This window comes from Rana temporaria, chromosome 3, assembly GCF_905171775.1.
Source record: "Rana temporaria chromosome 3, aRanTem1.1, whole genome shotgun sequence".
NCBI classification, from domain to species: Eukaryota; Metazoa; Chordata; class Amphibia; order Anura; family Ranidae; genus Rana; species Rana temporaria.
Window position 1 is genome coordinate 232,680,937 of NC_053491.1, and position 72,089 is coordinate 232,753,025.

At 43.2% G+C, this 72,089-nt stretch overlaps 1 protein-coding gene across 1 annotated transcript; it reads right to left on the reverse strand.

Annotated features, from left to right (window-relative positions):
• Positions 1–10,371: 10,371 nt before the first annotated feature.
• Positions 10,372–55,900, reverse strand: LOC120932216 (amiloride-sensitive sodium channel subunit gamma-like). Its single transcript, XM_040344452.1, has 10 exons — positions 55,167–55,900; positions 50,471–50,595; positions 47,274–47,437; positions 39,299–39,403; positions 29,030–29,150; positions 26,573–26,645; positions 23,126–23,183; positions 20,326–20,384; positions 14,709–14,784; positions 10,372–10,953 (listed from the first exon to the last, which is right to left on the reverse strand). Exons 1-10 carry the CDS (start codon positions 55,661–55,663, stop codon positions 10,621–10,623), a joined length of 1,611 nt encoding a protein of 536 aa, XP_040200386.1. The 5' UTR covers positions 55,664–55,900; the 3' UTR covers positions 10,372–10,620.
• Positions 55,901–72,089: the final 16,189 nt, after the last annotated feature.

Here is a 72,089-nt window from a genome sequence, read left to right on the forward strand (position 1 = left end):
CAGGATAGCAGTGGCCTTGGAGGGCAGGCCAGCAAGAGGACAGTCACCAGGGGAGGCTCCTCCTTCCCCTGCTCACCCACCACAGAGGATGATCCTCCTTCCCCTGCTCACACCCCCCCCGGATGATCCTCCTTCCCCTGCTCACACCCCCCCAGGATGATCCTCCTTCCCCTGCTCACCCCCCCCCCAGGAGGCTCCTCTGGTTGGCCGTGGCCGTGCCCGTGGGCGGCCCAGGCGTAGCTCACGCTGCCGCCGTTAATTTTGCAGGGTACTTTTGATTTTTATTATTTTTTTTGGTATACTGTACTTATGATTTGTTTTATGTGTGTGAATGATGTATGAATGTGGGGGTGGGCATTCCTGATTAAATAAGGGTGTCACCCTCAGTTTTGGTGGAGTAGGGATCCCCAGGACCAGGGAAAAGTGATCCCAGGTCCATGTGAATGGTGTATGAATGCACAGTGACATAATTGGAGCCGTGGCGGGGCGTTACTGCTCCCAAGTACCATTGGGGGGTACTTGGATCTAATCCAATTAGATGTGCATGTGATGTGTCTGTGCTAGGGACCACAGTGGTGTGCATTCATGCATTCTCATTGTGACATAATTAATGTGTGTGTTTACTGTGCAAAGATGCATTCTGCGAGGCGTCTCCTGACTGCTGTTCCCTCAGAAGAGGGGGTACCCTCGGTTAATAAAGTCACTAGTCTTTTATGCGCATGGATGCCCCTGGCATGTTGGCATACAGATTGTTGTCCTGCAAGTGTGTGTGCTCAGCTCTTCCATAATGGTGTTGCTTTAGCTGACATTTACACGGCAGGTGTAAAGTTAGGGCTGCTTTTATAAAGTGTAATTTTACACAATGAAACTAACAGAAGCGCACAGGGCGTAATCTACGCCGCACACACTTAATTTTGTGGATCGCCTTATCTCCCTCATTTGCATCTTTGCCTATCAAAACAGCGGCGTGTCTAGCGTATTTTGCGCTCGAAGAAGCGCCGGTGTAATTTTTTTAGGTAGGACAAAAAAAAACTGGTTTTCAGGCGTAACTCGTTTTGAGGATCAGACGCAAAAATACGCGTGGCGCAAATTTCAATTATGCCGCGCATCTCGAGTTAAGTCGGCGCATCTGCTTTGTGAATCTGGCCCTTTGATCCTAACTCTAACCCTGACCCTGACACCTAACTCTAATGCCGTGTACACACAATAATTTTTCAGGTTGTAAAAAACAACGTTTTTCAGCCTCTAGAAAAAACAATTTTTTTTTCAACTTCATCATTAAAACTACGTTGCCTACACACGATAGTGAAAAAAAAATGCTCTAGCAAAGCGCGGTGACGTACAACACGTATGGCGGCACTATAAAGGGGAAGTTCCATGCTGATGACGCCACTTTTGGGGCTGCTTTAGATGATTTTGTGTTAATAAAAGACGATTCGCGCTTTTCTGTCTGTTATAGCGTGATGAATGTGCTTACTCAATTACGAACGGTAGTTTTACCAGAACGAGCGCTCCCATCTCATAACTTGCTTCTGAGCATGCGCAGGTTTTTCACGTCGTTAAAGCCCACACACGAACATTTTTTACAACCCGAAAAACAACATAGTTTAAAACGTTGTGAAAAAATAGAGCATGTTCGTATTTTTTTTTTGTCGTTTTTCAGAACCCGAAAAATGCTCCGAAGCCCACACATGATCGTTTTAAATTACATTTTTGCGTGTGTCCCGATCGGCCACGTCATGCTCAGCTGACGTCCATACCGCTAGGCTGTATGGGACTTGTAGGCTCGTTCTGGGTGTGCGCATGCGCGGTGGGCACTCTCTGTCCGCTGCCGCTCGGTGACGTCAGATGCCGAGTGGCTGGGGGGCTATTTAAACAGGCTGAGCCGGCTTCATTTTCCGGCTTGCCTGGATGGGGCGCACACATAAGAACTTCTATATTTAGGTATTTGTTTAATCTTCCTTTTTATATACTTTCCTTATTTTCGCCAATATTGACACCAATAGGCAGCAATTATGTTTTTTAATCAATTTTCTGCTTTGATGTCATTTTGTACAGAGTGTTTCATTTTCTGTTCCTTTGGACTTCAGACACACTTAGCGCCACAGGGTGGAAAAGTTTTTTTTACTATTACCCTTTAGGCAATTGATGTTTAGACCTCTGTGTCTTTTATATATATTATTTGGTAAGTTTTTGTGTTTTAATTTTTTTTTTAACTATATTTACATTTTATTTTAAGATCCTTTAATTCTGCCATTTACCAAAGTTTTTAGTACCCTGGCAGTTCATTCTGCACCCCATTGTTTTTGAAACGCAACATTTTTCTTCACTAGGTAGGTATGGAGGCTATGTTTAGCCCAACTGGTTAGGGATAATTATTGGCTATGATCATTTCTCATGGCAATTAATCCCTACCTACCTTATATTTTTTTGTATTTTTGCTTCCTAGTTTGTATAGCCCCCTGCAGCCACACTAGGGTTTTTGTCCTTATATCGTGACCTGTGGGCACTTTCTTTGGCTTGAACTTACTCTGAGGGTTGGTTTTTGCACTCTTCTCATTTTCTAATTTCCAGCTGTTCCTTAACGAAATGTTTGTTCATTGTTGTTTTGTTTTCTTTGTAAAATGCATTATCACATTATAAGAATTACACTCCCCTGAAGAAGCCAAAGATTTGGCGAAACATGTCGGGAAAATGTGCTATATTCATCCTTTAATGTATATTCCTCATCGTGTTTTGCTATTTATTTTGATTGATTGCAATTAATAAACTATTGTCTTACTACTTGGCCACCCAATTGGTGACTGCGGCTTGGTGGTTGTGTCCGGATGGCACGAACGCTTCCACTGCCCTGGAGGCCTCGGTGGTTGGTTCGTTGGAGGCCCTCCAGTTTTTGCTGTTCCGGGGCCCCCGCGCGCCATACCCTCTGACCCCCTCCATGCTTACCACCCTGTGGGCGTGGCGAACCGGCCTAGCCATTGAAAAGTGCAAACCCACTGAAATTTCCCCTAATGCCCCGATCTGGATAAACCCTACCTTAACCCACTTTTACAAACTCTGTCATCCTGCATTGTGGCCCAGTCGGAGTTGGAGAGGACACTTAGATTTAACTGTGATATGAAACCTACCTCGCATTTGTACTCATACCTACTCTTTGTGTCCCTCCCTCCCCTTGACGGGCTGCGATCCAGGTGGCAGAGTGACATCCCTACACTAGACACAGACGATTGGGATGAGGTCTGGGATCTTTCCTTCAGCACTCTGGTCTCAGTTTGAGAAAGGCTGGTGCAATATAAAATTGTCCATAGGGCATACTTCACCCCACATAGGCTGCACAGGATGAACCCCACACATTCCCAGGAGTGCTGTAGGTGCGGCGCCTCCCCGGGTGACTTCTCCCATATTTTCTGGCGGTGCCCCGTGGTGGAACAATACTGGGAGGCGGTGCTGGAAATGACCAATAAAATTGCTATGACACAATTGCCTCTGACAATGGAGGTATGTCTTTTAGGTATAATTGAAAACATTGTCCCGACCTCTGCAAAGCACTGGAAGAAACCCACGCCCCCCTCTCTGGTGCAGTGGAGGCGTCTGGTGAACACCAGCCTTCCTCTGTACAGAGACACTTATGCCAACTGGGGCTGCCCACAGAAATACGACATGGTCTGGCGAGCCTGGCTGGCAGAGTCTGAGACTGCTGGTTAAAAACATGATCGCTATGATTCGCCCGGTGACCTGTCACTTGTGAACGAGCATGGCTGAGCAGATGTGGGGTCCCGCTGGGGCGACACCTAGATTGGGATTAATTGCACCACCCACCCCTCCTCCCTTTCTTCATTTTCATTTTTATTGGTTATTATGTACGTATAAACCTGTCAGCATGTACGCACTGCAGACATATATATACTGTATTAGACATCTCCCTCCGTGTACTGTACGAAGTTGAGCTATGTGTGTCTTGTCTTGTCTATTGGTTCGTTTTTGTTTCTGTTGTGAATTTTTGTACTATGTGAAACATTTCAATAAAAAAAAAAAAACTATTGTCTTCTTTTATACTGTTCCCATATTGTATTTTGCTTGGCACTGATATAATCCCCTCAAAATCCTTCCTACCTTGTAACTATGGTATGGGATGAGGTGCCATATCCAATAGAGGACACACCAAACACTTTCACTATATAAATTATTTTACATTGTTTGTGTATTAGTTTGTGCCAGCTACATTTTGAGACATTTATATGATGTTGGTTCATACACCTAGTCACTGAATTTTAGATTTCACTGGTTCACTCTTATTAGTAATCGATATTCTATATATTAATGTTTGTTTACACTTATATTTTTTTTGTATCTTGTTATTCACATTGGGTTTATTAATTAATTAGTTCCTTAATTAGGATTGTTTGATCATTTTTTTAGCACTGTACCTCATCACCTATTACATTTTCGGAAATTTTGTATCCAAATTTTTAGTACCGGCAGCTATTTTCACTTTCAATTATTGTGTACACACCCCCTTTTTTCCCTTTCTAGCGCAGTGTTCCCATCTTCATTTATATTATACCATGATTTATGAATTAGGTAAAGATTTTGGATCGGGTGGAAGATGAAGATCTAGTGTTAGGCTGTCGAGAGTTTAAGGGAGCTCCCAGTCTGGGGGGGTGACCTTGGGCCTAGGCTCGGGTGCAGACAGGACCCACTTACAACCCACAGAGGTTTCCTGACCAGGAGGCACAGGAGGAGCAAGAGAGGACAGCAGGAGAACACTGCCGGGCAAGTCTCCAGGAGTTCCACAGAGGCAGACAAGAAGGCTGGTGAGTGTTCACACAGTCAGGAGGACTGGGAGGCAGGCCTGAGAGGACTGAGATGCAGCAGTCTGAGATGGGTGCAGAGCAAATCTGGAGGATTGTGGTGGCATGGGCAGTGGAAAGGGGCAGCTGCATCCAGGAGGGCTGGCAGTGCCTGAAGAAGTGGTACTGGGAGCAGTAGCCACAGAGACAGCCAGCACTGGGAGCAGTAGCCACAGGGACAGCTAGCACTATTTTTTGCTACACCATAGGGGCCCATGGTCCCTGCCTGCAAAGGGCATCTGCTATAGGCCTGGCTGAACCAGTGTCAGGCCTACAGTGCTAGCTGATCTGGGAAGTGCATGCAAGTGATGTACTGGAGGAGTAAGGAGTGATAGTCTGCAAGCAAGCAAGTGCAGGAGGAGAAGAGGAGATTGTATATACCATGGTGTATATAGTTGGTCCCAATTTTGATTGTCAATTACCTGGGCATCGCAAAAGTTTCCTATCTCTATCCAAGTTAAATTCCCCTCAATTAAATACAAAAAGAAAACAAGTGCAAGGACTGCTTTCATGTCTCTCAATGCTTGAAAAGTGTGTGCCTGGCTTTGCAGGGTGACAGACGGACTACATCACTCAGCAGCCCATACGGGGGTACCGCTACACGTGCAAGTCAACTTCTAAGAGGAGGGGTACCAGAGGATCATGAGAGAGAGGTGCTTGTGTTGCAACATCAGCATGTGTTGGAACATGCCCTGAATAGTTGGATAGCTGATGTTGTGTAGAGCATCCAAACTCATCAACATCAGTCAGCAGTTAAGATACATTAAGCCTTGTCCACTAATGAGCTCAAAATTCTTTATTGTAGAAGTTTGTTGAAACTCCATCCCCAGATAGTTTTATTACACATTTGGCTGTCTCAATGATGCCACAGATTCTTCCTCTTCTGCTCCAGCAGTAGCGAGGGATGCATACATAGAGACATGAAAGCAGTCCTTGCACTTGTTTTCTTTTTGTATTTTATTGAGGGGAATTTAACTTGGATAGAGATATGAAACTTTTGCGATGCCCAGACCAGCTAGCACTGTAGGCCTGACAGTGGCTCAGCTAGGCCTAAAGCAGATGCCCTTTGCAGGCAGGGACCATGGTCCCCTATGGTGTAGCAAAAAATAGTAAATGACTTTCAGTGCAGTAATACTTGGAACCCATAGACAAAACATATCCAGAAGTTCTTAGGAGCCACTGTATTTGTACTTATAGTCTCTCACTGGAACATCTCCTTCACCATGGATCAGTGCGGTATTAATAAGAATAAAACAAGTCCACCATTCTCTAAAAAAAGGATAAAACCACAGTGTATTTATTTATGTACTTATTTTATTTTTATTAATACTGACCCATTGTGAAGGAAATGTTCCAGCGAGACTATAAGTACAAATTCTAAGGACTTTTGGATTTATTTTGTCTATGATTTTTATCCACCTTTCCAAGTGGTTATATCTATAACAGCTGTGGACAACCTCTGGGACTCTTGTAATTTTCCATTCACACAGATTTTGGCTCCAGATTCTTTTAAGGTTTTATACTTGGAACCCAGGCTGCATAATGATACCACCCTTGGGGCCAATTCTATGACAGCCTGAACTCAGAGGAAGGTTCAATCTGGTCAGTTAAATGCGTTAAAATCTCTTTGAGGTTTTACTACTTTCTGCATCCCTGATGAACATTTTATCAGTTTTGTAATAACGTTGACCATACAGGAAGTGACAGAAAATGTCTTTAGCTATGACAAAGGTTCAAACTATTTTACCTGACTATTTTGGCCACCTCTGTCACTGTTTTACATATTCCACTCACTACCTTTACTGGTAACCATACAGGAAATGAGGGGACATTTCTCCAATTGGAACACATGATGGCAGTCTTTGGGTAAGTGAAGGCACCCGAGCATAGTGCATACAGTAGTAATACAGAAAGCAGACAGACTAACAAAAATCATTAGGCATCAGGCAAAACACATTGTTAAAATGAGAAAGGAAGGGTGTGTTAAAAAGGGTAGCTGGGCTGTGCCAAGATAGCTCGACAGGGAAACTAACCAGAAGGCCCAAGATTCAAGTCCACAATTGAGGAAACTGGAACAGAAGGTGAAAAGACAATAAAAGATATCAAAAGAAAAAAAACATTTGGAGTGCAATACATTTCAAATGTTCAACTTGCAATGTCTGATGCAGGAAGGCCTTAGGAGTAGGGAGAAACAAGCTAAATGGCACAACAGTAGACACAGGACCAGGAACAAATTGAGTCAGATCCAAATAAATAATATGGACAGAAACAATAGCTTTTGTTTGCTTCCAAGGTCCCCTTTTCTCCATACAAATCAATGTGAATGCAAAAGAAATTTGAAGCATCTAAGTGCAACTCAGAAGCATGTGGACAGGGCCTGAATTTGGTATCTTGTATTGAGATGAAATACTTGCACAAGCTTTATAGCGTACTGATGTCTTTTACACAAATCTTGCACTCTTTGGTGGCAATAACAGATAAACTGTTCTTCAGTACTGTAATGTAAGCAATCCGAATAATATACAATCTCAGTGTTTACACACCCCCCTATTCAAGATGGCCGCCAAAGTCTCGAGAGTTCGGTATCCAATCAGATTACTTTCCCCTCTCAAGGCACTGAATGAAGGGACCAATTCCCTTACAGCCTTTCCTTCCCATGCATTAATGCATTAGGCTACCTGCAGGTAGGATGGCTAACTGCACCTATCTACAAGCAGCTTTAAGAAACATATTTGACCTAATCGAAGCACATCAAATGTAAGTCTAGGCATCTCAGAAGCACCTGAAAGCACACAGTATTTGACTTACTTCTGAGCAGGGCAGCCATCAGAATTTTTTTGTCCCCTTACACAGCTTTAAGCCTGGGCCTGACCACCAACATTCCCCAGGATCCGCCCATTGGCTGTCCCACCTAATCCGCCCACTGACCATCCTACTGAGTTCTTCAGTGCACCCATTTTTATTTTTTTTATAAATTATTTATTTAAGTAAGAAGGACATGCAGGAATACAGAGACATTTCTGAAATACATTACAGTCAGCAACACAATTCCAAAACAGACACATCACAATGCATACAATAGATAATTTGTGCATTTGGGGGAATCATAGAGCATATGCAGGGAGCATGACTCCTCTGCATCCCGCATGGCCAGTTGCACGGCAAACGCCGTGCTTTTTATTTTATTTTTAACCTTTTTGTTGGAGAGAAAAAATAAAATAAAAATAAGAGTAAAATTAATAAAAGATTGAGTTTGAGCCTGGTGAGAACCAGCTCTACAAGCACAGCATACCCGTGCTAACATAGTAACTGAAAAGTGAAAAGCAAAGAAAAAAGATGAAAGGAAAGCCCAGTAAGGAACACAAGGAAGGGGGATATAAGAGAAAGAGAGGGGAAGAGAGAGAGAAAAAAAAACAAGAAAGGAGGGGGGCTTGGAAAAAGAGGGGGACGAGGACAACCATCCGGACGCGACCACCCCATCCGGGGAATCAGCAGAATCAAACCTTTCAGGAGGACCGGGCCATCAGCTTTCCGTATTCCTCTGAGTAAATGAACTTGTGCCAGAAAAAACATGTTGTGGAGAATCTGTCATGCAGGCCTTTTTCCGTGGCTACCAAGTCCTCCATTGCATGGATATCCGCCACTCTTTTCAACCAACCGACCACCAACGGTGGCTGGGTCCGCTTCCAATTCAGAGGAATGCAGCCTTTTGCCGCCATGATCAAGAATGGCAGTATGGATTCTCTATAAACCTTACCCGGGATCTTGTGGTGATGCAGAAGGAAGAGCTCAGGGGACATCGGTAGTTCCTGATCTGTGAATGTCTGCGTGATCTGGTGAACCTCTGTCCAGAAGGGTTGTAACACGTGGCAAGACCAGAAGATGTGAAGGAGCGTTCCAACCTCTTCCCCACATCGCCAGCATAAGTTGGTGCTTTGAGGGAACATCCTGTGGATCTTTTCTGGCGTGTAGTACCAACGGGTCAGGACTTTATATCCTGTCTCCTGGAGCCTAGCACAGATAGAGGTCTTGTGTGCGAAAAGGATGACCCGATCGACCTGTTTCACTATAAGTTGCAGGCCCAACTCACGCTCCCATCTAGCAATATAAGGAGGCCTGTATTCAGGTGGCGGAGATACCAGTATTTGGTATGTAAGAGAGATTGCATGTCTCAACTGGGATTGGTCCGAGTTCAGTGACTCAAAGGGCATCAATTGTCTCCCGAAGGCTTCCGGCGAGGGCATTGAGCTAATAAAGTGTGATAGCTGTACTTTTTGCCAGAAACATAGCCCCGTCAGGGCTGGATCTTCCAGAATTTGCTGCCTACTCATCTACTTGCCATTGGAAAGGAAATGTCGTGCTTGTGATCTCTCAACACGTATAAGATCCAGGAATCTGGGGTCGTTAAGTCCCGGCAACCGACAATTCACGGAATGCCTTCTGAGCTGTTCGAACCGTCACTCCCACTGTGGGACCCATTTTTATTTTAACACTCTTACAACTTAATATATGAAAAGGAAAAGTGTATTCCAAGTCAGCAGTGCTGTCAAGATTTAACGGGAAGGAATTATATTTTGGCCCAAAAAAATTAGGAGTTCTACCACGAGAAGGTGGACTCTTTTGATCAGGACCCTACACTAACACTAACTGCACTACCTTTTCAAAGAGACAGCTCAATCCAGCAAAGAGACAGCCCCATATATTCAGAAAAGAGACGTCCCAATCCAGCAAAAATATCCCCATATATTTAGCAAAGAGACAGCCCGTTTCAGCAAAGAGACATCCCATTCTAGAAAAGAGACAGCTCAATTCATAAAAGAGACAGCCCTATTTATTCAGCAAAGAGATGGCCCAATCCAGCAGAGATATCCCCATATATTCAGCAAAGGGACATGCTAATCCAGCAAAGAGACTTACCCCTATATTCAGAAAAGAGACAGCCCAATGAGGCAGAGACATCCCCATATATTCAGTGAAGAGACAGTCACAACCCAATCCAGCAGAGACAGCCCAATCCAGCAAAGAGAGAGTCACAGCCCAATCCAAAAAGAGACTGTCACAGCGCACGTCCAGGTCCGGGTCAGCCCCCACACCTGTTCATACTTTAGCAGTGCCTGACTCTCCTCTGCACCAAGCATCACTCCTCTGAGGCCCCCCCCCCCCCCAATCTCCTGCACTAAGTCATCGCTCCAAGGAGCCACTTCACCAGAGTTCCAGTGCTGTTCAGTGGTGGAACCCAGAAGGCAGAGCACTATTATGTAGTGGAGCAGGGAGGAAGAAGTTACATCCACCGTCTCTGCTGGGGCCCGTGAATGCACATAATTGATTGCTAGGACACCAGGACAGTCGGGACTAGTTGTTTGCCAGTGTGAAACAAAGGGGAGGTGCCAACTTGGGGATTGGGATGCGTGGGCCCCCTATATCAGTATGGGCTGTCCCCCTCTGATGGCGGCCCTGCTGTTTACAGAGAATTAATTTAATATTTGCAGTTGTTATATGCTAATTGAAGTACACAAAGATGATGGGTTTATAAACCAAAGCTTCCTTTTTATTGTAAAAGTATGCATGTGTATTTAAATACACACAAATCTACTGAGCCATTGTTCACATTGTTTCTTCTTTGATAATTACTTTGTTCATAAAGTTTATTACTTTATTAAATAAATAATAAATGCACTTTCTTTACTTTTAAAAACTAACCACACTCTGAGATGTCCTTTACACTCTGATGAAACCATCATTATACACAATCTATATAGCCAATTTTCCCTCATACATTAAATATATACTCGTTTAATGTCTCATAACTCTGATAGGGGTTGTGTAGACTTTGAGTGTCCTCTGAGTTGTTCCTGAGAAGACTGGAGACATCATTTAGCGGACTCCACAGAAGATAGCGGTCAACAGAATTCGGAGAACATTCTTCTGGTTGAGACTTTGTTATTGAATATGGGTTTTCTGGTGCATCTTCTTTTTTTGGTATCCGACCAATGACAAATGTCACTAAATTCAGTATTAGCTCTAGGAACTCAGCCACTGTGCAAACAGACACTCCAATCCAAAGGCCCACCAGACCTCCTATACTAGAAAACAGGTCCACCAGCTACAAGTCAGAGAAAAAACATATAAATTAAACTCTAACTAGAAAGCATAGATTTATGCAGCTCTGTATCCTTTAATAAACCGATAAATTCATTTTTTTTTGTACATGCAGCTAGTGTATGTACTGCCCACTTCTGTGACCAAGCGCCAGTTAATGGAGCGAAACATGTCAGGGGGGGCGTGGCTGGGGCAGCTCTGGCTGAGGCCCCATTCATCTACTTACTAATGCACTAGGTCAGTTAACGGCGCCTTTTCTTCTCTTTGATAATGATCTTACACCTCTGAATAGTGCACTGATGCCAGCTCCCTTTACTAAGATCTCAGTTTAGAGCCGCACTGCAAGTTTCATTTGGATTATAGTGTATGTACTGTATGATTTTGACTTGCTATTAACCTCCTCTAAATAGCAGAACTCAAATCAGGAGAGGAAGGGGCAGGACTTGGAGCCAATCAGAAATGCTGCATGAAAATGTGCTGACAAGGAATTTGCTGCTAGGAGGAAAAGAAAAGTGAGTGTCGAGATGACCTCATTGGTCTATTGTTTCTACTTAAAGTGGTTGTAAACCCAACCACACATCTTGCACCTACAGGTAAGCCTAGATTAAGGCTTACCTGTAGGTGCAAGAAATATCTCCTAAACCTGCACGGTTTTGGAGATATTTACAGTAGTTACAGGCGCCAATGTCTCCAGGCGCAACCAGGGTTAATGCCGTATTCCCACGCATGTGCGGGAGTGACGTCATTGCCGGAGCGGCAATAACAGGAAAAGGATGCGAGGGGACATGGCGGCGGAGGGGGAGGAAGACGACTTCGGGGGCTGCGATCTCAGGTAAGTGCCACATAATGAGCTAGTATGCGATGCTCATTATGCCTTTTTCTTGCAGGTAATTTTTTCCCTCCCTTTATCTGGGCCGGTTTACTTCCTCTTTAAGGCTCCATGTACACGGGACGCTTTTACAACTGCTCCTAAGTGATTAAACTTGACAGATAGTAACCCACGTTTTAAAACGTCTGTTTTGCCACGTTTACATGCCACGTTTAGCCACGTTTTATTTTTTGGCCCAAAAACGAAAAACGGCTATAAACAAAACGCTGCTAAACGCGGGTTACTGCGTTTAGTCGCGTTTGAAACTTGGAAATCTTCTGGGTCTGAACCCATTTTTTTGCTTTTCAAAGAAACACTGTTAAACTTAACTGCCTAAAAACGGCAATAAATGAGACTGTGTACATGGTCACATAGGATAACATTGAATGAGTTCAGGGGCAGTTGAAAAAAGCATCCAACTGCCTCTGAACGTATGTTTAGCAGGGTCCCGTGTACATGGGGGCCTCACTGTTCAATCAGCAGTCTGAGGAAGTAGAGAGGAGACAAATGTTTCCTTTTTATAGTCTTTTATGGTAAAACAGAAAGTGGTGTCATTCATCTGACTGTGCCTTGTGGCAGGGCTGTGTGAATCTTAAAACTTGATGGACAAAAATACAAATAGAAATTGTCAGGTATTCCTTCTCCTTTATATGAATTTTATCTGTGTGATTATTCTCTTGTCTAGAGTTCAGCTCTCATTCGGCCGATTTCTAGTAGGTTGCAATAGAGTGCGGAACCTCTTAAGGTGCATCCACTAAGCTGCTAAAAAAAAAAAAAAAAAGGGGCTTTTCTTATTTATTTATATTATTTAATGTTGGTAATAAATGTGTCCAATGGCATTACAGCCAATAGAGTTTAGAGTTTTTTTGTTTTTGTTTTGTTTTGTTTTGTTTTTTTTCACTTTTGTTTGTCATTTTTCTCCTTGTTTATGAAACTTAGTTTTATTTATAAAGACATTCTATATCACAACGGCTACATTTATGTCTTTAAAGTGGTAGTAAAGTGTTTACTACCACTTTTACTACCTAGGTATAAAGAATATCTCCTAAACCTGTACGGTTTAGGAGATATTCCCCTCGCAATGTGCTGCTGATTGCAGCAGCGCATGCGCAGCGGGATCCTCGGCTAAAGGCCAGGTGGCCGCCGGACCTTGCCGGAATGAAGTCTCCCACGCGCATGCACGGGAGTGACGTCATCGCCGCTCCAGCCAATCATAGCGCTGGAGCGGCGATACCCGGAAGACACGCCGAGGCAAGATGACATCTCGCTCGGCGTGGACCAGGTAAGTTCTCTACACCTCGTTCCAAGGTACACAGTGCATAGTAGCTCATAATGCCCTTTGCCTTTCAGGTGTAAAAAATAAATAAAACAATTATTGGGTATACAACCGCTTTAAGACACCTTTCACGCTAAGGCAGTTTGCAGGTGTTTTAGCGCTAAAAATAGTGCCTGAAAACTGTCTCCCATTCATTTGAATGGGCGTTTTCACACTGGGGCGGTGCACTTGTGGGACAGTAGAAAAAGTCAGGCAAGCAGCATCTTTGGGGCGTGTTTAGATCGCTGTAAATAGAGCTCCAAAATGCACCTGCCCATTGAAATAAATAGGCAACACTTCCAAAGCACCTTAACCACTTAAGCCCCGGACCATTTTGTAGCTAAAGGACCAGGGTACTTTTTGCGATTCGGCACTGCGTCGCTTTAACTGACATTTGCGCGGTCGTGCGACGTGGCTCCCAAACAACATTGGCGTCCTTTTTTCCCACAAATAGAGCTTTCTTTTGGTGGTATTTGATCACGTCTGCGGTTTATATTTTTTGCGCTATAAACAAAAATAGAGCATCAATTTCGAAAGAAATTCAATATTTTTTACTTTTTGCTATAATAAATATCCCCCAAAAATATATAAAAAATATATGTTTTCCTCAGTTTAGGCGGAAACGTATTCTTCTACATATTTTTCGTGAAAAATCACAATAAGCGTTTATTGATTGGTTTGCGCAAAAGTTATAGCGTCTATAAAATAGGGGGCAGTTTTATGGCATTTTCGTTAATATTTTTTTTACTAGTAATGGCAGCGATCTGCAATTTTTATTGGTACTGCGACCTTATGGCGGACACTTCGGACACTTTTGACACATTTTTGGGACCATTGGCATTTTTATAGCGATCAGTACTATAAAAATGCATTGATTACTGTAAAAATGTCACTGGCAGGGAAGGGGTTAACACTAGGGGGCGATCAAGGGGTTAATTATGTTCCCTCATTGTGTTCTAACTGAAGGGGGGGTGGGACTGACTAGGGGAAATGACAGACCGCTGTTCATACATTGTATGAACATACGATCAGTCATTTCTCCCTCTGAAAGGACCGGGAGCTGTGTGTTTACACACACAGCTCCCGGTTCTCGCTCTGTAACGAGCGATCGCGGGTGCCCGGCGGTGACCTCGCCCGCCGGGTACTCGTATCGGCACCAGGGGCGAGCAGGGAGCGCGCACCCCTAGTGGCCGCAATGCAAAATCACGTTATATTACGTGATTTTGCGCAGCCGAGCCGACCTGCCGCCGTAAAACTACGGTGGGCGGTCGACAAGCAGTTAATGCTATAAATAATGACATCTTATAAAAAAATTTACTCCAGGAATATAAAACGAGTTTGGAAATTCAAGAGAAATGCTTAAATATTGCATTACAATTTAACTAAACCCATTAGATTTTAGTTGACTAAAATGTACTGGAGATTTCAGTCGACTAAAATACGACTACAACTAAAACAATTCATATGACTACCACTAAAATGGCATTTTGGTCAAAAGACTAAAACGAAATAAAAATTGCATGTCAAAACTAACACTCTTCCTCACCTGTGTCAGGTAGTGTGTTTCATATCTTACCTGCATCGAGGGCACTTCTTCTATCAGTTCATAATTTAGCTGCTGGTAATAAACCACAAGCTTCACTATATTGTCCCTGATGGAAGAAAATAACACATTTTAGGGCATCAAACTGAGTTTATAATAAATAACTTTTTAATCTTCCTTAGTAAAATTTAGTAGAGAAAACTACTACAGGCTCCACACTGTAGCCTCGTACACACGACTGGTTTTCTCGGCAAAAACCAGCAAGAAAACTGCTTCTTGCCGAGATTCCCGTTCGTGTGTACGAGGCTTTCAGGTTTCTCGTCTGGAAATCTGGCCAGAATCTCGACGAGAAAAAAAGAGAACCTGCTCTCTTTTTTCTCGTCGAGATTCTTGTCGGCCTGTTTCCCGACGAGCAACCCGAGAGTGTGTATACTTACCTGTCGCAGTGGAAACCCACGCATGCTCAAAATGACTTTGACGCATGCGCGGTAGCTTCCACGGCATAGGTAGGATGAAGCAAGATGGCGGCGACGGCATCTAATGTGACGAGCGCATTCTCGTCGTATGCGATGACGTCACCGCGTTCTTTCCTTTCAAGAGAACCGTGGTTCTTTTGAAACGAAAGTCTGTACACTCCGGCGGCAAGAGTTTCTTGCCAAGAATCTCATCAGGGAAAACGACGGGTTTTTCCTGACGAGATTCTCGGTCGTGTGTACGAGGCCTGTGGCCTACATTTTAAGAATGGGCTGTGTGGACTAGCATTGTGATACATAGCGGAGAGCAGATAGCAAGGTCTGCTCTTCATTATAATTGTCTCCTAATTTTCATTAAAAGATAAAGCATTGAAGTGAAACGTTATTTTTATATTGGCTCGCTTACTCTACACATTCTGGGGCAGATCCACAAAGAGAGTACGCCGGCGTATCTACTGATACGCCGGCGTACTTTCAAATTTCCCGCGTCGTATTTTTGTTTTGAATCCTCAAAACAAGATACGACGGCATCTCGGTTAGATCCGACAGGCGTACGTCTTTGTACGCCTTCGGATCTTAGATGCAATTCTTCGGCGTCCGCTGGGTGGCGTTCCTGTCGTTTTCCGCGTCGAGTATGCAAATTAGCTATTTCCGACGATCCACGAACGTACGAGCGGCCGTCGCATTCTTTTACGTCGTCTCTAGTCGGCTTTTTCCGGCGTATAGTTAAAGCTGCTATATGGTGGCTTACTCAATGTTAAGTATGGCCGTCGTTCCCGCGTATCATTTTAAAAATTTTATTTTGTTTGCGTAAGTCGTCCGTGAATCGGGCTGGACGTAATTTACGTCCACGTCAAAACAATGACGTCCTTGCAACGTCATTTAGCGCAATGCATGGCGGGAAATTTAGGGACGGCGCATGCGCAGTTCGTTCGGCGTGGGGACGCACTTCATTTAAATTAAACACGCCCCCTAATCACCGCATTTGAATTGCGCGCCATTACGCCACGAGAGATACACTATGCCGCCGTAAATTATGGCGCAAATTCTTTGTGGATTCGAAGCTGGGAAAAGTAAGTTACAGCGGCGTAGTGTATCTCACATATGCTGCGCTCATGCAATTGTTTGTGAATCTGCCCCTCTGCATTTATGCACCAAAAATAGTGTTTGTTAGATTCATGTTCCACTTAGCACATTTTACATAGACCAAATCAAGTCACTAGAATGGGGTTAATCTTAATAAATCAAAAACACAATATATTACAAATGTTGATATGTTTGTGTATGTTCAAAGCGGAGCAAACACAAGACATAACCTAAATTGTGAATGGAGTGACTTGCATCTTTATGTGTCTGCGTTCTCACATATCCATTCTGCATCTTAGCCTAATAGGCAATTGATAAATTTAACCAAGCACATGTATTATATCTTGGTGAGTTACTGTGGACTGTTTGGCCCCAACGGTACTATTTTCTTTCTTTTTTCGCTCACTTTTCTGCTACGCCAAAACGTGCAGAAAATAAGTTTTAATATAAATTGCTAGCAAAACATTAAAGACATGGTTCACCTTTACCAACAAAAATGCCTCTACAGATAACGGATGTAGGTAAAGCTGTGTTGCTTTGACCAACATTAAATAATGCCCTTGCTATAGGAATTGGTCATTTGCATATCCCATGAAGCCTGACTAGAAAACTCCCAGGATGCTGCTAAGGACATTGCCAAGATAGGCTGTTACTGTTCACATTGATCATCATTCACCAATTCACATTTACCAAGGACTGCGACATTGTATCGGACACCTAACTGAAACTTTTTTGGGAACCAGTGATGTTATTCCAGTGACCAGTGGTAAAAATATGCACTGTTACTGTACGAATGACAGTGGCAGGGAAGGGGTTAACACCAGGGGAGATCAAAGGGTTAAGTGTGTCCCTAGGGGCTGCTTTCTTACTGTGTGTGGGGGATGGACTGACTGTATGAACAGAGAGATCCGTGTTTCTGCTTAACAGGAACACAAGATCTCTCTGTTCATACTTGACTGGACGGCGATCTGCCTTGTTTACATCGGCAGACTGTCGTCCTGTCTCTTTGGGGTAGGTGATTAAAGCGTGAGTTATTTTATTATCTCATTTTTCATTTTTCAAATTCTTGTTTTATTTTGGTAAACTTTTTTTCTGTTTTATTTTTTGTTATGCGGTGGGTGTGAATCTCACCTTGAAGAACCTGAAACATCCCACCAATGGGTCACTCAGAATAGAGCTAATTTTCCTCTTGCTAGTAACAATTTTTATTATTTTGTTTCCCCACTGAACAGAGATTGGTTACTTATTTATCAAGACTAGGGTTGTCCCGATACCACTTTTTTAGGACCGAGTACGAGTACCGATACTTTTTTTTAAATGTGTCCCCAAATGCAGCCATGTCCCCCCACAAATGCAGCCATGTCCCCCCCATATATGCAGCCATGTCCCCCCATATATGCAGCCATGTCCCCCCCATATCCAGCCATGTCCCCCCCCATATCCAGCCATTTCCCCCCCATATCCAGCCATTTCCCCCCATATCCAGCCATGTCCCCCCCATATCCAGCCATGTCCCCCCCCACATCCAGCCATGTCCCCCCCACATCCAGCCATGTCCCCCCCATATCCAGCCATGTCCCCCCCATATCCAGCCATGTCCCCCCATATGCAGCCATGTCCCCCCCATATGCAGCCATGTCTCCCCCCCATATGCAGCCATGTCTCCCCCCCATATGCAGCCATGTCTCCCCCATATCCAGCCATGTCCCCCCATATCCAGCCATGTCCCCCCATATGCAGCCATGTCCCCCCATATGCAGCCATGTCCCCCCCATATGCAGCCATGTCCCCCCCATATGCAGCCATGTCCTCCCCATATCCAGCCATGTCCCCCCATATGCAGCCATGTCCCCCCATATGCAGCCATGTCCCCCCCATATGCAGCCATGTCCCCCCCATATATGCAGCCATGTCCACCCATATATGCAGCCATGTCCCCCCCATATCCAGCCATTTCCCCCCCATATCCAGCCATGTCCCCCCCATATCCAGCCATGTCCCCCCATATCCAGCCATGTCCCCCCCCACATCCAGCCATGTCCCCTCCACATCCAGCCATGTCCCCCCCATATCCAGCCATGTCCCCCCATATCCAGCCATGTCCCCCCATATGCAGCCATGTCCCCCCCATATGCAGCCATGTCTCCCCCCCCCATATGCAGCCATGTCTCCCCCCATATGCAGCCATGTCTCCCCCATATCCAGCCATGTCCCCCCATATGCAGCCATCTCCCCCCCATATGCAGCCATGTCCCCCCATATGCAGCCATGTCCCCCCATATGCAGCCATGTCCCCCCCCATATGCAGCCATGTCCCCCCCCCATATGCAGCCATGTCCCCCCCCATATCCAGCCATGTCCCCCTCATATGCAGCCATGTCCCCCCCATATGCAGCCATGTCCTCCCTATATCCAGCCATGTCCCCCCCATATATGCAGCCATGTCCCCCTTACCTTACATGCTGCGGCGCCACATCCCCGCTTGGTTAATACGGGCGGCGAACATTACAGCTTTCATTTGAATAGCTGTAGTCGTGCCGCACTGCGTATAGACACTCCCCCTTGCTCGGGATTGGACAGTTCACCCAAGCAAGGGGGAGTGTCTATATGCGGCGCGGCGGTAAAGACTACAGCTATTCAAATGAATGCTGTAATGTTCCCCGCCCGTATTAACCAAGCAGTGATTCTATTCAAAGTATTCTATTTCGGTATCGGGGGTATTTGCGGGAGTACGAGTACTCCCGCAAATACTCAGAATCGGTCCCGATACTAGTATCGGTATCGGGACAACCCTAATCAAGACTATCCAATACACTAAGGTCCAATAAGGCAATAGACAAAAGACTTAAGTACAAGGTTACCAGATTTAAAAAATGAAATCTAGAGACACCATACTGGCCACACCCACTTTATTTATGTCTACAAAACTAAGCTCTCATTTGTAGCCATACCCACAAAGTGAGGCCCCATTTTTAACAAGCCCTGCTATAACTGGCCACAGACTTTTGGGACAAGACGCAGGCATGGAATGGAAGGTATATACAGTATCTCACAAAAGTGAGTACACCCCTCACTATTTTGTAAATATTTTATTATATCTTTTCATGTGACAACACTGAAGAAATGACACTTTGCTACAATGTAAAGTAGTGAGTGTACAGCTTGTAGAACAGTGTACATTTACTGTACCCTCAAAATAACTCAACACACAGTCATTAATGTTAAAACCGCTGGCAACAAAAGTAAGTACACCCCTAAATGAAAATGTCCAAATTGGGCCCAAAAGTGTCAATATTTTGTGTGGCCACCGTTATTTTCCAGCACTGCCTTAAACCTCTTGGGCATGGAGTTTACCAGAGCTTCACAGGTTGTCACTGGTGTCCTCTTCCACACCTCCATGATGACAAACAGGGCTGGTGGATGTTAGAGACCTTGCGCTCCTCCACCTTCCATTTGAGGATGCCCCACAGATGCTCAATAGGGTTTAGATCTGAAGACATGCTTGGCCAGTCCATCATCTTTACCCTCAGCTTCTTTAGCAAGACAGTGGTCGTCTTGGAGGTGTGTTTGGGGTTGTTATTAGGTTGGAATACTGCCCTGTGGCCCAGTCACTAAAGGAAGGGGATTCATGGTTCCCTCAATGAACTGTAGCTCCCCAGTTCCGGCAGCACTCATGCAGCTCTAGACCATAACACTCCCACCATCATGCTTGACATGCTTGACAGTAGACAAGACAAGGGAGCCGTTTGGAAATACTCGGAAATACTCAGTTTCCGAGCCTTTCCGAGGTTTTCCGAGTTCAGCCGAGTTGTCCCCGAGCCTTTCTGAGTGTTTCTGATGCTCTCCTGTTACCCCCCACCCCTGGCCACATGCGGTATTGCATGCCATAAAAGTCAATGCAGAACAAATTATTTTTGTTTCCATTGACATTTTTTTGGGGAAAAACACTTTGATATGCGAGTGCTTTGGATTACGCGCATTCTCCTGGAACGGATTATGCTTGTATTCCAAGGTTCCACTGTATTCTAAAAATATATATGTGGTATACATATGCATATAGCAATACTGTAAATAAGGGCATTCAGTCTCACCTTAAATTTTCCACATCTTCATAGCCGTGTCTGATTTGAATGTGCTGTGAAAAGTAATCCTGATAAAGGAATACAAAGTATATATTATTTATAGCTGTGATTTATTTACATGTTTTAGCAATCTATATACACAGGGCTCAAAATTTCAAGTCCTGAGCTACTAGCCAGGCCTCAAGGCATACTCGCCACCAGTTGCCCCGCCCAACCCCTAACATGCCCCACCCCTAATCCCGCCCCTAGACACACCCTCAAAAAATCTCATGAAATTACACTTAAATGTTTTATGCAGAATTAAGTTATAAAAATAAATATTAACAACTTTATCCATGCCCAAAAATGCAGAATGCACATGTCTACCAATACAGCATGTGTCCCCAGGGCAGCAAAATGTCCCCCACTTTGCAGCCAGAGTCCCCCCCCCACACACTATTGCAGCCAGAGTCCCCCCCACACTATTGCAGCCAGAGTCCCCCCCACTATTTCAGCCAGAGTCCCCCCCCCCACACTATTTCAGCCAGAGTCCCCCCCCCCACACTATTTCAGCCAGAGTCCCCCCTCCACACTATTTCAGTCGGAGTCCCCCCCACACTATTGCAGCAGCAGCCAGAGTCGTCGTCCCCCTCCACACTATTGCAGCAGCAGCCAGAGTCGTCCCCCCCCTCCACACTATTGCAGCAGCAGCCAGAGTCGTCGTCGTCCCCACACTATTGCAGCAGCAGCCAGAGTCGTTTCCCCCCCTCCACACTATTGCAGCAGCAGCCACACCACTATTGTAGCCAACCTTTACTGGGTAGGAGAGGAGCCGCCGCGTTGTTCAAACCGCGGGGAACATGACAGCTTTCAATTCAATAGCTGCGTTTCCCCGCCGTGCGTTTCATATACAGCCCCTCTCCCTTGTCCGGGAAACTTTGATAGACAGATCCAATGTTTCCCGGACAAGGGGGAGGGGCTGTATATGACGCGCGCGGCGGGGAACGCAGCTATTGAATTGAAAGCTGTCATGTTCCCCGCGGTTTGAACAACGCGGTGGCTCCTCTCCTACCCAGCAAAGGTTGTCTGCAATAGTGTGGAGGGGACCAGACGGCGGCAACAGCAGCGGCAGCAGGGACTCTCCTTGCTCACCCTCCCCTGCTCCCAGGCAGCCCACACTCGCCTACCCTTTTTTTTGGTGAATGGGTAGGGGTCCAATGTACCCAATATCTATTCACATAGGGGGAGACCAGGATCTGGGGACCCCTTGTTAATGGGGGCTTCCAGATTCCGATAAGCCTCAGGCCGCAGACCCGGACAGCCAATGGCCAGGGTTGTCAGAAAGACACCCTTGTCCACATCAACATGGGGCAAGGTGCTTTGGGGTGGGGGGCGCAGAGCCCCCCTGCCCCAAAGCACCCACCATCTCATGTTGAAGGCATGTGGACTGACAGCTGATGACTCATCGGTTGTTAAGGATGCGGCGGATGGCTTCCCGTCCCCCTCCTTACCGACCAGCTACTGTATATAAAGTGTTCAAAAAACGCAAACTGCAAATCGCGGCAAAATCACTGTAAAATCCAAAAACACAGCAAGCATCGCAAAAAGCACTGCAGAAAAGCCCAAAAGCAACATGCATAGATGTGAATCAAGCCTAAGACCCCTTTCACACTTGTGTGACTTGGGACTGTGAAGTGGCATGACAAGTCGTTCCCCATGATTTCCAATGATAACCATTCATATATGTACAACTTCAAGTTGTGTCGACTACACAGCTGTGAAATTGCGGTAAAATCACAGCAAAGTTGCGGTAGTGTGAAAGGGACCTAGAGTTCATTCATTAAAGACCGTTCACTTAGCAAGGTAGATGTCCATTTTTCTTTTTTAAGTGAATGTTACTAAACAAGGCAAACGTGATCACTTTGAATACTCAGGCCCAGATTTTTGTAGATGGGCGTAAAACTGCGGCGGCGTAACATATGTCATTTACGTTACGCCGCCGCAAGTTTTACAGGCAAGTGCTTTATTCACAAAGAACTTGCCTGTAAAGTTGCGGCGGCGTAGCGTAAATCCCCCGGCGCAAGCCCGTCTAATTCAAATGAGCCGGGTAGGGGGTGTGGAGCATTTAAATTAGGCGCGTTCCCGCGCCGAACGTACTGCGAATGCGCCGTCCGGAAAATTTCCCAGGGTGCATTGCTCCAAATGACGTCGCAAGGACGTCGTTGGTTTCGACGTGAACGTAAATTGCGTTCAGCCCCATTCACGGACGACTTACGCAAACGACGTACATTTTTAAATTTCGACGCAGGAACGACGGCCATACTTAACATTGGTTGCCCCTCAAATAGCAGGGGCAACTTTACGCGTCACAAATCTAACGTAAACTTTGTAACTTCACTGCGTCGACCGCGCGTACGTTCGGGAATTCGCGTATTTTGCTAATTTGCATACTCGACGGGGAAAACGACAGAGGCGACACCTAGCGGCGAAAAAAAAATTGCATTTAAGATCCGACAGCGTAAGAGCCTTACGCCTGTCGATCTAATGGTTATCTATGCGTAACTGATTCTAAGAATCAGTCGCATAGATACGACGGCCCAGATTAGGACTTACGACGGCGTACATTGCGTTGCGCCGTCGTAAGCCCTTTGAGAATCTGGGCCTCAGTTATGTTCTAGTAAAAAAATATATATTTTTGTTCCATTTCCCTCACACATGATTAGGAAGTCAAATGGAACCCAGTTTCCCCATATTTACCAATGTTAACCATACATTTTTATTCTTTAGTAAAATAATGTATATATTGTATGTTTTAGGTAGCTAAACTTACCAAATATTTACTGCTTGGCCACTGTGATGAAGACAGAGTGAGTTGAAAATTCTCTTCCCTAGCAATAAATAAATATTTACTTTGAATATATTGTCATACCAAATACCATTACAAAATATATTATCAATCTGTTATAGTTTGTGTTTTTGTTTTAGGAAGCATACAGTAGAAGAGTGATGGCAAGAGGTTCAGTAGAAGAAAGGGTGGCCAAATGGTCCATCGAGTCAGCCTTGTTTTATTTTTTATTTATTTATTTTTTAGTATAGATCTATGTTTGTCCCAAGCATGTTTGAATCCACTTATTATTGACTGATTCACTACCTCTGCTGGAAGACTCTTCCAAGCATCAACTACTCTGTAAAATAATCCTTTCTAAGATTAGTTTTAAACTTTCCTCCTGCTAATCTGAGGTTGTGTTCTTTATCTTGGCTTCATATTGGAAGTCCTACCCTCTTGAACTTTAAAGATTTCATCTATGCCTCCCCTTTCCCCTCTTTCCTTCAGACTGTACATATTAAAACGGAGTTCCACCCAAAAGTGGATCTTATGCTTTAAGCACTCCTCGCCCCCTTACATGCAACATTTGGTATGTAATTGCTCTTTTGTAGGGCAGTACCCACCTTCTTTTTAGAGGGACTTCCTGTCCCATGCCCTCTTTCCACTTCTCGGCCACCTAGGCGACTCCTCCTCTTCCTCTAGACGGCCCCTCACTCCCTGCAATCTTCTGGAACACATCACAGGTCTCAGAAGATTGCCTGGCCAATAGCAGAGCGCAGCGCGTCTCTTGCATGCGCAGTGCACGTCACGGTCGGGTGCCCACAGTTGACGGGGCCACGGAGAGGAGGGGGAAAAGAAGCGATGCTCCGGACGGCCGCATCGCTGGACCGTGGGACAGGTAAGTGTCTATTTATTAAAAGTCAGCAGCTACACTTTTTGTAGCTGCTGACTTTTAATAAACTAAAAAATGTATGGAACTCTGCTTTAAGTTCCTGAATTCTCCCTTGGTATGTTTCATCCCTCAGACCTTGCAGCATTTTGTTGCCCTTCTTTGGACTTGTTCTATCGCATCAGCATATTTTTGTAAACACGGCCTCCAGAATTGGATACAGTATTCTAAATGAGGTCTAAGGGCCCTTTTAATGACAGTAATGATCCGCCCCGTGAACCTCCATATGCTCAGCGGGGATCGCTCCGTTGATCCCCGCTGAGCCGGCGGATGACAGGGCGGTCCCGGCACACTGTGCAGGGACCTCCCTGTCTTTTCTCCGCTCTCCCCTATGGGGGGATCGGATGAACTTGGACCGTATGTCCGTGTTCATCCGATCCAAAGACGGAAGGAAAAATAGGATTTTCTTCCGTCTGCAGAATCGGATCATTGCGGAGGCGGGCGAGATCAGGTGTCAGCGGATGTTCATCCACTGACACCCGCAATCTCATAGGGACCAATGTATGTCCCTTTTTCATCCGCACACGGATGGATGAAAAAGCAGACACACGGTCCTCAAGTGTGAAAGGGGCCTAACTGAACATCTACAGTATATAGGAGAATCAGAACTTGCTTTCCCCCACTGGTGATCCCTGTGAGGCATTCAAGAATTCAATTTGCTTTTCCCACTGCCTGGTACACATCTGAGATAAGTACTCTTGGATCTTTTTCTTCTGTAGTGCGGGCTAACACTGTACCCCAATATTGTAATCTATCAAGGGATACTTTTTCCTTAAATGTCATTGCTTTCACCAATCTCCCAGAAATGCCAAATCAGGTTCCATGTTACAGAGACCTCCAGGGATACACCTTTGTATCATCAGCAAAGAGACATACCTTATCCATAAAACCTTTAGGCCTTGTACACACGACCGAGAAACTCGACAGGCAAAACACATCATTTTGCTCGTCGAGTCCCTTGTTAGGCTGTCGAGGATCTCGGCGAGTAAAATTTCCCCATTCCCATCGAGGAAAAAGAAGACATGCTCTCTTTTTGACTCGACGAGATCCTTGACAGTTTCCTCGTCGAAAAGTGTACACACGACCAGCTTCCTCGGCAAAAAAAAAAAACAGCAAGTTTCTTGCTGATTTTTGCCGAGAAACTCGGTCGTGTGTACGAGGCCTGAGGCCTGGTTCACACCTATGCATTTTTAGTGCATTTTCAGTTTTGCAGAAACACCCTACAGCCCATTTCACATGGTTTCCTATGGGTCATGTTCACATCTGTGCATTTTATGGAAAGGGCCAGGCACTTTTTTTCTGGTTTTTGGTTCCAAATCCAAAACTTTTGTTTTTGTATATGATTTTGCAGTTCTTGTTTTAATAGCAAACCAAACACCTTGGTGATCACTAGAACCCACATTATCTCCAACCTCAACATCAGACAATTGATCCCCATTTGTCAGTACTAAGTCTAGAATATAATTTCCTTGGGTTGGGCTTTTAACCAGTTAATTTCCAGAAAGTTTTTTTTACCTTTTTTGCTATTTAGCACTGTGCTATTTTAACTGGTAATTGCACGGTCATGCAACGCTGTGCCCAAACATAACTTATACCATTTTTTTCACACAGAAGATGTACAAGTATACAAGTGGTGGCTTTTTTGTCTGCTCCCACACTCGCCCTGGGGGAACCTTGTGACCTCCAGTTTATGGGGCTTTCCATCTGCAGTGCATCTGCTATCCAGGGTAAGCATTCTGGTGATTACTACAGCTGTCAAAACTGCATTAACACGTGTTTATGTATATTCTATTAATTATTTATTTGTATATCTATATTCTATTTTGTAGGGTTATTGTCCTCCCATTTTTGAACTCCTGAAAAAGCAGCTCAAACCGGGAAACATGTTGAGTATTGGCTAACTGTACACATAAGCTAATTTATATGTTGTGTTTATATATATATATATATATATATATATATATATATATATATATATATATATATATATATATATATATACAGCCTTTCAAAAAATCAGCAGAGCAGTACCTTCAGTCACACAGCTGGTACTACACTGTAGGTGGAGGAGGACACCTTTGCCCCTTCGCTTTCACTTTGCTGAGTGTCTTCACTGTCTGACGGAGCTCCCAGTGCAGATACACAAAGGGGAGTTTGGTCTGACAGCCTCTCTTTACCAGCTGCACAGGTCCCCCAAAACAGAGGTTGGGTCGGCATTGCAACCCCTGTGACCCCTATAGCTACGCCACTGCTTATATGTATTTCTTCTATGTATTTAGCTGTTTGTTTGGTGTTCACTTTTCATCTCAGCGGGGGCTCTGCCTAGCCATTATAAGTAGCATTTACAAATTTGTCAAATCAAATCAAAATGTCTTTTATCTAAGCATTACCATGATATCTGAACATGGGCACTTGCTACAAATACCCTAACATAATGTTTTTTATTAATAATCCTTAATGCCTGCAAATTTTATAATTATTGCTGCTTTGTTGATACTCACTGACATTGAAGAGGACAGTGGCATTTCAGTTGATCGTGGGATAGTTTATATTCATACATTTCCACACAGTCATCTAATAAGAGAAAGCAGAACAAATTCTTTGAGAGTGAGTTAAAGCGTTTGTATCCCTAAAAAAAAAAAAAAAAAAAAAGAGAGATCCTGTACCACTTAAGGACCGGCTCCTGTATATTTACGTCAGCAGAATGGCACGGACAGGCAAATCGACGTAACTATACTTCAGTTTAACTTTTCCGCCGTGCGCGCCCCTGCCGCAAGCTCTGTGATCGCACCCGCGGGACCTGCGGACTCGATGTTCACTGGTGTCCCGCGATCGTGTGTCACGGAGCTGCAGAACGAGGGATGCCTGTTTAAACCATCATCTCCCTGTTGTGCCTAGTGACACTGACACTGATGGTCTGCTCCCTCTGATCGGGAGCAGCGATCAGTAACGTGTCACAGTAAGCCAGGCCCCCCAACAGTTAGAATCACTCCTTAGGACACACTTAACCCCTTCCTAGCCCCCTCGTGGTTAACCCCTTCACTGCGAGTCACATTTGCACAGTAATCAGTGCATTTTTATAGCACTGATCGCTGTATAAATGTGAATGGTCCCAAAATAGCACCAAAAGTGTCCGATGTGTCCGCCATAATGTCGCAGTCACGATAAAAATTGCTGATCGCTGCCATTACTAGTAAAAAAAAAATTAACAAAAATATGTAGAAGAATATGTATCAGCCTAAACTGAGGAAATTTTTTTAATATATATTTTTGGGGATATTTATTATAGCAAAAAGTAAACATTTTTTTTTTTAATAGCGCAAAAAATAAAAACCGCAGAGATAAACAAATACCACCAAAAGAAAGCTCTATTTGTGGGAAAAAAGGACGTCAATTTTGTTTGGGAGCCACGTCGCATGACCGTGGAATTGTCAGTTAAAGCGAAGCAGTGCCGAATCGCAAAAAGTGCTCTGGTCTTTGGGCAGCCAAATGGTCCGGGGCTAAAGTGGTTAAAGCAGGATACACAGCATAATACTTGTTCTGTGTCATTTGTCCCTCTCTATGTTCTAAAAAACCTGGTTGATGCTGCCTGTTCCTGTGTCCCCCTATGTAAACTGACCATGGTAATCATGGCTGCTGATCCATGATACCGTGGTCAGTTTACATGCCTCCATCATCCCGCTGCTCTCCTCTCTCCCCCACTCTCCCTGCCTGTTAGCTTCTGTGTCTAAGTCAATAAACATATCCTCCCCTCCTGCCGCTATTATTTCCAGCCCCTCTATTCTTCAAAGCTATACAACACTGTGTACTTGTTTGTTTAAAATCATGCCTTTAAATACTTTCTTGTAGCTATATTCTCTTCGGTCACATGACCTCTGGCTGCTCTCCTTCTCCGTTCCAAGGGTTACACCAGGAGGAGGAGCTGAGCGGACACTACAGCAGTCACATGACCTCCTGGCTGACGTCAGAGGGGGATCTCAGCCCATCCTGCTGTAGCCCTTGGAATGGAGGAGGAGAGCGGCACATGACCAAAGAGAACCAATTTAAAAGAAGGTATTTAGAGAAATATAATTTTAAACAAACAAGTACACGGTGTTGAAAAGATTTGTAGAACAAAGTGGCTGGCAATAATCTCTTTATGACTTTACAACCACTTTGAGTATAATGTGCTAATACATGTAAAGAAGGGGTTGACTGCACTCTAGTCCTCAGATAAATGCAAGCTTTATTGGGTAAAATCCAGATAAGATGTATACCACAAGCCCAAAGCACAAGATAACAATACAAATGTTAACGCGTTTCATTCAGATTGCGCTTAGTCATAACACAATACACCTGCGTAGTTCACCTAAATATCAGTAATCGCAATTAACTTAAAGGGTTTGTAAAGGATTTTTTTATCTTAATACCTTCCTTTAGCTTAATGCAGTGCTGTTTTCATGTCCTCATTGTTCGTTTTTGCTCTCAAGTTGCTGTAATTCTTCACTGATCTCCACACTTCCTGGTTGTCTGTTTCCTGATAACCACAGTACTGGGAGCTTTCTCTCTGTGGTCACTAATCAAGGAGGTGTGATTACTGTGTGTCTAAAACCCCACAGCACCAATCAGTTTCGTTTTCCAAACCATCACTGCCCTGTATTGGGTCTGTGGCTCTGTACATCAGAAGCAGGAAACAACGTGCAAAAACGAAACTAGAAACTGCAGGCACATTATATGATTGATTATTATCTATTTTTAATCATTTTTAAAAGGAATCAGTTAACTATTATGTCTCTATACCCTGTAAACAGTCATTTCAGCAAAAAAAAAAATTTCCTTTACAACTCCTTTAATTAGATGCAACCAGGTGTAGGTTCTGTCTACTCGTATAACACTTTATACACCGACATTTCATATTAAAACAAGACCATTTAGTAAGTATCATGTTCTGCCCATAGGTTTCGGGAATGTGTACTTACTGACAGGTGGTTCGCTGATATTACATATAGGTATATCAATCCCAGGGGGTGCTGGGAACTCCCACATTCTGCACCCACAATTTTTGATCATTTTGATCTGAGCGCAGCTTTTCTTGCAGGCCTATAGAGAAAAATGCATTTACACATGGTATATTGTAGATGCAAAGATAAGGTGCTACTTCAATTTATGACTTTCTTCTGCTCCACACTGAGCATGACCTAATGAAATGTTCAATCAGCATCAGCCTAATGAAATGTTAAATACTAAAATTCTTTCTAAATAAATCCTAACAACTTCCAGCTAGTTCCTTTATTGCTTGCTGTATCTGTGGCCAAATTTTTCTACACCGGATAACAAAATACATGTTTCATACATCCAGCAGGCAGTCATTTCTTAAATGTATTGACTTTCTGCACACCCACCAACTGATTATCCAGAATTGTATAAGACTTGGGAATTTTTTATAACCCTCTTTTTATTCGATTTTTGTATGTAAGAAATTTGGAAACTACAAATTGCAACACGAGAGAACATTTGTGTATGATTCAATACAGAAATTGCATTGTGAATAGAAATCAGTACAGATATATTGCATAGTATATAACAGGGGTCTCCAAACTTTCTAAAGAAAGGGCCAGTTTACTATCCTTCAGGCTTTAGTCGCAGTGGGAGCAAATTAAGCCAAATCTTTGGTATTATGGGGAGGAATTTTGCCCCATCGTTGGCATCAGTGGAAGGAATAGTGCCCCATTGTTGGTGTCAGTGGCAGGAATAATGCCACAAGGGCTGGATAAAGGCAAGCAAATTGGCCACAGTTTGGAGACAACACGTATATAAGATAACGTTTTCTCCACAAAGTAAGCACTGTTTTGTTTTTAATTATGCTGCAATAAGATCAGCCTAAGTCATATATGCAGCAGTGAAAGGAATAAGTGGAAGGAATATTAAGTAGTAAACTGGCAGGTAAGCACACAATTCATAAACAGGAACAAGCAGATGGCATTCAGACAGCTGTATACCCCACAGAATGTTTAGGCAGGCAGCAGAAAGGTGGAATTAGAATGAGAATTAAAACAAGAGGAATTAGAGAAAAAGTTAGGGCAGAGGTCTTAAACTGGCGTTCTTCTAGCTACAAGACTCATCATGCTTCTGCTCATGCTTGTAACAATCAGCCTTGCAATGCCTCATGGGACTTGTAGTTTCACAACAGCTGGAGAGCCACCAGTTTTAGACCCCTGAGTTAGGATAATAATTAGAGTAGCAACCAGGAATACAGTACAAGTACTGAAACTCGCAGGACCCTTTTGCTCTGGAATTTAACAGTGCACCTATCAGAAATTGCATTTCATTTGTAAATAACTTGAAGGTAATCTGTAAAAAATGTTTACATTTATTTAGATCAATCTAATGATTTAACAAACAAATGTATCCCAAGGACTATACAAATGGTTATTATCAGATGCATATGGAGAACAGACAATTTTACACATATGTTTAGAAAGCATTTTTTAAGGCATTAGTGCACGAGATAATAAAGGTATCCACAGTGATCATTTCTAGAACCTGTGGTAGTATTTTGGTCCAGGAAATTGATTTAACTGGCTGGCAGGGGTTGCAAAGATTTTTTTTAGCCATCAAGCAAAACTTGCCAGGGCTGCCCAGAAGGCTTTTCTTTACCCTCCTCAAGAACTACACTACTATGGTTTGTAACATGGTAAACTTGTCAACATTTTTTAGGTGAATTACTACTTATTGTAATGTCTGTTCACTTCGAAGAGCCGAGCAGTGATGTAATCTTAAAACTTAGATTGGAATGCTATTATGGTGGTCTGTATCATTTCTCTACCACTTCAGTAGTGTGATAACCAGACATAGCTGCTTCCATATTCAGGTTGTTTTTTAGTACGATAATAAACAAATTATAACAAAGACACCAAAACATCAGGAACAAGGTCATCATTTTTAATTGTACACTTTCTTAAGCCGCGTACACACGATCGGTTCGTCTGATGAAAACGGTCTGATGGACCGTTTTCATCAGACGAACCGATCGTGTGTGGGCCCCATCAGTTTTTTTCCCATCGGTGAAAAAACTTAGAACCTGTTTTAAAATTATCTGATGGTTAAAAAAACGATAGAAAAAAACGATCATCTGTGGGGAAATCCATCAGTTAAAAATCAACGCATGCTCAGAATCAAGTCGACACATGCTCGGAAGCATTGAACTTCATTTTTCTCAGCACGTCATAGTGTTTTTACGTCACCGATTAGGCAAGACTGTTGAAAGTCAGCTTCATCGGATATCTGCTGAAAAAATCCATCAGACCGTTTTCATCGGATGAACCGATCATGTGTACAGGGCATTACTAAAAAAAAAAACACTATTACCTTAAGCTTGCATGGCAAAGTGGCAAAGCTTGCACTATTAACGCCTTATACTTACCTTACCTGAGCTTCTGTGAAGCTTCTTGCTCCTCTACAGTTGGCAAAAATACCCAGCACTTCCTGGTTTGGAGGAGCATATGACCAAATCCCTTGAGAGGGTGCTCAGGCCTAGCAACCAATCACTAGGCCCGAGCACCCTCACTTGGCTTGGGGAGCTATGTCACTGCTATGTCAACAACACAGCATACCTTAGTACCAACTATGGAAAGGCAAGGAACTACAGGAGAATGCAGGCAAGTTAAGTATAAGGGAATTGGGGATGCCCATTGTAGACATGTGGGGAGGTGCAGCGTAATGCAGTGGTAGTAAACACTGAGGCCTCGTACACACGACTGTTTTCCTCGACAGAATCCATCAAGAAACTTGGTGGCAGAGCTTTTTTGCAGAGGAAAGCGGTCATGTGTATGTTTTTCATCGAGGAAACTGTCGAGGAACTCGACGAGAAAAAAAGAGAACAAGTTCTCTTTTTCCTCAACGGGAGTCTCAATTTTCTAGTCGTGTTCCTCGTCGGGCTGGTTTTAGACGAGAAACACGTTCATGTGTATGCTAAAAAACCCGCGCATTCTCAGAATAAAGTATGAGACGGGAGCGCAGCTTCGGTAAAAGTAGCGTTTGTAATGGAGATAGCACATTTGTCACGCTGTAACAGTGAAAAGTGCAAATCGTCTCTTACCAAACTTTTACTTAACAAGCAGTAACAGAGATTAGCAAAAGCAGCCCCAAGGGTTGTGCCAGTGGAATCAAACTTCCCCTGCCATTGTATGTGTTGTACGTCACCGCGTTTGAGAACGAGGAGATATGGTCTTGACCGTGTGTACGCAAAGCAAGCTTGTCAAGTTTCTCGACAAGCCTAACAAGGAACTCGTAGAGGAAAACGATGTTTCAGTTATGATGAGTTCCTCGGTCGTGTGTACGAGGCCTTAGAGTCCAGTTGCAGTAACAGAACTGTGTTGAATTTAAGGTTCACTAAAGCACATCTACCTGGTGGGAAGACAACTGTAGGTTTTAAGAGTATAACAGAAGGTATCGGGTGCACTGACAGCATCTGTCTTCATGGGCGGAATGAGGCCTGGCCAGTCCATGCCCAAACAAGGAGGCTTCCAGGAAGGATGGCGTGTCCTGCTCTTTCCCTACTCATCTGGAACTTCTTCCTGCTGCTAATCACTGTCCCTGACAGATGAGTGACCTATTTCTACACTACCCACATGCAAAATTTATGCCAAGCCAAGGAGCCAGGGTGATAAAAAGACTGCCCGACCCAAGATGGCCACCAGAGTCACATGGTCAGGCAGCTCGGATAGCTCTCCCAGGGACCCAGGAAACCATGGAGGAACCATGCTCCTCTTGACTTCCACTTCATCTACAATGCTGCTGCAGTTGAGCATCACCTGCAATGGAGAAAGTGCACCTGCCTACAGACACACTGTCGCTTTGTTGTACATGAACAAGGTGATGGTGTCTTTTTAATGGTAGATCACAACTCTTACAATAAATATTGTAAGACTAGTTAATACATAATAACATAACATATATTTTATTCATAAGATAAATTATTAGATATAGAGTCCATAGGTAAAGGTACTCTGGTGTTTCCCTTTCTTCTCAACATACAAAACATGTCCCTTAGGGCATGTGTAAATGGGATTTGGCATTGTTACGATGGCATCAGTTTTGCATCAGTTTGAGTCAAGCAAACAAAAGCCTGTCGGCACAGTCCCTTACACAGAACATATAGTATACGTACTGCACGAATATGCAGTGTACCTAAGTCAGTAAGACAGCACAAATCGCTACGTTGAATTGAAAATACAGTAAGGCCTCGTACACAAGATAGGTTAAACAGAGGACAACGGTCTGATGGACCGTTTTCATCGGTCAAAACCGATCGTGTGTGGGCCCCATAGGTTATTTAACCATCGGTTAAAAAAAAGCCAACTTGCTTTAAATGTAACCGATGGATTCCTAACCGATGGGAAAAAAACGATCGTTAGTAGGCACAACCATCAGTTAAAAATCCATGCATGCTCAGAATCAAGTCGACGCATGCTTGGAAGCATTGAACTTCGTTTTTTCCAGCACGTCGTTGTGTTTTACGTCACCGCGTTTTGACACGGTGGTGTGTAGGTGCGACGGACCATCAGTCAGCTTCATCGGTTAACCAATGAAAACGGTCCATCGGTCCGTTCTCATCGGATGGACTGGTCGTGTGTACGCGGCATAAGGCTTCTTTCACAAGGGTTCCGTTTGCTTGTAGGGAATCTGTCCGCTGATCCCCACTGAGCAGGAGGATGACTGGTCTGTGTCCGCTCCACTTATGTAGAGCGAACACAGACACAGCCTGTTCTCCTCTATGGACGGTCAGATGTAAATGGACCCCCTGACCCCCCAACTACCATCCGATCCAGCCAGATGGAGGGAAATGGATCTTCATCTGTCTGTTTTTAGCAAACTGGATCGGATTGGATGTAAGCGGGTGTATATGGACACAAGTCCATTTAAACCCACCGCTCCATAGGAGAATGAGGGTCCGATTGGGTCCACCTGAAAAACAGACAGGCGGACCAGATTGGAACGCTACTGTGAAAAGGGTCTAATTCATAGCAATAATCATACAATCAAAAGCTACTTCAAACTAATTTAAGTACAGTAAATCGGAACCTAATTGGTTATCATGTACAATTTACATTGTTTACCCAAACATGTTACCACCAAGTTCAATTGAAATATATATTTTTAAATTCTTTATTTTATTTAAGAGCAAAGCATCCTGGTATCCGATGTCACATTAGACAGACAATGACACAAATCAGGTCATCATCCAGGTTCGCAACCCCCTGGCACGGCACAGAGCTCTGAATGAACGGCACCTATATGCTATTCCTTCAGATCGCAGGCACCGGTGATGTAACCGGCTGCTGCTCACTGGAATATCTCCTAAACAGTGCACGTTTAGGAGATATTCATTCTATCTACAGGTAAGCTTTATTATAAGTTTACCTGTAGATAAACATGGCACAAAAGGGTTTACTACAACTTTAAAGACTTTTCCAAAATTGTATTTTGAAATTGGATAGGTTTCCATAATCTTATAAGGGTCTCAATAGGTTTGGCAGGGACATTTTAAGATGTGTGATAGAGAAAAGGAGATTATCTGTGATACCCACAACCTTATGGCTTGTAGGCAATTCCTGAATGTTCGGGTTTGCACATATAGTACAAAGTAAAGGTTCTAGTGAGAAGATAAGAATTAAAGGGGAAAATGGGCAGCCTTGTCTCGTCCCCAAAGCAGTTTGAAGAAATTTCATTAAATTGAACTATGGCAGAGAGACAAGAATAGATAGGATCCAGTCACCATGATATGTACTTACCTAGACCAAAGTATTTAATGATTTGTTTCATTAGCAAACAATTTACTCCGCCAAAAGCCCTTTCAGCATCAACAGGCTTGTAGAGGATTTCCTCCAGGACTGTATTTAATACTCTTGTGGTGTTATCTTTTTTTTATCTCATCGGTGTGGCATGAAGATTACCTAATCCAAGTTTACGAGAGAATGAAGGTAGTGCATTTTTAATGCATTTTTAACTTGATTTCCCATCGTACAGCTTTGTGCTAGGAAAAAAAATCTTCTGCTGACCCTATATATTGTCATATGGAATAGCTTGATCATAAAAGTACAGCCCTTCTTCAGTGTAATGTGGCATTCTTATGTTGATCCATACTGAGTTTAGTTTACTAAGATAGATATATAACATTTTATGCAGCAATGACATGAATAAAGTGAAAGGTCAGGAAAAGCCTCACTAAGGCTAATCCCCAATTCTAAGGCTTTTCTTTTTAACCCTGTAAAGAAAAGATCTGTATACTTACCTAACCTATTCAGAAGCTGCCCTGTAACTCATTTTCAGCCAACAGCAGGGTGAAGCCCATTATCAGCTGACATCACTCAGCCGGTGCAGGCTCAGGAAATATCCCGCTTGGACGGGCAGCAGGCTCAGCCTCACATTGAGCCACTGGGAGACTGAGTCAGCCGCTCTCACCCCATGCACAGCCCAGAGCTCTGGGGAGCACTGGGGGGGGGGGGGGCAGAGCAGAAAGTCAGTGACTGACAGTCACAGGCTCTCTGCTCACTGAAGACTGAGAACTGAGCAATCAAACCAAAAAAATGGTCTTTGATCGCTCAGTTCTCAGTCTTAGAAGCTGCAAGGGGCAGATGCAACATTGATCCACCTAGGTCAGTAATAATGTTTATTTTTTTTAAAACCGTTATATCTTTTAGGTACACACACTTTCTATTTCTTTCTAACTTTTTTATACTTACATAAACTTACTTATTTTGTCTTACTACTACTACGAACACAAACTTTCTATTTCTGTCTCACTAATACACTAACTTTCTATTTCTGTCTTAAAAGAGAAGTCCATGGTTAAAAGAAAACAAACACACATACTCACCTAGGTGGATGCAGCATCAATCCAATGCTGCATCTGTCCTCTGCCATCTCTAAGGCCCCATACACACTATTAGATTTTCTGCCAGATTTTGTCTTCAGATTTACCAGAACTATATAATGTGAGGTCAAACTTCAAAAGTTTCAATTTGTATGCAATCAGGCAGGCCCTTGCACCACATGGTTTTGGTAAATCTAAAGACAAAAATCTGCAGAAAATCTAGTAGTGTGTATGGGGTCTACGACTAAGAACTGAGCAATCAAGACTAGTGCTGAGCGGAATACGCCATATTCGATTTCGCGATATATCACGAATATATAGCCGAATATTCGTGAAATATTCGCTAAAATCGAATATTCGTGATATTTTATCAAAACATTTTTTTGCGAAATTTTGCTAATGCGAAACGGATTGTGAAATTTCGCAAATGCGAATGCGAAATTGATTGCGAAATTTTGAAACATTCAATTTCACCTGCCCTTTGGAAAAAGTGTGGTTTTACGTAATGGACCCTGCAACTAACAAGGTATTAATAAAATAAATACATTATTATATAGATTTGAGGGTTTACTTTGACCAATTTGTATATTGATTAGTTTAATAAATATTGAATAACCATAGATTTGGAAAATACAAGTAAACCGTTTACGTTGACATCTCTTAAATGTCTTTATGTTATACAGTTATTATTCTCATTAAAGAGGTGAAATGCAAATGATGATGACACGGGACAAAAGATGGAAAATTCTTTGAAGATGTGATACACTGGAAAAACGCACAGAAACACTCCACTCTCTCCTATGACAACTGTGGTAGGAGAACTCTGATTGGCTCTGATGCAAAAGAAGGGCGGAGAAAGTATTCGCGAATATTCGGAAATCGAATATTCGCGATTGCGAATATTCGGCAACATAAAAGGATCGCCTCAGCTTAGCTACTCGGCCAAGGTCACTAATCATACCAGCAATGCTTTTAGACGTCGATGGAGATCACTAGGATGTGATCTGTTTTAAAAATAAAATTGAAAAAATACGAATATTCGGAATAGCGAATATTGGCCGCGAAATTCGAGTTATTCGCGAATATTCAAATATGCCATATTCGTAACGAATATTCGCAATGCGAATATTCGTGAGCAACACTAATCAAGACCATCTATTAGCCTGTCCTCGGTCTTCAGTCAGAATGTGACAGTCACTGGCTCTCTGTTCTGCCCTCCAGCACTCACTGGAGCACTGGGTTGTGGAGGGGGTGGGGGCGGCTCGCTGAGAGGCTGAGCCAGCTGCCAGTCAAGAATCTGGATAGACTTTAAAGTCAGGATCCCTCCAGAGTCTGGACTGGCTGAGTGACATCAGCTGACAGCGGACTTTAACCCGTTGTCGGCTGAATACAGGTCACAGGCATACAGAACTAAGTGCACTCCTGTGATCACCAGGAGAAATACAGCCAAAATAGTTTTGGCTATACTTCTCCTTTATTATTACTTGCATAAACTTACTATTTCTGTCTTGCTAATACTCACTTACACAAACTTACAATTACTGTCTATTACTGTCTTACTATTACTTACACAAATTGTCAATTTTTGTCTTACTATTCATTAAGTACACAAACGTACTATTTTTGTCTTATTACAAACTTTCTATTTCAGTCTCACTATTACTTACACAAACTTACTATTTCTGTCTCACTATTTCTTACACAAATGTTCTATTTCTGCCTTACTATTGCTTACACAAACGTTCTATTTCTATCTTACTATTGCTTACACAAATGTTCTATTTCTGCCTTACTATTACTTACACAAACGTTCTATTTCTGTCTTACTATTGCTTACACAAACGTTCTAGTTTGGTCTTTTAATAATTTAAGAAAATATTGCTATATTGCACAAACGTATTATTTCTGTCTTACTAATACTCACTTATAAAAACGTACTGTTTCTGTCTTATTCTTATTTACTTACATTTCTGTCTTCTATCATACTTGCTTACACAAACATTCTATTTCTTTGAACCATAACTTACCCAAACATACTATTTTGGTCTTAATGTTGCTTACACAAATTCACCACTTCTTTATAGGATTACTTATTTACCCAAACCTATATGACAGCATGTTCCAGTACCTGCCAATATCCAGCAACTTTGCACAGCCATTGAAGAGGAATGGACCAACATTCCACAGACCACAATCAACAACCTGATCAACTCTATGCGAAAGAGATGTGCTGCATTGCATAAGGCAAATGGTGGTCACCCCAGATACTGACTGGTTTTCGGACCCCCTTGACCCCCCCAATACAGTAAAACTGCACATTATAGTATATAGTGCCCTTTTATTGTGGCCAGCCTAAGGCACACCTGTGCAATAATCGTGCTGTCTAATCAGCATATTGATATGCCACACTTGTGAGGTGGATGGATTTTCTTGGCAAAGGAGAAGTGCTCACTGACACAGATTTAGACAGATGTGTGAACAATATTTGAGAGAAATATGCCTTTTGTGTACATAGAAAAAGTCGCAGATCTTTGCGTTCAGCTCATGATAAATTGCGTTTATAATTTTGCTCAGTGTAAATACCCCCATCTGCTGCCTTTGCAGCTTAAGGGGGGACCGGACGATTGGGGGATGCTAAAAAGCTCAACTGCACATTTTTAACGACCCCCCAACCACGAGTCTAAAAGAGCCCTTATAGTACAGGAAACTCTGGGTGGGCAGTAAGATTCTGCTCCTCTGGATTCCTGGGCTACAGCTCTAGTAAACTACACAGATAATAGATCTGTGATTTGATCTCTTTATTTAATAAACGTATTACCTAATCAGGGTCTTTTCAATGTGGCAATGATAATGTGTAAACAATAATTACCTATAGCAATCAATTATGAATTAGTGAACAGTAATATAAAATTGTTGTGATCTTGGGTAACATTAACTCATTGTACCATGTTATAGAAGAAGAATGAATCATAGAAAAGTAAATTTGTATTGTTATGCATCCTGGCCAGGCTAGACACTCCAATTTGATCTATTCTATTATTATTATACGGGATTTATATAGCGCCAACTGTTTGCGCAGCACTTTACAATGTAGGGAGACACTACACCAACAGTACAATTCAAAACAAGAGGGTTAGATGAGCCCTGCTCCTGCGAGTTTACAATCTAATAAATTATGTACACATAATATATTATAATAACATTATTTTTTCTATTTTCTGAATATAATCATAATAGGTTATAGTAATTTTTCTAGAGGATCTGCTTAACTCTCAGCTGACTGTAATCAGATAAGTAGTGAGAGGCTCAGAAAGCAGATTGTATAAATGTTGGAGAAACTGGACAAAGCACTTTCATGTATTCAAAGGCTTACCTCTCGGCTGTATTCAGTTCCATAAACATCCGCGTAATAATTCCTTATGTCGTGACCACTACTACATCGACTGTTGTATGGTTCTTGCAAACGTTTCACATGGACCTGTCACAAAAGAGATTCTTTAACTTTTTGCTACAAAAAAATGCTTGCACATTTCAGTCTTTTACTGGGATACATAAGTAAAGAATAATAAAAGGGTAATAAAAGACTTATAATAATGTTAATTTAACAATAGAGTATAATTATGCTGGAGAATTATCGATTATATTGATTTTATAGACATTGTTCCTCTAACATACTCATTGCTAATTTTCACACATACAGTATACATCTAATATGAGGAGGTGTGAGTATACTGGACCAGAACACCTTGGTTACATATGGCTTATGTAAACCTGTGCAAATTTCCAGGTACAAAGAAAAACACACATAGGGAAAAACACGCATAGGGACTGGGCCCCAACTGAGAATGGACCTAAATTCCTGGGGACCTGTAAGGATACGCTTGCATTTTCTCACAAGACCACCAGTTGACATGGAAGCATCAGTTTACATGCAGCATATTGCCTGTCAGTTTAAAGAATAGCATCATCCTGTTCACAGTGCAATGACGAACCAATGAGGATATTACACCTCCTCTCTTTGTCCTTTGTACTAAAGGTGAAACAGTGCACCATTTTTGGTGTGGCTTGGTGGGGACAGAGTTCCATTTGCATATTTTTTTTAATTAATTTAATTGTTTTGAGACATTAGCTAAAAATTTGTTGTGAAAGCACAAATGGTAAGGCTCTAAAATTGGTAATGTACGGGGAAAGTTGGGATGCTGCGATGCTGGGATGCTAAGATGCTGAAAGCAGAATGTGCTAGCCTGCTGAATGTCATCTCAAGTAAAAAAGGCAGAAATCTTTTTGGTGCATTATTTGTATTCATTGGACTACATTTATTTAATTTACTAAACTCTGGGTTCAAAAGCAGATGAGAATGGGAGGGACTGCAATGGGCATTATAATGGGAAAGCAGGGGTTGTTAACATGCCATATTTTCAGTAAATGGCCATAGTCCTGCTGTTGGGTAAGCTTAACTTTAAGATATGAAATAGAAGAAATATGTATGTAAGGAGCTTACATTATATGTACAAAGAGTTGTAATTGCACAAAATGGGGCTACAGCTTAAGAGCACGTTGGCCACTGACCAAGGCAGAAACAAGAACTGGATACTCTTAAAATCAGCATGTTTACAGATAGTGTGGCTAATCCAACTGCCTAAATTTATGTTATTTAAAATGAAGGAGCTTGCTATACTAAAGCCTAAACTTGGTGTTTGCAGTACCTTAGCTTGTAGAGTAGCTAAGGTCAACATTTAAAATCATTATATTCATTTTCACAATGAATTTTACTTCATTCCAACAACAGCGCAACCTCATAGTGTAGCATTAAAAATTAAATGGCAATACATTGAAAAATAGAAATGCGCTCACAAAAAGTATACATGTGTAGTGCATACCATGAAGGTGACTTGGGAGCCAGAAATGCCTGATGGGCAGCCTGAAAACCATGGGGATGAAACATGCTGAAGATGGAGGAAGCTGTTGTCACTGCAACTGTAAATAGTGTTCAACCCGAGACTGGAATCCCCAATGTCACTGCAGACACATGCACCGGTCTGTTTCTTCATCAGCCTGTCTATGCTGGGCGATAGCAACTATGATTTCCTCAGTCACACGGAGGCAGCTATCCAATTGGATACTGGTATCTCATGTGTCTCTGGTGGCCATCTTGAGTCAGACAGTGTTTATTTAAGTCTCCGGCCCCTCAGACTTGGCGCGCTTTTTGTGAGTGGCTAGCATATGGAAAGGATCACCATCTGTCAGGGACAATATTCAGAGATTGGGAAAGGTTCCAGAGGAGTAGGGACAGTGCAGGGCCTATGTTCATCTCTCAGGAAGCCTTCCCTATTGGGTGAGGACTGACCAGGCCACATTCTGCTCCTTGTGGCAGGCACATCTTCGAATCTGCAAATCACTGATCCCCTGCTTTTTCTGTCAAAAGTGTCTCTGGTCGGGTGTTCTCCCCATTAGGCCTGTTGTATTTGTTGACGTTTTCTACACTCTGTGTGTTTACTGCCTGCCACACAATGCTGCACATATCCACACGTTTGCCACACACAGTGAATGCTTTAGAGACTGCTTATGCACAGCCACTCAGCTACATTCACCATTTACATTTTTAAAGGAACACTGCACCAGGGCCATCTTTTCCATTGGGCACGCTGGGCAGTTGCCCGGGGGCCCCGCTTGCCTGGGGGGCCCCCACCGGCTGCCCAGCAACTCCAGTAAAAAATTGTGGAGAGTGACGGGTTAGAACTGCCCATGCCCAGTTTGCGGAAATCACAGAGAAGTTCCGATCCTCCACGAGTGCGGGGGGTTGCTGATGTAAGGGGGGAGTGAATGCAAAAATGTAAGGGGGCACTGATATAAAGGTTCCCCTTCCTATATTAGTGACCCCCCCTTACCTTAGTGTATTTACTCTACGGAAGGTGGTCTCTGGTCACCAGAGTGCCCCTCACCTCAGAGTTCCCCTTTACATCAGAGTCTGCAGGATTCCCCCTTACAATGCAAGGGGGAACTCAGTCTGCGGACCCTGATGTAAGTGGGAAAGAGAAAGCAGTGGACTCTTATATAAGGTGGTCTCTGGTCACCAGAGCCCCCCTCCACATCAGAGTTCCCTCCTTAGATCATGATCTGCAGCGTTCCCCTTTACATAAGAGTTCCCTTTCACTGTAAGGGGGAATCCTGCAGACTCTGGTGTAAGAGGAAACTCTGCTGGCTGGGTTATAGTAACCTGACCTTCATGTCAATGAAGACATTTTTTTTTTACTTTTGTTTAACTTAAACACATTGCTAATAGCACTAGCTACTGTATATGTTTATAGTTTAAATACTGACATTTGCATTGTTCGGCACTGAAAACTGTAATTTTAGGTACTTTTTTGCACTGGCAGTAAAAGATGTGGTTCTGCCAGTAAATTTTATGATTTTTGTCAGTAAATTCTCGTGCGTGATTGTGTAGACAGGGCCCCTGTGCACTGTATTGCCCGGGGGCCTATAATGCTCTTAAGATGACACTGCACTGCACCACATAAAGTAGGGCCCCAACTACCAGCTAGTCAGTCATTGATCATTCATTCATGTTAGTGCCCCTAATACTGTGTAATTGCCTGCTCATTGAATTATGCCTTGTTTGATAGCATTTGCCATATTACATTTTTGCCTTCCTCTGGACCAATCGGGGAGAAAAAGACTCAGCGACAGTTCACTTGGTCAGTCTTCTGCCCCTCACCATAAAAGATTCCTCCAATCAACATTACTTCCCTGCGTTTTTCTGCGACCATGGGTTACCTAAAATACTCGGCAGAAACCATCCGGGAACTAAAACCATTTGCCTCTATACTCCCAGCTGTCACCAAAAAAGTTCTAAGGAAAGAGCGACTGTTGAGAATTAATCGACGATCAACAATCAAAAACCACGTGCAGGTATCCCAGCCCAAGCGCATATTATGCGCTTTGGTCAACACAAGATCGGCAGTAAAACACTGACAAGAAATCTATGATTTCATCCTTCAACGCAATCTAGACTGCCTCTTCATCACAGAAAGCTGGCTCACAGCCGACTGCAACACCATTCTAACAGAATTGGTGCCAGCAAATTATCGCAATCAAATGCAAAACAGAATGGGGCAAACAGGGGGGGGCCTGGCGGTGATCCACAAGACTCACCTCTCAATCACCAAACCAGTCCTTCAAAACTCGCTTCCATTTATGGAAACCCTCACTCTGCATTTGCAAACAAACCCCCATGATACGGTCCATATTCTACTTTGCTAGAGACCACCAGGCCCAAAAACGCACCTTCTCACGTCGTTGGCGGAATTCATCTCCACATATACCCTAAACATCAAACACCTTTTGGTGCTTGGGGATTTCAACCTCTGGGCCAACTCATCGCTGGACCCCGTCGCCGACGCTTGCATTGACCATATGGAAGGGTTAGGTCTGCAGAAACTAATACAAGGCCCCACTCATGCCTCAGGCCATACGCTCAATCTCATTTTCAAACAAGATTTAGAAATTGATGTCCTGGAAAATGAGCCACAACCATGGACTGATGACCATGCCATTAAATTCACAATCACCAAAAACGCCAGCCCAAAAAAAACGACAAAACCGGTAACAACTCACTGGACCAGATCTCAGAAGAAGCTCCACTCGGAACTCTTCAAAACAACTCTAGGGAACAAAATAAAAACAATCCAACAAAAACAAACAGCCACAGAAACACTTGACGCCATCAACAAGGCACTACTACAGTCAGCCGACTTAGTAGCACCAAAACGCAAAACTGGCATCCGGAAAAACAACTCCAGCTGGTTTAATGACCAGCTGACGTTGCTAAAGCAAGAGCGTAGAAGAGCAGAAGCTGCTTGGAAAAGGTGCCCTTCAGATAAAAACCATAACATTTACAAGATAATAACAAAGAAATATCAAAAATAAATCTTCACGGCCAAAAAAAATCACTTCGCCAATATCATCACAAATGCCAAAAACCGCCTCCACAAACTCTTCAAGCTGGTCACTCAGACTATGAATCCAGCTTGTTTAGAGGCCCCAACTCTGATTCACAAGAATTTTGCAACAAATTATCGGATTATTTCATTAATAAAATTGAAAAATTCCTTGAAAGTATTCAGCAAAATGGAACCGTCACCAACTCCCTCCCAAATCACAAACCCAATACCCACATAAATCCGCCACAATCACCAAAATTCACTCTAAAACCCATTTCCATCAATGCCACTAAAAACATCATCGGGACTCTGCGTAACAGCACAGCACCCAATGATATCATCCCCACTAAACTGCTGAAAGAAAGTGCCGATATACTGGCACCAGCTATCATGCAGCTCATTAACCAATCATTCAAGGAGGGCATGGTGCCCACCTTGCTGAAACAAGGTACAATAAAACCAATTCTAAAAAGACCTACCCTCGACCCCAAAGACCCAAACAACCGGAGGCCCATAACAGGTCTAAATGTTTTCTCCAAGGTAATGGAGAAAGCAGTTGTACAACAGCTGCAACTACATTTAGACACCCATAAATTACTGGACCCGTTTCAATCAGGCTTTCGTCCGGGTCACGGAACAGAAACGGCGCTGGTCAAAATATTAGATGACGCTCTAGAGGCCGCAGACGAAGGAGAATCTTGTCTCCTGATACTGCTGGACCTAAGTGCGGCTTTTGACACTGTAGACCACAAACTACTACTGGCTAGGCTAGCTGAAGTAGCCAGAGTCGCGGAAGGTGATCTACCCTGGTTCAGCTCCTTCTTGGAAAACCGATCACAAACTGTGAAACTGGGGTCTTTCACTTCTGAAAAACTTACAGTGTCATGCGGAGTCACTCAGGGATCTCCCTTGTCACCCGTATTGTTTAATATCTATCTTCGCCCTCTCTTTCAAATCATCAGTAACCAGAAGTTACTTTACCTCTCTTTGACTAGAGAAATCCCTCTCTCTAAGGCCCCGTACACACGGCCGAGAAACTCGACGAGCAAAACACATCGTTTTGCTCGTCGAGTTCCTTGTGAAGCCGCCGAGGATTTCGGCGAGCCAAGTTTCCCCGTTGACTAACGAGGAAATAGAGAACATGTTCTCTATTTGGCACAACGAGATTCTCGTCGGTTTCCTCGGCCGAAAGTGTACACACGGCCGGGTTTCTCGGCAGAATACAGCTTTCTGGCTGAATTCTGCTGAGAAACTCGGTCGTGTGTACGGGGCCTCATAGATAACTGGATGACATCCAGTTATCTTAAACTCAGTGGTTCGAAAACAGAACTTCTCCTGTTTCACCCCGCGTCAACATGAACTCCCCCCGCCCATTCTGGGCAAAACCATCTCCCCTAGCACCAAAGTCAAGAGTCATTTTTGACACCTACATGACAATGGATGCACAAATAGGGTCAGTAGTCAGCGGATCCCACCATCTGCTGCGCCTACTACGCAGACTCACCCCCTTTATCCCGAAAGAGGACATTGCAGTCGTGGTGGGAACAATCATCAATTCCAGACTTGACTACGCAAATGCCCTCTATCTAGGACTCCCCAAATACCAAATCACTCGTCTGCAAGTCGTTCAAAATACGGCCGCGCGACTAGTGACCGGAAAAAAAAACCATGGGAATCAATCTCATCTTCACTAAGATCCCTTCATTGGTTGCCAGTAAAAGACAGAATCACTTTTAAGGCACTCTGCCTAATCATAAGTGTATTCAAGGAAACGCCCCCCAATATCTATGTGAAAAAATAAAAGCCCATAACCCCAATCGCGTTCTGCGATCCACCAATCAAAACCTACTCCAGATACCCAAAGCCAGATACAAGTCCAAAGGAGATCAAAGATTTGCAGTCCAGGGACCTCAGCTGTGGAATACACTACCACCATCCGACTGGATGGAAGTGGACACCATCCACTTGGCCTTCAGGAGAAAGATTAAAACCCATGTCTTCTGAGGTCAAGGGGTTCCTTACCCATGAAATGGATACAGCGCTCAGAGGCGATTCAGTTTGGATGTGTTGCGCTTTACAAGTTTCTCACTCACTCACATTTAATAAATTCACTATCATTTATCACATTGCTCTTCCTCCTATCAGTGTGCTCTTTGCACTACAGCACATTTAATTACTCCTTTTGTTGCAGCTCCCTCTATCTCTCTGAGTTCTGCTGTGTCTTAAGATGCATTCAGCCAACCATAGAAGTATATAGCTGTATGCACTTGTACTCATGTAAATGCAAATACTCTTTTTTGTATCATCATGCCTGCATATGTATTAATGACATATTTCTCAAATGTGGAAGTTTCAAGTTTGGGAAATAGGTCATATGTGCATGTATGGGTAAATGCCTTAATCAAAGGATTATCAGTGTTTACACAAGTACAAGTGCGTAAAGCCATTCAATTCTTTAGCCGAGCTGTATGTGCCACCTGCTGTTGTCCAGGCATGGGGAAAGCTTACTTTCACTTCTCACTGTCCGTGTGCATGTATTCTCAAGGATTACAGATTTGCATTAACTTGTGCATTTTATAAATGCCAGGGGGTAGATTCAGGTACCGCTGCGCACTCCTTACGGAGGCGCAGCGTCCCGTTTTTGCCCTGCGCCCCCGCAAATTATTTGCGCTATGCTTCATTCACGAAGCAGTAGCCACGCAATTTGCGTGGGTGCTCCTCAAAAATGCCCGGCGTAAGGGCGCGTAATTTAAATGATCCCGTAGGGAGCGGGAATCATTTAAATTAGGCGCGTTCCCGCGCCGAGCGTAGGGCGCATGCTCCATCGGGAAACTTTCCCGACGTGCATTGCGGCAAATGACGTCGCAAGGACATCATTTGCTTCAAAGTGAACGTAAATGGCGTCCAGCGCCATTCACGATTCACTTACGCAAACGACGTAAAATTTAAACTTCGCGACGCGGGAACGACGGGTATACGTAACATTGGCTGCCCCTGCTATTAGAAGGAGCAGCCTTACGCGAAACCCGACGGACGGAAACAACATAAACTGCGTACGCAGGGCTCGCGTAACGTTGTGAATCGGCGTTAGTATGCAATTTGCATACTATACGCTGACCACAATGGGAACGCCCCCTAGCGGCCAACGTAAGAATGCAGCCTACGATATGACTGGCATAAGAGCCTTATGCTAGTCATATCTTAGGCTGTCGTCGGCGTAACGAGGTTCCTGAATCAGGAGCATTCGTAACGCCGGCGCAAGTAAGCAATTGCGCTGCGTAACTATGGTTACGCAGACGCAATTGCTTCTTGAATCTAGGCCAAGGAGTTCAGCTTTAAACCCATTTAGTACAATCGGCTTTGAATCATTCTTCATTTTGGAGCTGTTTAGAAGGAGTAACTTCATACCTTCACTACTCCAATGTCTGACTCCTGCCCAGGAGGAATGTTGACTCCCTCATCTTCAGGGAACGGCATCTTCCCCTGTCCATGCAGAACTACTCGCAGTCCTGCTGCTGTGCTCACATTAGTCATATATTCATTCTGTTCAATATGAAGCTCCATAGTCAGACCTGTCAGTGACATAAGCAATGGACATATTATTGTATTGGTAGCATAGGTATTAATTTACCAGTACATTCACAAAAATGGTCATATGGAGCTTCTGATCTAAAATAACCACAATACAGCATTGTCCCCAGTGACTGGAAACAGTTCTTCTGTCTATAAACTAAAGGGGGGCATTAAATAGATGCAAACCCCAACTGAATGACCACAACTGTTAAAAATTTGTGTATAAATATAAATGGGCATATTTTTTTTAAGTAAAATACTTATTTTCACCTTTTTTATTCTTTGTTGCATATCAGCAATGCAGATCTCCTGCAGTTGTATTGCAGCCACTTCCTGCCCATATACACACACTCAATAAGAAGATTTTGTGACATGTGACAAAGCAGGAAAACAATTAGTAGACAGGATCACAGTGCTGTACACTGTTGAAGGAGGTACTTGTACAAAGACCTTCTTAGCAGGACTGGCAGGTATTATTGTTACTGAAAGTGCAGATTTAAAGTGCATGTCAAGAGGGAAAAAAAACATATAGAGATTGAGAAGAGAGAAAAATTGATACCGATATAGTCCCAAAGTCCAATGTGATACTGTAGCATCGTTTGAAAAACTTCTATATGTCACATATAGGAAATGAATGATAGTGTAGATGGACAAATGTCAGAAGTAATCCTTATACAGTGCTCCTTTCACCAAGGGGAGCAATCACCACGTGGGGGGATTTTTTACTCCCCTTTTGGGGATGCACTCACCACAATGTAAAGACAAAAAGTCTAATAAAGTCATAAAGTCTGATTAGGAAGAAAGACATTACTAATGGAACCGTCTAGAAACATGGATTAGGACAAGAAAGGTGATTGTGGTTTGACCAAGCAAGCTAACCAGCCGGTGGAGAGTGCAATTCCCAGGATAAATGTGGATATATATACCAGGCCTCGTTGTCTTTACATTATGGTGAGTGCATCCCCAAATAGGGGGAATAAAAATTCCCCCCAAGTGGTGATCGCCCCCCTTGGTGAAAGGAGCACTGTATAAGGATTACTTCTGACATTTGTCCATCTGCACTATCATTCATTTCCTATATGTGACATATAGAAGTTTTTCAAACGATGGTTTGCAAGTAGCGCTGCTACAGTATCACATTGGACCTTGGGACTATATCAGTTTAAATTTTTCTCTTTTTACTGTTTATTTTTTTAGATGTTTTTGTTTTAAGCAGCTGCTGCAATGTTATGTATTTTTAGTAGTCTGGGGTCAATTATCCTAATTGTTTATTCCTGAGCGCTGAGCAGTGCTAATATTGGAGGTTGGGCGACACCAGGGATGGACTGGCCATTGGGACTACAGGGAGTTTCCCGGTGGGCCGACTTCAGTGACAGCGGACTGCCGCCCCCCTCCATTCCTCTGTCTCTCCCTCCCCGCAGCGCTCACCTGGGGGGAACAAAGGAGCAGGGGGAGGACCAGAGGAGCATGGGGGGAGGGGACAGACAGATGACTCAACAGCTATGGCCTGGGAGTTTCTCACTTCTGCCTAATCTTGTCCCATAAGGGGGGCACCAAACTGATTCTTTGCCCCGGGTGAAATAGCTTCCCCACTGGTACTGCCTATAAGAGTACCAGTACCAGCCGTTCTACTCTAATAAAGTAGAATGGCTAGTGAAGGGGGAAAGGGGGCTTGGGTGGCCGGGGGGGTGCGGGATTTGTCCGGCCGTCATGGGAGAGACCTGTCAAAGTGGGCCAGTCTGGATGAAGTCCAGGGCCAAATTTCTGTCCCAGTCCAGCCCTGGGCGACACTAGCACTCTTTTTAGAGATTGAGAAGAACTTAATAATAATTAATAACATATTTTATTGATTGGGTTAACATATCCTCAGTTACGGGACAGGGTCATCCAGTGCCCAAGACAAAGATGGCAAACTGCGCTACACAGTTGCAAATGAAAAGAAAATGCGTCAGGGGTGTCACTGAATGGAAAAAATGTCTCAGCTGTAGTGTCACTGGAAAAAAAAATGTTCCTGCATTACTAGAAAAATATGCCCTTGCATTGGTGGTGTCACTCTAAGGAAAAATGCTACTGCATTGGTGGTGTCACTGGAAGGAAACATGCCCCTGCGTCTTTGGAGTCACCGGAAGGAAAAGTGCTACTGCATCAGTAGTGTCACTAAAAGAAAAAATTTCCCTGCATTGGTGGTGCCGCTGGCAGGAAAAAACATCCAGCCAGAGTCAGCGGTGTCGCTAAAATGAGAAAATGCACTGCGTTGGTGGTTTCAATGGAAGAAGAAAAAAAAAGTCAGGGGTGCCACCGAAAGGAAATAATGTCCCTGAGTCAGCGGTGTCACCGAAATGAAATAATGTCCCTGAGTCAGCGGTGTCACCGAAATGAAATAATGTCCCTGAGTCAGCAGTGTTACTGAAATAAAATAATGTCCCTGAGTCAACGGTGTCACTGAAATAATGTCCCTGAGTCAGCGGTGTCACCGAAATGAAATAATGTCCCTGAGTCAGCAGTGTTACTGAAATAAAATAATGTCCCTGAGTCAACGGTGTCACCGAAATAATGTCCCTGAGTCAGCGGTGTCACCGAAAGGAAAAAATGCAGCTGGAAATGAAAAAAGCTTTCTTTCTTCCTACGTAGGGCCATGTGATATGTCACATGACAAGGGGAGACAGGAAGAAGGCCAGACCACCCTCAATCCCCAGTGGCGCCTTGGCCTCCCACAGTTAGCTACTATTGGAGGGAGGATAGAGCATAATCCTCCCTCCGGGGACTATAGAGGGCCTTGCTCCTTCTGACAGGAATGACGCTGCAGGAGAATGAAGTAGCTGAAACTCCCAGTGCACCATGACCACTCCACATATTAACACTGCACTCAGGGCCGCCCCTGGCGGGGCCCTTCCCACTAATGAGAGAAAAAATGCGAAACACAATATATGCAGTCTGTATATAATCTGCACAGTAATCTTTTCAGCAAATGTGCACCTGTAATAACACAGGTCACTTATGGCCTAGGAATTGAACACTGATCTTGTAATCACCATAACTGAAGCCGGCTTTGGTGGCATTTAACACATCTGTTTGCTGAATTCTTGATGACGGGTAATTCGGTCCATTGAAGGTGTAACAGTTTCCAAGCTTCGGGTTCAAGAAAGTGGTGAAATAGCTAAAGCGCAAAAGAAAATATATAACAAGTTTACAATGTTCATATGAAAGAATGTATACATTTCAGATCTGTACTGAAGAGGTTTTTCAGCTTAGATGGACATTTCTTATCTGTTTTGGATCTCTTCTGGTAGTAATAGAAAGGTTGCCCTTCCACATTTCCTACTAAGGCTAGCCATACACGGTGCAAATTTATTTTCTGCTACCCCCAAAAACACAGACAGTGCTGGTAGGTTAATCAGACATTGTCTTCTCCCGGTGGGGTCGGGGCGGGCGGGCGAAGCTGTCCCCACCGGGGGGAAGACAGTGATTATTGCTAGTGGCTATAGCAGCTGCTTGCAATAATCAGAAGCGAATCCGGCAGGCTGGTTGTACATTTAGTTTGACCATTACCAGTTCAAAACTGAACCGGTCGAGATTCGAATCATGTATGGCCAGCCTAAGTTTGGTACTTCAAAGGATGATCACGTATATAAACTAGTTTATAGTTTATATGCACAGCGGCCATTTAGCACTCAATTGGCGTGTCCAATGAGAGATGATCTCAAATGTAAACATATGAGATCATCTCTCATTGCCGGCTCTCCCTCCTCACACAGAGACCGCATGTGAGGAGGGAGAGTGACCTGTGCTGCAGCGTGAGTGAAACGTGAGTTAACACTACATAAAAAACAGTAAATACAGTGCCCACAATACCTATCAGTGCCACCTGTCAGTGCCATCTGTCCCCAGGGCCACCTGTCAGTGCCATCTGTCATCAGTGCCACCTCTCAGTGTCACGTGCCATCTGTTATCAGTGTCACGTGTCATCAGTGCCACGTATCTGTCAACAGTGGTTGGCTCCCACTGCTGTCAATCAAGGTCAGTTAGCCAATCAGGAGAGAGAGGGGGTGGGGCTGAACCGGGCCTCCGTGTCTGAATGGACACACAGAGCTGCAGCTCCACTTGGGTGCCCCTATAGCAAGCTGCTTGCTGTGGGGGCACTTGAGAGGAGGGAGGGGTCAGGAGAGCTGAAGAGGAACCCGAGAAGAGGAGGATCTGGGCTGCCCTGTGCAAAACCATTACACAGAGCAGGTAAGTATGACATGTTAATTTATTTTTTTATGGAAAAAAACAAGATTTTACAATCACTTTAACTACCTGGTTGTTTTTTTCTCCCTGAAACAGCTATACCTCTGTTCAAAATACAGAGAGTTCTGTGTTTTTGTAAACAAAGAACTTTATGCGATTGGCCACAGCCAATCAGCTGACTTTGGCCAAAATCATTTTCTGAAATCAGCTGCCATGCTCATGCTGTGTCCAATCACAGTATGGGTCGGCAGGGGGCAAGCCCTGGACTCTGCATTCACAATATCTGGTTTCCCACAGTACACAGAACATGGAAATGCTATTATTTTAGTAAATATAATACTCTTTCTCATCAGCAGTTGGAGCAGTCTTGTCACTTTTAGCAGTCTCCAGCCAAGCACTGGTTTAAGCTTGCAGGAGGAGTTTTCTGCCTACCCTATGAGACTACAAGACCCCTGACTCTGTCTGAACAGTATATTTACAGCAGCAGGGCAGGATCATGTAGATGTATGTCATCCTGCCTCTTCTGGGTTAAGGGCTGGTAGACTGGACAAAGTGGATTGCGGCTTGCGGTAAGCGGCTGCTTTGATAACCCGGGGGATCATGTGATCGCTATGCAATCACATGGTCAATTTTTTTTTACCAAGAACATGTAACAGAATACCTTTTTCCCTAAATATATCGATACATTTGATTTTATTCGATATGTTTTATTTTAAAAGGTGAAAATTTATTTTTTTTTCAAAATTTTGTCTTTGTTTAAAGCAATAAAAAAAAAAGAAAAGTGGAATTTAAAGACAAAATAAAGCTCTACTTGTGTCAAACAAAAATGATGTAAATTAAAATTGCGTACAGTGTTACATGACCACGCAATGGCCAGTTAAAGCATTTGTTACTTCAACCATTCATATTTCTGATATATGCCATGTACCATGTACTTGTATGAGAAAGTATCCTGTTATCTTTGTATTGCTTCTTTTGTGTGAAATCCCTGGCATTCCCTCTGTAATCCAATTAAAACTGACCACACTAAGCAGGGGAACACAGTGTGGTCAATTCTTTAGCTATGCTGAGAACTCAGCCTGCTCTCATCCAGTGATCAGACTTGTCCTGACACACCCCCACTGCACAGCCATTCACTGCCAAGTTCAGTGTACTGCTGCTTCTCCTCCCCCCAGCTCTTATGTAGCTGAGAACAGAGGGCATGTGATCACTTATAAAAAAGTGAAAAAAAGTATTTATAATTATTTTTTTTATATCTATACAAAAATGTTTTGCCTTTCATTTTTATTTCATTTCATTTCATTTTTATTTTAAACTGAATGGATTGTTACGATAGTTTACGATCATTTTAAAGATGAACGTCAGACCAGCACATTTTAGTTTTTTTGGCAGTGGTACATGGTAATGGCATACAAATATACAGTTTACTTTAAAAAATATAATTAATATTTAGGGCCTTCTTTTGATAAAAAAAATAAGAAAGTATACATTACTTTTTCCCACCAAATAAAACCACAATCTCTCCTGGAAAGAAAACAAAACAAGGTGCAGTCCACTTGGATACACTAATGCCCTATACACAAGATCGGATATCTGATGGAATCTAATCCGATGGATTTTTTCGTCGGATATGCGATGAAGCTGACCTTCATCAGTCTTGCCTACACACCATCAGTCAAAAATCCGACCGTGTCCAACGCGATGACGTAAAACACAATGACGTGCTGAGAAAAATTAAGTTTAATGCTTCCGAGCATGCATCGACTTGATTCTGAGCATGCGTGAATTTTTCTCCGATGGAGTTCCACACAGACGATCGTTTTTTTTCTATAATTTTTTTATCCGTAGTAAAATTTTAAAACATGTTGGGGTACATTCAGATAGATTAGCGGATCTTTAGATCCGCGTAATCTATCTGATGTACGATCCGCCGGCGCAAGTTTTTGAGGCTAGTGCTGTATTCAGAAAGCACTTACCTCAAAACTTGCGGCGGCGTATCGTAAATCCCCAGGCGGAATTCAAATTTCGTGGCTAGGGGGCGTCTACAATTTAAATCAGGCGCGTCCCCGCGCCGATCCAACAGCGCATGCGCCGTCCGCGATTTTTTTCCAGCGTGCATTGCTCCAAATGACGTCGCTAGGACGTCATTGGTTTCGGCGTGAGCATAACTTGCGTCCGGCCGTATTCTGAATCTACTTACGCAAACGACATAAAAATTCAAAACTCGGCGCAGGAACGACGGCCATACTTAACATAGGATACCCCTCACATAGCAGGGGTAACTATACGCCGGAAAAAGCCGAAAGCAAGCGACGTAAAAAAAAAGCGTCAGGCGGGCGTTCGTTTCTGAATCGGCGGAATTCCTCATTTGCATATTCGTTGCGTACAAAAAATGAAACGCCACCTAGCGGCCAGCGGGAGATTGCAGCCTAAGATCCGACAGTGTAAGTCACTTACACCTGTCGGATCTTAGGGAGATCTATGCGGAACCTGATTCTATGAATCAGCCGCATAGATCCGATCGTCGGAACTCAGAGATAGGACGGCGTATCAGGAGATACGCCATCGTATCTCTATCTGAATCCGGGCCGTTCTATTTATTTTCACCGGTGGAAAACAAACCGATGGGGCCAACACACGATCGGTTTGTCCGATGAAAACGGTTCATCGGTCCATTTTCATCAGACAAACCGATCGTGTGTACAGGGCTTTAGTAGTTGTGATGATATGTAAAGTTTTTCTAACACATGCCAAAGTTGCAAAATTGGGCTTGGGCGTTAAGCTTTTGTTTTGACCTTGGTCATGATGGGGTTAATAACTTTTTGACATTCCCCACTGAGTCATTTATACAGTATTTAGAGATCCAATCTATATATATAAAACTCAACGTGTGTATGTATGTATGTTCCAGCATCACGTCCAAACGGCTAAAGATATTAACATGAAACTTGGCACACATGTTACTTATATGTCAGCAACAAACATAGGATAGGTGGTTTAACCCTTACCCACCCCCATTTGCCATGGTCGGGGTTTTCCTTTAAAGTCCCATTCAACTCTATGGGAAATACATGTTACTTCATAACTTCCAAACGGCTGTAGATATTTCCATAACACTTGGTCACATGTTACTTATACGTCCACTTAAACTATAGGATAGTTAATGTATCCCTTAACTACCCCCATTTGTGAGGGTCAGGGTTTTTGTTTAAAGTCCCATGCAAATCAATGGGAAATGTATGTTCCCACATAACTTCTGTACGCCTGGAGATATTTCAATAATACCTGGTACACATATTACTTATATGTCAAATAAAAATATATGACAGTTAAATTAACCCTTACCTACACCCTTATATAAAAGATGGGTATATTTATATTACTATGATTTTCCTCCCCAAAAGGTTAAGATAGGAAGACCGGGCAACGCCGGGTATTCAGCTAGTAATAATAATAAATATACAATGGTATCTATAAGTATTCAGTAGATGCTTCACTGACCTTTCATTACAAACCTCATTGTGAAAAACGCAGGAAATCAGCATGTCCTTTAGTTGGTGTCCCAGTTCCATCTGATCTTGGGTACTTAGCTGAGACAAAGCAAAAGCAAAGTTTCTTTGATGTTCATGACCGTGCACCCCCTCCTCATAGTTATCTGGTGATGGATCTGTCAAATAGTCCTGTAGAGAATGATACTTTGACAAGGTAAGTTGTGACATTCTGGCGCGATTAAGATTGCAAAATGTTACAGCTGGAAAAGGAAGCCTGGCTCTGTTCACAAGCGTGACCTTTTCTTGTGTTGGGTATTGCAGATAGGTAGCCGTTAACTGACTGCACTGCCACAACATACAGCCTAGCACCAGCAACACAAATGTTGTCCAACAGCAACTTCTCCACTGATCCTGGGAATGTATAATATTGGGCACTCCATGAGCGCTGGTATGACGTAGGGCACGGCTGCAAATTGACCGTAAAGAGGTGCCCTTCTGCCAGGTCATGTGTGAGCAGTTATAGATGCCCAGTACAATAAATCATCAGCCTTTGGGTGAAATAGCAAGGGAAGAGTTGGCGATTGTCCTAAAAGATCGTCACCGCTTGATTCGGATTTAGAAACTCAGTTGTCAGTACCAAGAGCTTACTGGTCAGTGAAGTCAGGAAGTCTATGGTTTATATAACCCAATTAACATAAAGAGATCCATCCCTGGAGATCTTACCTTGCTGTTAATTAGAGGCCAGGTAATTAAAAAAAAAAAAGGAAAGCGGCTTTAAATAATCTTGCAGCAGTCCCAGTACAGGGAGTACCAATCTATTTACTTGTTTCAGAAAGGAGATAACAATGATGTTTTAATGTCATCATTTCAGGAGCATGAAATAACCGTAAGAAACAATTATGATTAATGAGTGCTCTTAGTGACTTTGTAAATAAATAAAAAACTGAAAAATAAAAGAAAATGGCGCAAAGAATATGGGTTGGTAAACAGTAGCAGATGTGCCTCGTTTCAGAGAGTAGTCAGTAAATGGTAAAAAATAAATAAAAATTATATATGCAAAAGTGGTTACAGTAAAACGTTGGTTTGAGAGTATCTTGGTTTGAGAGCGTTTTGCAAGACAAGCAAAATGTTTTAATAAATTTTGCCTTGATATACAAGCGATGTCTTGATATAAGAGTAGCATCATGTCACAACTGAGTATAAAAAAGAATAGAGGAGCCTCTAAGTGTAGCAATATGGTTACATTTAATGAAGGTACAACATTTAGCATTTTATTGCTACACTTAGAGGTGCCTCTCTTCTTTTTTATACCCTGTAAAAAAAATGCTTTGATATACAAGTGCTTTGGATTACAAGCATGTTTCTGGAACAAATTATGCTCGCAAACCAAGGATTTACTGTATTATAGTTTCAGCCTATTGTAGTTTCTACCTTACAAAGGATATGAAACCATTCACATCTGTTCCTGCTCTAAAAGAAGGGACAATATAATGTCCTTAAAGTGGATGTAAACCCTCACATGTACCTAGTGAAGTGAACAGCTTAAGATGATACACAGGGATGAAACAAATCTCCCTACATATGTTTTACATGTATATCTGCTGTCTTCCCCTTTCTGCACTCTTTGGAAAGTGCAGATTGTGTTAGAAATCTGTATTCCTCTTTTAGCAGTAGGTGAAGAGTTTGCACTCACACTGTGTGAGATCTGATTGGAGGTAAGGGAGCCCCTCCGCCTCCACATAGGCAGAGGAATGAAGGAACATGTAGAGCTGTAGTCTGAATAGACAAGCTTCCTGCTAATCTCTCTCTAAGCACTCTCCCCGACAACAATTTTCAGCTACTGTTATCTCATGTCGGAGAACTTGTTAGAAGTGCTGGAACGGAGCACCAGAGAGAAACGGCACTCAGAGCTTTGGAGAGAGATAAGTACAGATATATGTACTTAGGTTAAATTCCATGAATGTGGTTTACATCCACTTTAATACACTCATATTGTCACAAACAGTCACACATTAATGCCTATTCTAAATAAAAGACAAATCATCTGTCAGGCTTGGTTCACACCTATGCAGTTTGCTTTCGATTCATTTCTGCAGTGTGTGTTTTTCACAAATTTTTTGATGTGTTTTGCATTTTTTATGCTTTTGTTTTTTTTTTAATTTTGGCCAATTTGTCGTTGGGCAGATAAAAAAAACTCAAATCGTGGCACAATGCTCTAGCAAAGCGCGGTGACGTACAACACGTATGACGGCACTATAAAGGGGAAGTTCTATGCGGATGGCGCCACCCATTGGGCTGCTTTAGCTGATTTTGTGTTAGTAAAAGACGATTCGCGCTTTTCAGTCTGTGACTGCGTGATGAATGTGCTTACTCTATTACAAACGGCAGTTTTACCAGAACGAGTGCTCCCGTTTTATAACTTGCTTCTGATCATGCGTGGGTTTTTCACGTCGTTAAAGCCCACACACGACCATTTTTTACAACCTTAAAAACGACAACATTAAAAAGTTTTTGAAAAAATAGAGCATGTTCAAAAATTTTAATGCCCATTTTTTAGATTGTGAAAAATGCTCTGGAGCCCACACACGATCGTTTTTAATGACATAAAACAAAACATTTTTGGACCCGAAAAACGATCGTGTGTATGCGGCATTAGATTTTGTGCATACATTTGTTTTCTTTTTTTTCTGGCCTTTTTTTATATTTTATATTCAGATGTTATGGTTGGGAATAACACATTTCCTCACTCCTCCATCAATGGAACAGCTCCTGAATTTGTGTATAAAAAAGTATTTCTCTATTTATCTCCATTACGCACCGCTTGGAAAGCAGATATGAATCATTGCATGAATTGCCTCAAAGGAAGTTACAAGAACACTGAATTTCTAACAAGATCAACAGGCATTTTCTGCTCTTGCTAACGGAAGTTCCTAGTCTAAAAGAAAATAAACCTACATCACTGTAGGGCACAATAGATCTATGGAGCATCAGGCCTCATGCCGCGTACAGACGGTCGTTTTTTGTGATGAAAAAAAACAACGTTTTAAAAAACGTCATTTAAAATGACCGTGTGTGGGCAAAACGTCGTTTTATGTCTTCAAAAAAACGACCAAAAAAAAATTCGAACATGCTCAAATTTTTTGTGTCGTTTTTCAAAACGTCTTTTTTGTTTCACAGAAATTGACCGTGTGTAGCAAAAAACGACGTTTAAAACGACGTTTTTAAACCCGCGCATGCCCAGAAGCTAGTTATGAAGCGAGCTTCAATGGAAAAAAGTGGTGAAACGTAACCTCGCTTTGCTAGAGCATTGTGAAAAAACGATGGTGTGTAGGCAACATCGTTTTTGAAAATGATGTTTCAAAAACGTCGTTTTATTTCATGATTTAAAACGTCGTTTTATTTCATCACAAAAAACGACCATCTGTACGCGGCATCATTCACAAGTGTACATCCATGCAAAGGGCCATGGTTGCTTCCACGGGCTGCATGGTGTTCTGTGTATCTGTGTACAGGCAATCCCATCCATGCCTTTTTTGATGCAATGTCTGCACAGACACAGCCACGGCTCCCAATTTGATAGAACGCAGAGGAATATGCACCTGCAAGGATGTCAAATTGGGAGCAGTTTCTACATCTCAATAGGCATGTTTGTTCCTCTATGCCCCTGTTCTGGGTAAGTCTAGTGTAGTGGTGTCCTAATGATCAACCAGCTGTAGCAGTTGCAGAGCACTAATGAGGAAAGCTGCTGGGCCTGCATCCCTTTAGACGTGATTTCCTATTTGGAGTATCTCACCAAAATTTTTATTTTTGTTGCAGGGGATGTCTGAAATCTGATTTGTATCTTAGTGCAGACTTCTGTAAAAATTGGTGAGCCAATCACACAAGCAGAAAAGTTTCTGGGGGGCATTCTGTACACATTCTGATTACAGAACACCTCTAGGTAGCCATATTGCATTGCATTTTGAGAAATTTACAGCGGCTGCAGATTAAAAAGGAAAGGTCATTTTTAATAACATTCAATTACAAAATGACTTGAGTCGCAATTGTTTATGCTATATTATTTTTTCTTTATTTGTTATTTTATTCCCCACAAAAGTTGAGTTACCCTTTAAGTACATATGTTTGAATGAGGCCTCGGAAAGAACCACAGCACTCAACACGAGAGCAGGAACCAATATTTCAAAAAGTTTGTCACATGCAGAAGATTCTTAGACAGTGGAAGAGAGCGAAGTTTAGCAGGCAGGAAAATATTAAATATGTTGTTCTTTTATCAACATATTCAAATTACATTTTGTTTTAAGTGCATAAAAGTGGAGCTCCACCCAAAAGGGGAAGCTCTGCTATTGTACCTCCTCTCCCCCTCCACTGCCACATTTGGCACCTTTTGGGGGGTAACTGATTTTTACAGTTCCAGCGAACTGAGCTGGACGTTCGGCCCCCCTCCTTCCCCTGCAGCTGGACCATTCACAAAGCGCAGCGCAGTAGCAAACTGGCTGTAAAGCCACAAGGCTTCACTGCTGGTTTCCCTTAGTCAGTATGTTGGCGGCAGCACCCTATAGTCGATTGAGTAATCAGCTCGGCTGAGGACACGGCTGAATGCCTGGACAGGTAAGTGCCCTAATGTTAAAAGTCATCACCAACAGTATTTTTTAGCTGCTGACCTAGATTTTTTTCTGAAGGAGTCCGGAGCTCCTCTTTAACTTGCAATTACATCTCCAAATTTTTAAAGCTTTAATTCAAATTTTCAAATTTGCATCTTGATATCTATGTATTTTTGTATAGTCTAAGCAAGATCTTTATTATATTAAATTATAGTATATTATATATCAGGGCTCAAAATTTCAAGTCCTGAGCTACTAGCCAGGCCTCAAGGCATACTTGCCACCAGTTGCCCCGCCCAACCCCTCCAATGTCCCGCCCCTAATCCCGCCCCTAGACACGCCCTCATAAATCTCATGAAATGACACTTAAATGTTTTATGCAGAATTAAATTATAAAAATAAATATTAACAACTTTATCCGTGCCCAAAAATGCAGCCTGCCCATGACTACCAATGCAGCATGTGTCCCCAATGCAGCAAAATGTCCCCATTTTCCAGCCAGAGTCCCCCACAATTGCAGCCAGAGTTCCCCCACCACATTGCAGCCAGAGTTCCCCCACCACATTGCAGCCAGAGTTCCCCCACCACATTGCAGCCAGAGTTCCGACCCCCACATTGCAGCCAGAGTTCCCCCACCACATTGCAGCCAGAGTTCCCCCACCACATTGCAGCCATAGTTCCCACCCCCACATTGCAGCCAGATTTCCCCCACCACATTGCAGCCAAAGTTCCCCCACCACATTGCAGCCAGAGTTCCCACCCCCACATTGCAGCCAGAGTTCCCCCACCACATTGCAGCCAGAGTTCCCCCACCACATTGCAGCCAGAGTTCCCCCACCACATTGCAGACAGAGTTCCCACCCCCACATTGCAGCCAGAGTTCCCCCCCACATTGCAGCCAGAGTTCCCCCCCCACATTGCAGCCAGAGTTCCCCCCCCACATTGCAGCCAGAGTCCCCCCCCACATTGCAGCCAGAGTTCCTCCTGCAGCCTACCTGTGCTGGGTAGTAGAGGAACCGGAGCCGCCGCGTTATTCAAACCGTGGGGAACATTACAGCTTTCAATTCAATAGCTGTATTTCCCGCCGCGCGCGTCATATACAGCCCCTCCCCCTTGTCTGGGAAACTTTGATAAACAGATCACCCATCCAATCCTGGGATGGGTGATCTGTCTATCAAAGTGCCCAGACAAGGGGGAGGGGCTGTATATGACGCGCGCGGCAGGGAACACAGCTATTGAATTGAAAGCTGTAATGTTTCCCGCGGTTTGAAAAATATGGCGGTGGCGACAGCCGCTGCAGCGGCGACTCTGCTCTCCTCTCCTTGCTCGCCCCCCCTGCTCCCAGGCAGCCCACACTCAGCGAGTGTATATTTTGAGGGCTGTTATATATGATATATAGTATATTTCATATATTTGTTTTACACCATAGCAAACAATTTTAGCAGTGCTGATTTAAGTTTAAAGGGGTTGTAAAGGTATTTTTTCCCCCCCTAAATAGCTTCCTTTACCTTAGTGCAGTCCTCCTTCACTTACCTCATCCTTCGATTTTGCTTTTAAATGTCCTTATTTCTTCTAAGAAATCCTCACTTCCTGTTCTTCTGTCTGTAACTACACACAGTAATGCAAGGCTTTCTCCCTGGTGTGGAGAAAGCCTCTTGAGGGGGGAGGGGGCGAGCAGGAGGGTCAGGACACTCTCTACTTTGCAGATAGAGAAAGTAGCTGTGTGTTAGTGGGCGTCCTGACACTCCTGCTCGCCCCCTCCCCCTTCAAGAGGCTTTCTCCACACCAGGTAGAAAGCTTTGCATTACTGTGTGGAGTTACAGACAGAAGAACAGGAAGTGAGGATTTCTCAGAAGAAATAAGGACATTTAAAAGCAAAATGGAAGGATGAGGTAAGTGAAGCAGGACTGCACTAAGGTAAAGGAAGCTATTTAGGGGGAAAAAAAATCCTTTACAACCCCTTTAAGTCTACTTATTTTTTTTAGCTCCCGATGAAAATGGATAGGAAAAGACCCAGAAAAAGCTGTTTTTGTCACTTTCTTTCCACTGTATGGTATGGAAACAAAATACAGTGGAACCTTGGATTACGAGCATAATCCGTTCCGGCCGCCGGCTGTATCATGGAAGCGCGCCCGCTAGCTAACTCCCTTGGGAGTGCGCTTCCCATGAAGCGGGTTAGCTGATGCGGGGAGGAGCCAAGACAGATGCCAAGGGACCCCAGAAGACATGGATCGGGGCCACTGTGTGCAAAACCAGCTGCACAGTCGAAGTAAGTATAACATGTTTGTTATTTTTTTTTTTTAAACGGGAACCTTTAGTGTCCCTTTAATTTTTTTTAGAATATATAGGATATAGTCCTAGAAATTCTGGTTTACTCTACAACATGGCTTTCCTTAATTAACTTAGAAGGATACTGTTTGCTTTAATAAGACAATGTTAAATAAATGTTTTCTTGCTATGGTTATTACGAAAATATTACCTAAACCCTTTAACTGAAAGGAAGTGCATGCAAAGTCAAATAAGCAAGTTCTCTAGAGATCATTATCCTGTTTCTTACAGCACATAATATCTGTGCTTAACAAGATAAAGTAGACAGTGACCTCCCACACCTACCCCGAGCTTACATGACATCCTATCTATAATTGGTATATTTTTAAGCAAAGTTAATCCAGCTGAGCATTGCATGTTCCCCAATGAGTCTGTCAATAGGATCCTGCTTTGACATTTACCCTACTGAACACCATACTTTGTGAGTATTATTGTGCATAAAATTACTCAACTCTGGAGGTTTTGTAAGGGGTTGGATTATGTGTATGATTTAAAAAGTTTACGTGGAATTATTACTAAATTGACATTCTCTAAACAAATTTCTGCAGAATTATTTTTTTTTCAAGAGTAAAATGAGTCACTAATCACCAGAATGGAGAATGCACTGGAAAATTACATATGCTTACTCTGCTTACCTAACCACACAAATTCAGAAGATTGCACAGTTTCAAACAACAATGGCAGATAGATCACCTGGAAAGGGGTAAATACTCCTATTGAAGCACACCACACACAGATTCAGCCGCAGTTTGGGCATCTTTAGGTCAGAAGTCATAAAAAAAAAAGAAATCTGAGAATAAAGGGTTTTCCAGAAGGTACTCCAGCCTTGTAGTTTAGTAGGCCACTGGCTAGGTCTAGGACATCCTTAACCATTTATTCGATAACACCAATCCTTCTGACATCAAGCAAGGTAATAGGGTCCATCAAACAATAAACTTATGACAACAGCTCCTGTGATGTACTGCGTTGGGTCCAATTATTTTACAGTAAAGAAAAAGACCATTTGAAAGGCCTGGCAGCAGGGGCAAATCAGCTTTTATGGTACACAATGACAATTGTGCTGGATGTTTAAAGGAACATGCTCAAATGCTGTGCTCTTATGCAACACAGGCCCTACGTACAGGTGGGGGTAACCCCTCTACCTCATTTTGCTAAAAGAGAGGGCCACTTACAGTACATGAGTAAACACCTAAAGACAGCTAAAAAGATCATTGGAAACCTGTAGCTGGCTCTGCCAAGGTGCATTGGTCCCAGAATTATGCAAATAGGAGGTCAATCAGCCACAGCTCAAGCAATCCCTAGCCATCTCTGGAGGAACCCTGAAAAGAAAGAATGTACTGCCTCGGACCAGTCCATCACTTACTGCTCAGCAACAACACAGGGTACAGGTCCAGTTTGTGCCGGAGATACTGCAACGGATACAAATTTATGACTGCACACCTCAAATCATGGCTAAAAAAAATGTTTCCTCTTAATTCCAATCAGCTAAAAACAGGACATCTGCATGGCATTGGCATATACAGACAGCAAGGTTGATGCGTTTCACGTCTCACTGATGCTTAATCATAGCCCGCTGTGTAGCCCGCTGTGTCTGTGTGCGGGTAGTCTATACATAAGCCTGTTGGATGGACTGGATGATCCAGGCGACAATCATTCTGGTCGAGGCTTGATTCCCTTTGTTACTGCCAGAGTGCAGGACAAACAGGTAGTCAGAGCGTCTCAAGGAGGAAGTAACTTGCAGGTATACTTTCAGAATTTCGCCTATGTCCAGACGATTAATTTTAGTGGCCCCCGGGGTCCTGAATGTAAGCAGGACAATTTCTGGTTTCTCATGGAACACTGAAGTAACTTTGGATTTGAGCCGAGCATAGGAATAAGGACCACCCGATCCAGAAAGAATCTCAGAAAAGGTTCTACGTAACCTAGGCACCCGATCTCCAAGATCCTCTTAGCCGAGGTAATGATAATTTTTGCTTTGAAGCCACCAGAAGAGGCTTTTCCTCACCAATGATGTTATATGGATCAACTGATTGACATCCCCTAAATTCCATTGTTGAAGAAAACCTGACTGAAAAGGACGCAACTTCCATAGAGCCCACTTGACCATGGGGGTTGTAGAGACCATCGTGCCGATAATTCTAAAGCACTGTGAGGCCTTCAGGCGTGAGGAGCTCAGAGCCAGAGAAATTCTCTCTCGGATGACTGGGATCTTCTACTGGAAGAGAGATGGTGTTCTCCACCGTGTTGAGCTGAGCCCCTAAGTATACCAAGCGCTGGACTTGTTCTAGCTGTCTTTCCTCTTGGTTTAGGAGCCACCTGAGTTCTATCAATATGGAGGTAACCTGCTCCTTGTGGACCAGCAGCTGCTCTTTGTCTTGGGACAAAGGTAGTGGTACAAGCGTATCCCTTTTGTTCTGGTGAGAGCCACCACAGCCAGAAAATTTTTCGAGAATACTCAGGGTGAGGTTGTCAGCCCAAAGGGCATGCAGGTGAACTGCAGGAGTTCTTGCCTGACTTGGAATCAAAGGTTTTTGCGGAAATCCTCTGCCACAAGAACGTGGAAATAAGCATCTTTCAAGTCCATTGAGATTAACCAATCTCCTGTTTGTACAGCTTGCTTCCTTTATGAACTTGTTTAGATAAGTTAGGTCTATCACTACTGGATGGGGACGGCAAGAACTGTTCTTTTCCGATGTGTCCGCCATAATGTCGCAGTCATGAAAAAAACTGCTGATCGCCGCCATTACTAGTAAAAAATTTTTTTTTAATAAAAATGCCATAAAACTATCCCCTATTTTGTAAACGCTATAACTTTCGCACAAACCAATCAATAAACGCTTATTGCGATTTTCTTTTTTACCAAGAATAGGTAGAAGAATACATATCGGCCTAAACTGAGGAAATTTTTTTTTTTATATATATATATTTTGGGGATATTTATTATAGCAAAAAGTAAAAAATATTGAATTTTTTCAAAATTGTCGCTCTATTTTTGTTTATAGTGCAAAAAATAAAAACCACAGAGGTGATCAAATACCACCAAAAGAAAGCTCTATTTGTGGGAAAAAAAGGACGCCAATTTTGTTTGGGAGCCACATCGCACGACCGCGTATTTGTCAGTTAAAGCGACGCAGCGCCAAATTGCAAAAAGGAGCCAGGTCCCTAACCTGCATATTGGTCCGGGTCTTAAGTGGTTAAGTAGTATAAGCAAAAAAATACTTATATCAATGAAATATATACTTATTTAAATATTATTTCCTTTTTTTTTATATTTCCCCTTAAGGGAAAAAAGGACCAGGCAATCAGAGGCACTCACTAGATCAGACCAAGGCTGGGGGAGCTAGCTCAATATTGTGTAGGTTCTGGCGCATGCGCAACGGCCGCGAAATGGAGGCGCGGCAGCAAGCTGGAATGCAAAAGTGTTCCAATCGCCATGAGGGGTAGCTGGGGATACGGGCAGGCACTGTTTAAGGAAAAAACAAGGGGCTACATACCAACGAAAAAACACAGAGACGACTGCCATGAATATAGGAAGAAGAAGAGAGTCACAGACCTTGCCAACTGTTGATGCGCCTATATTCAGAAATACAGAGGCAACCTCCCCTCCACCACTGGGCTACCTAGTGCCTTGAAAAGCTACTCACCTGCCCATGGCTGGGCCCTGAGCCAGTAGTGTATTTAGGTTTTGTACTGCCCTAGGCCTGACTAAACTCATGCATCTCCTAATTTAAATATGACCCACCCCTTCCTGTTAAGGCCACACCCCTTGCCGTAAATTTTCAGGTGAACGGACACTAGTTCTGAGGGCCAGGGGCGGGGGGGCAATGGATTCCCTTAATTTGCATAGATTTCCTCTCACTTCCTGTTTGGCAATGGGGCAGGAAATGAAGGGAAATATCTGCAATGGGACAGGGATGGTAAAAAATAAACTGACAGGGGCTATAACCCTCCCTTAAATTTAAAAAAAGTGTTGCCTATAGTTCTACTTTAAGCACAAATTTCTGATAATTTTATGGAGAGGACTAAGAAGATATAACCATGCCAATGGTGCAGCAGAAAACATATAGCACAGTGAGGAAGGTTTGTAAAAATTAGTAGCAGATACCGGAAGCAGTGCGGCTGCTTTATGGGGGCGCTAAACTAATTTGTCTCTCAGCCCAGTCCACCCCATAAGACTGTAGATATATTCTCCAGCACACCGAGGATCGTTTAAAAAAACGTCGCAATTTTTTTTATTGCAGAGAAACGATCACAAAAAAAGCAACATTTTGAAGTCGCACAGGACCTCTTCATCACTTACCTGAGGAAGAGGTCCTGTGCAACTTCGAAACGTTGCTTTTTTGTGATCGTTTCTCTGCAATAAAAGATTTTTGGGCGTTTTTTTAAACGATCCTCGGTGTGCTTTTCCAGTTCCAAGCTGGTGATCGCTTCAGCACCCTCTTCTCTTATTGCCCGCTCTACGGGAAAGTGTGCAATTGGAATATTTATTGACACCCCATAAGACTGGCGCTACACTAACAATTAGTGTTGAGCAGAATATGCCATATTCGATTTCGCGATATATCTCGAATATATATTCGAATATTCGAGATATATTCGCTAAATTTGAATATTCGTGATATTTTATCGAAATTAAATGATTGCGATTTTTCGCTATTGCGAATGCGAAAATAATTGCGAATTTTTAATAACTGCGGTAGGAGCACTCTAATTGGCTCACAATATTCTTGATATTTTGTCGAAATTTCGCAAAATGCGAATGCGATATTGATGGCGAAATTTCGACAACAGCGCTAGGAGCACTCTGATTGGCTCAGAATATTCGTGATATTTTATCGAAATTTCGCAAAATGCGAATGCGATATTTATTGCGCAATTTCGATAAATGCTGGAGGAGCGCTCTGATTGGCTCAGAATATTCGTGATATTTTATCTAAATATCGCAACATGCGAATGCGATATTTATTGCGCAATTTCGAGAAATGCTGTAGGAGCACTCTGATTGGCTCAGAATATTCGTTATATTTTATCGAAATATCGCAACATGCGAATGCGATATTTATTGCGCAATTTCGAGAAATGCTGTAGGAGCGCTCTGATTGGCTCACTCTGAAATCGAATATTCGAGATAATTTAACGCAATTTCACAAAATGCGAATGCGAAATTGATTGCAGATATTTCGAAAACTGCTGTAGCAGCACTCTGAAATCGAATATTTATGATATTTTAGCCAAAAACATATTGCGATTGCGATTTTTCGATCGCGCATGCGCAATCGCGCGAACAACACGCGACCATTTCCTGGACCCTTGCCAGTTTCCAACTTTATGATCGCAACGCAATCGCAGAGCAAGATGGTTGGAAGTAATTTCACTGTATCTGAGGAAAAGATGCTGATTTGTGTAAGTATTTTGACCACTGTTATTTCATTATCTTCAACTGCATTTTAGTCTAGTTTAAAAGTTAGTATATATGATCAGATATTAGTATTTCACAAACAATGTGTCTCCTGCTTTTACAAAACTACAAGTCCCAGCATGCCTGGACAGCTGCAGACACCCTGGTTGGTAAATGTGTATTTAGGCACTTTTCCTTGTTATTTAGCATAATGAATTTAACATTTTTTTGGACATAGGATGTATGCGAACGTCCTGACTTCAGGGTCCTCAAGGCCCAAGGACGTTCGAATACATATTGCCCTTTAGATGTTGCAGAACTACAACTTCCAGCATGCCTGGGAATGCTGGCACTTCTAGTATTGTAAGTTCTGCAGGCCCACATTTTTCAGGCCTTTATGCACGGGTCTCTAAACTGTGGCACCCTAGATGCAGCAAAAGTAAAATTCTTAGCATGCACTGACAGACCGTGGCTGATGGGAGTAGTAGTTTTGCAACAGCTGGAGGTGGACTGGTCTTGAAACCCTGAGTTAGGTAACAAACCCGTAGTGTTTTGCAACCATTCTGCCTCCAGCTGTTTTTTTTCTGTTGAAAAGCCTGTGGCGTGCAAAACACAACCCAAAAACTCCACCCGGTGCAGGGAAAAATGTGCACACACCTAAAGAGTGACATCACAAAAAACTGCGACGGTTGCATACGTCAGTGGTCCTCCGAAAAGGTCCCGTCTCTGACCCCCCGGGGCGTTAGGCTCCTGACAGGGAAAAGAGTTACTGTGGTCCATATAGCCGAAGCCATATGGACCCATCTCGGTCCAAGCAGCCGAAGCCACAAGGACCCAACATCCTCGGAGGGACTGCCGAAACAGAACCCTCCTCGGTGAGGCTCCCCCGAAGGGAGACCCCATGAGAGCCGGTGAACCTAACCAGAAGGCCGAGTCTACCAACTCCCAAGACTTTCAGAGACCGGCCCGAGGACCAGCACCCTACTCGCCACACATAAAGTGCAAGCACCAAAACAAAAAGAGTGACAAACAAAACAGAACACGGGGAAAAATAATAAAAGAAAGTGGGGAAAAGGAAGATGGGAGAGTGAGGAAAGTGACCAATGTGAAATAATTCTGCCTCCAGCTGTTGCAAAACTAAAACTCCCTGCATGCAACTGGCTGCAATTACCCCCCCCCCCCTCTCCCCCAATGTGAATGTACAGGGTATATTCACATGGGCTGTGGCTTACAGTGTGCTTCTAGCTGAAGCAAATTCGGCGCTGCAGCTCAAACCCTCAGCGGGAAACTACTGTGAACCCCATGCCCCTCTGACTGTACCTTAAAAACACTACACCACACTAAATATAAATGAAAAAACAAAACATATACACATACCCCTACATAACCACCCTCACCTCCACATTAAAAGAAAACATCTTGTACGGCACTGTTTCCTAAACGGAGCCTACAGCTGTTGCAAAACAACTCCCCGTTATTACCGGACAGCCATTAACTGTCCAGGCATGCTGGGAGTTAAAGTATAATTGTTGTACAGCTGGTGACGGTGAGCTACATGGTGTATCAGAGCATGCTGGTAGTTGTAGTTGTTAAATAACATCAACTCCATTATTTATTCAAAATTAATTCATCAAAAAGTCAAAATAAACAAACATATTATTGTTCCTTTATAAAGATAGGGATGAAAAAAAATAATCTATTGTACAGGCCCATTATCAGTGTCCAAAAATAATTATAGCGGTCAGATGAATAGCAACGCATATCTCCCCTATACGTGTATCCTGTGTTGTTAATAATATATACATAATTATGCAAATGATAATGGCTGCTATATTTATGCAAAAAAGGTGGCGACCGAAATGGCAGGATATAAAATCTGTCATGTTACCCCTGTCATTGATTAATAAGGCGAGAATGCTTCCAATTGTTGAATACCATACATTTACGCCATATATCCATAAGGCTTTAAAAAAAAGTATTACAATATACTTTGTTCTTCATCTTGCAGAGGTTCCTAGAAAAGGGGTACGACCAGCTCCGCAGGCAGCCTGAGAAAAAGGCTGTGGTCAGCGCCCTAATGACCGACTTCGGCGGCCAACACAATCACCTGGCGATTGTGAAGAAGTAGTCTGACCTGAAGAGGCGCCACATGGAACAGGTCAGACGTCTTCGGGATAGATATCATCCAGGTAAGTTATTGTTGACAGTTATGTTTTTTTTTTCCAAAGTGTATTTTGTGCGTGAACTCGAGAGAGAGGAGCCGGCCTGCAGGAGTTGGGAGGCCTCCCCCAGAGGCAATCTGCCACCTTTCTCCATGCCCCGGGTGGCAATGGCGGGTGTGAGGGGGTCCTCCCAACCCCACCTCGCATAGCACACCCACCGGGGGCGGGGCTGAGACCACCAAACTCAATTCACATGTAGCCGAGAGCGGGATCCGAACCCCTAGCTGCAGAGGTGAATCGCTTGTCAGCGCAGTGGCAATCGCGTTGAGCCACCGCAGCTCCTTTGGTGACAGTTATGTAAGGTCATATGTAATTCATGTAAGGTCAGATGTTGTTAACCAAGATGCCATGTTGTGCTAACATATATCACCACCAGCCAAGGTATTCATAGTACTGTTGAAAAAAGACATGGGACAGCAGACAGGAACACAGAAGTTATGTGGGAACATACTTTTCCCATTGCTTTGCATGGGACTTTAAACAAAAACCCAGACCCTCACCAATGTGGGTAGTTAAGGGATAAATTAACGATCCTATACTTTAAGTGGACGTATAGGTAACATGTGACCAAGTGTTATTGAAATATCTACAGCTGTTATGAAGTAACATGTATTTCCCATAGAGTTGAATGGGACTTTAAAGAAAAACCCCGACCATGGCAAATGGGGGTGGGTAAGGGTTAAACCACCTATCCTATGTTTGTGGCTGACATATAAGTAACCTGTGTGCCAAGTTTCATGTAAATATCTTTAGCCGTTTGGACGTGATGCTGGAACATACATACATACATACATGCACACACACGTTGAGTTTTATATATATAGATTCCCACTAAATTCCTGTGTTAGGCGTGGGGTTGTTATAGTAATCCCGTGTGCTCCATCAGGCCCTTTTTTTAACATGAGATCATCTGAACAAAACAAAGGAGACAAAAACAGCTCATTTTAACATGGTGGCAGCCCAGCTCACGCTCAGTCCCCTGTAGTGCCCACAAGACCCTTTAATATAACATTGTCCCATTGGTTAACTGTCTATATAAATCAATTTGTATTCATATACAATACAGCAGAGTACACAGAATTTGCATACGTCATTAGAAAACATTTTTATAATATATGAACATTGTGTTATTATAGGAGCTCCGCTACCAGTTGTGCGCGCCAAGCGCAGAAGGCGCCAGGCCGATGAGGAGGAGGAGGATGCGGCAGAGGAGGATGCGGCAGAGGAGGAGATGGATGAGGAGGAGCAGCCAGGGCCCTCCCACTCGCCAACCCCAGCTCCTGTTGAGGTGCAAGCTGAGGAGCTTCCCCCCCCCCCCACCCCAACTTCTCAAGGAGACGAGCAGGAGGAAGACAGCGGTCCTGTGAGCCTCGCTCAGGAAGGTAAATATGTGCACAATGATTAATAACATTTCAACAATAAAATGTAGATATAAAAATGGACAACATATAAAGCGCACCCGTCAGATTGTAGAACCATAATGTGGTATTTATGATAGAAGTATACAGGTAGTGCAGAATTATTAGGCAAGTTGTATTTTTGAGGATTCATTTTATTATTGAACAACAACCATGTTCTCAATGAACCCCAAAAACTCATTAATATCAAAGCTGAATATTTTTGGAAGTAGTTTTTAGTTTGTTTTTAATGTTAGCTATTTTAGGGGGATATCTGTGTGTGCAGGTGACTACTATTACTGTGCAGAATTATTAGGCAACTTAACAAAAAAATAAATATATACCCATTTCAATGATTTATTTTTAACAGTGAAACCAATATAACATCTCAACATTCACAAATACACATTTCTGACATTCAAAAACAAAACAAAAACAAATCAGTGACCAATATAGCCACCTTTCTTTGCAAGGACACTCAAAAGCCTGACATTCATGGATTCTGTCAGTGTTTTGATCTGTTCACCATCAACATTGCGTGCAGCAGCAACCACAGCCTCCCAGACACTGTTCAGAGAGGTGTACTGTTTTCCCTCCTTGTAAATCTCACATTTGATGATGGACCACAGGTTCTCAATGGGGTTCAGATCAGGTGAACAAGGAGGCCATGTCATTAGTTTTTTTTATTTAATACCCTTTCTTGCCAGCCACGCTGTGGAGTACTTTGACACGTGTGATGAAGCATTGTCCTGTATGAAAATCATGTTTTTCTTGAAGGATGCAGACTTCTTCCTGTACCACTGCTTGAAGAAGGTCTCTTCCATAATCTGGCAGTAGGACTGGGAGTTGAGCTTGACTCCATCCTCAATCCAAAAAGGCCCCACAAGCTCATCTTTGATGATACCAGCCCAAACCAGTACTCCACCACCACCTTGCTGACGTCTGAGTCGGACTGGAGCTCCCTGCCCTTTACCAATCCAGCCACGG

Excerpts from the sequence above, each read along its gene's own strand:
- LOC120932216 (XM_040344452.1), bottom strand. The coding sequence starts at position 55,663 with ATGACCTGGCAGAAGGGCACCTCTTTACGGTCAATTTGCAGCCGTGCC. Across the intron at positions 39,404-47,273 it reads CAGACATTGGAGTAGTGAAG|GTCCATGTGAAACGTTTGCA; the intron begins GTATGAAGTTAC and ends CTTTTGTGACAG. Across the intron at positions 10,954-14,708 it reads AAGAAGTGCCCTCGATGCAG|CTGGTGGACCTGTTTTCTAG; the intron begins GTAAGATATGAA and ends TCTGACTTGTAG.